This window comes from Pipistrellus hanaki (assembly GCF_964339955.1).
Source record: "Pipistrellus hanaki genome assembly, chromosome: 15".
NCBI lineage: Eukaryota > Metazoa > Chordata > Mammalia > Chiroptera > Vespertilionidae > Pipistrellus > Pipistrellus hanaki.
The window spans coordinates 20753381-20819823 of record NC_140517.1 but is presented as its reverse complement, the minus strand read 5'-3'; the positions used below and the strand labels follow the sequence as shown (position 1 = coordinate 20819823).

At 39.7% G+C, this 66443-nt stretch overlaps 3 protein-coding genes across 4 annotated transcripts; 1 reads left to right on the top strand and 2 right to left on the bottom strand.

Moving 5' to 3' along the window:
* Positions 1-8125: 8125 nt before the first annotated feature.
* On the bottom strand, positions 8126-18755 carry ATMIN (ATM interactor). The gene is made up of 4 exons (XM_084905534.1): positions 18378-18755; positions 13519-13644; positions 12549-12748; positions 8126-11779 (listed from the first exon to the last, which is right to left on the bottom strand). Exons 1-4 carry the CDS (start codon positions 18717-18719, stop codon positions 9967-9969), a joined length of 2481 nt encoding a protein of 826 aa, XP_084761660.1. The 5' UTR covers positions 18720-18755; the 3' UTR covers positions 8126-9966.
* A 3775-nt stretch (positions 18756-22530) lies between these two features.
* Positions 22531-43769, bottom strand: CENPN (centromere protein N). Its single transcript, XM_084905122.1, has 11 exons — positions 43650-43769; positions 40491-40671; positions 39196-39241; positions 37225-37284; positions 36735-36811; positions 30013-30189; positions 27950-28051; positions 26198-26261; positions 25603-25715; positions 23402-23528; positions 22531-23158 (listed from the first exon to the last, which is right to left on the bottom strand). The coding sequence occupies exons 2-11, from the start codon at positions 40659-40661 to the stop codon at positions 23076-23078; spliced, it is 1020 nt and encodes a 339-aa protein (XP_084761248.1). The 5' UTR covers positions 40662-40671; positions 43650-43769; the 3' UTR covers positions 22531-23075.
* Positions 43770-43994: 225 nt separating this feature from the next.
* Positions 43995-57793, top strand: CMC2 (C-X9-C motif containing 2). Of its 2 annotated transcripts, none has more exons than XM_084905123.1 (4): positions 43995-44181; positions 49619-49734; positions 53617-53688; positions 57414-57793. In XM_084905123.1, the coding sequence occupies exons 2-4, from the start codon at positions 49654-49656 to the stop codon at positions 57498-57500; spliced, it is 240 nt and encodes a 79-aa protein (XP_084761249.1). In that variant the 5' UTR covers positions 43995-44181; positions 49619-49653; the 3' UTR covers positions 57501-57793. The 2 variants fall into 2 exon arrangements, with proteins under 2 accessions (XP_084761249.1, XP_084761250.1); XM_084905124.1 differs by having other exon boundaries at positions 44006-44624.
* The last annotated feature ends 8650 nt before the right edge of the window (positions 57794-66443 follow it).

Genomic DNA, 66443 nt, shown 5'->3' with positions numbered 1-66443 from the left:
CGCTGGGTGGAAAATACCACATAAGGCAGGAAGGAGGGCTGGAGAATGTCATTCCTTCCTGTAAGATGGGAACAATTTCACACACAGGATGTGGTGAGGATGAGGTATTTAGAACAGCAACAGATATTTGTGGTTTTCCCTGAATGTACTAATCAGATCAAATATAAAATAGCTGGATCATTTATCTCCCTTCATGGATAATGACTTCAAAGTTGTACAGAAATCCTGTGGGGATAATGAGTTGTTTTTTGGACCTTGAAGGGTCTTCAATCTTTAATAGTCCGCACAACTCAGCTTTGTAACTTGTTGAATTAAGGCTCTTTGCTTGGGACCCTGTTAATCAATCCATGGGCTATCTTCATTCCCTGATTCTTTTCTTCATCCTGTTTTGCCTGAAATTTCCCTGCACCAGTCTAGACACCAGCATTCTGGTGCCTGGCTGTAGTGGCTCAGTGGATTGAGCATTGTCCCATAGACCAAGAGGTCCCGGGTTTGATTCCCAGTCAGGGCTCATACCTGGATTGCAGGCTCCATCCTAAGTAGGAGGCATGCAGGAGGCAGCTGATCAATGATTCATTCTCTCTTACCACTGATGTTTCTCCCTTCCTCTCTGAAATCAATAAAAAAATTAAAAATTAATAATAAAATAAACATCACCACTCTGTAGAGTACATGCTTCCCATACTGATTTTGTATCATCTGCTGAGGTGTTAACAGAAAAAACTTACTTGTCAAGTTCAATCTCCCAGGTTAAAGCTGCTGCATATCTTCTTGTCTTAATTCCAGTGTCCAGTGACATAAGTAAAAATAGAACATCTTCCCTTTTGTCCTAGGAGCTAAGAATGAAGTATTAGACTTGCTTTTTATTATTATTTATTTTTTTAGAGAAAGAGAAACATGGATTCGTTGTTTCACTTATTTATGCATTCATTGGTTGAATCTTATATGTGCTCTGACCAGGGATTGAACCTATAACCTTCATGTAAAGGGACAATGTTCTAACCAACTCAGCTACTTAATGAGGCCTTTTCTTTTTTCTTTTTCAATACTCCAGCTTTGCCACTGGGCATTGCTGCCTTTGCCCTATGACATTGGTCGGCAAAAGGCGACTCAAGAGCTACATGCGGCTCTTTGGCCCCTTGAGCAAAGCTCTTCCACAAAATACCACATGTGGGTGCGCCCCTACAGTGCGGTTGAAACTTCAAGGCCCATGTGTAGAAGTCGGTTTTCAGCTCTCAAAAGAAATTTCAATCGTTGTACTGTTGACATTTGGCTCTGTTGACAGATGAGTTTGCCGACCACTGGCCTATGAAACAAGGGAATTAATCCTCATCTGTCATTTTAGCCTAATTAACTTGCCTACAACCATTACAAGAGACTCAAAATGTTGAATAATTCCTTCTGTCACAGATTTGTGATGTTTGCTCTGGATCCTGATCTTTGTACTATGAAATTTAAAAGAAAAAAAAATCTAAGCAAGTTTCAATTTATGTATTTCAAAAGTTACTGATAGTAAAAATCCTAGAGATTAAAAAAATTTTTTTTTACATAAGACTATGGGGACTCAATCTTCTCTAATAACACATACTTAAAACAAACAAACAAACAAACAAACAAACAAACAAACAAAAACATGCTTCTTAAGAGAACCAAGAGCCCAGCTTCACATTGCATCTATTGCAAGGCCTAAAGTTCCACCCCACCAACTGACCTATTGCTAGGGTGGGGGTTTTCAACCTTGGAACTGTTGGCATTCAGGGTGGGTAATTCTTTATGGTGGGGGCAGTTTTGTGCACGGTGAGATGCTTAGCAATATGCCTGGTCTCTACCCACCAGATGCCAATATTAACACCAGTTATGACCACCAAGAATGTCTCCAGATGTTCCCAAGTGCCAGGAGAGCAAAAGTGGCCCAGTTGAGAACCACTGCTTTAGGGATTTAATAATTCTAGAAACCAAGCCTTCATTTGCAGCTTCTTTGACAGTTTACTTACAGAATAAGCAGAAACCTAGGCACAGAAGTGAAAGAAATGTGGGAGATCTGCTTGCTTCATCCTGGAAAGCATAGGTACTCCTGGTCCTTCAGGGTCTTCTGGAGCCTCCTGCCCAGGTCCCCTCCAAAAGAAGGCGAGGACAAGCCTGCTTTTCTCTAAGACAATCTCTCATAGCCACACAGGGCATATTAGGCATCACCAGGAAGAGCTGTTGGCTCTTTCAGGAGAACGTGCATCATTATTAATGTATTTCCATTTAATGCCACATTATTAGGAAATCTCTACTGTTTAAACATGGATACTTCACAAATACAAATAAAAATGACTTTTTCTCCCAGTTCAAACTTCAGACACTTCTTTCCTGTTTATCTGCTTATTAAAACTTTGCCTGGCCTGTGTAGCTCAGTGGTTGAATGTTGACCCAGAACCAGGAGATCACAGTTTCATTCCCAGTCAGGGTACATGCCCAGGTTGCAGGCTCAACCCCCAGCAGGGAGCAAGCAAGTGGCAGCCAATCAATGATTCTCTCTCGACATTGTTGTTTCTTTATCTCTCTTCCCTCATCTCTGAAATCTATTTTTTTAAAAAAACGAAAAACCCAAAAGCAAAAAAAAACAAAAACAACAAAAAACACAGAAAACTTGAAAATATTCTATAAACTAGTCTTATTTTTAGTACCACCGGAAGGTTATGACTATTAACCAAGCCCTCAATGTGAAAGGGCTGTTAGCAATTTCATTTGTTCTAATCTGCATGATGCTGTGAAGAAAATTCGTAATCTCTGAATAAAACATTTAACTCAGGACAAATACCACTGATCCTGGTACTCTAGGTGCAATTTCTGTGGCAATTCACCCAGATCTCCTTGACTGATTTCTCTAATGTAATTTCAGGAAAATGGAATGTTAGAGAGACATTGTCATTATGGTAGCTATTTAGAGAACTGTAAATCTGAAGACCTACTAGTCAGGTATATATCTTGTTAGAGAATAGTGATTTAAGTGGTTTAAAAATATACCACATCTTAACTAACGAGTGAAAAAGAGAAAAAAATTGATACTATATCTCTATATAATTCATTAATAATATCAGACTTCAGTATAGCTAAACAAAAATTATCATGAACTGCTGAAACCGGCTTGGTTCTTTGGATAGAGTGTCGGCCTGGGGACTGAAAGGTCCCGGGTTCGATTCTGGCCAAGGGCATGTACCTTGGTTGCAGGCACATCCCCAGTAGGGGGTGTGCAGGAGGCAGCTAATCGATGTATCTCTCTCATTGATGTTTCTAACTCTCTAGCCCTCTCTCTTCCTCTCTGTAAAAAATCAATAAAATATATTAAAAATTATCATGAACTGAAATAGACAATATAAATAATTCCTAAAGTGTAACTTGCCAAAGTTTGGTTTCTCAAAAGGGTAATATAAAATCTTAATTTTTGAAGACTCACTTTTTAAATAGGGAAAAGTTTTTGAGAAGCATTTTAAGGGTAAATATTCTTTTTAAGGATAAATATTCTTTTGGGATAAGTTAATTCAGATGCACAGACTTCTGCCACATTTTTAATGAAGCATGAACTCTAGATTTTTTTGAAGTCACTAAATTTCTCGTTACAGCACAGGAAAAATGAGATAAAGTAGGAGAGGGATCAGTATCAAATTCAGCCCTAAGCAGCAACATGTTTGAGATGCAATCATAAAACCAAGTATTTCACCCAGGGCATGGAAAATGCAGTGGTCATCAGAAAGCATAGAGTAAAAAGCCGCAAGCAGAAGCAGTAAAAAAATGCCAGGACTGGAACAGGTCAAACTGACACATACCCTGTTATTAATCTCACTCCTTTAGGGGAAAAAAGTTTTTCACATTGAGATAACATACATTCTTTTGAGAATGACAAAGTTGCCATGGAGATACATTTTTTCAAAATTTTTTTCATTTTCTGAAATTTTACTGATAAGCTAAAAAAGAGAATCACTTGTTTCAATTTTGTTATTTATTTTTCCAGCCTTATGTTCTGTAATAATTAACTTGCTTGAGAGTAAAGTATCAACAATTAGTAGAAGAGCCTTGGCAATAGTTTTTCCTATGCTTGACTATTTTTGAAATTGTGGATTTAGAATAAAATTACAAATGTACTTATTAGTAAGATAAAATTTGGAGTTCTTGAAAAGTTGGTTGAAAGAACTGAATTAATATTGGTATTCTTCCAGTTCAAGAATTATAAGAAATGTTTTATTCATTAACATCATTTGGGCACTTCCTCCTTTCAAACATATATATATATTTGTTAATCCTCATCCAAGGATATTTTTCCCATTGCTTTTTAAAGAGAGTGGAAGGGAGGAAGAGGGAGAGAGAAAGAGAGAGAAAGGGGGAGGGAGAAACATAGATGTGAGACAATATTATTTGCCTCCTGCACACACTCCAACATGGGCTGGGGATCCAACCTGCAACCCAGGTACCTGCTTTGGCTGGGAATTGAACCCTGGACCCTTGGGTATGTGGGCCAATGCTAATTACTGAGCAACACCAACCAGATCAAACATGCATGTTTTTAAATGAGTACCCTCACATTCATTAATGTTTTAGAACACTGACAACTTAAGAATCCTCTCCATTTGCTCTTTAGTCTACCTCTCTTGATAGGTAAATAATGTGTCAGTATATCTGCTAATAAATACAGTTCACATGACTGAATACTTTGGATGTAAACATTGAAAAACAATAGTATTTAGCAGACTATCTTCTAGGCCATAAGAACATTATAATAATAGTACTAGAAGTACTAACCATAGCGATCAGACAAGAAGGAGAAATAAAAGGTATCCAAATTGGAAAAGAAGAAGTAAAACTGTCCTTAATCGCAGATGCTATGATACTATACATAGAAAACCCCAAAGACTCAATAAAAAAACTACTAGACCTAATAAATGAATTTGGTAATGTAACCGAATACAAAATTAAGACCCAGAAATCTATGGCCTTCTTATATGCCAATAATGAACTCACAGAAAGAGAAATAAAATAAAAACACACACAAAAAAAAAAACAAAAAAAAAAAAACCACAATTCCATTTACTATTGCACAAAAAAAAAAAAAAAAAAAAAAAAAAAAAAAGATACCTAGGAATAAACTTAACTAAGGATGTAAAAGACCTGTATTTGGAAAACTACAGGACATTGAAAAAAGAGATAGAGGAAGACATAAACAAATGGAAAAACATAGCATGTTCATGGCTTGGTAGAATCAACATCATTAAAATGTCCATACTACCTAAAGCAATCTATAGATTCCATGCAATATCTATTAAAATACCAATGGCATATTTCAAAGATCTAGAACAAACTCTCCAAAAATTCATCTGGAATAAAAAAAGACCCCAAAGAGCCACAGCTATCCTGAGAAAGAAGAACAAAGTTGGAGGGATCATAATACCAGATATCAAGCTATATTACCAAGCCATGGTTCTCAAAACTACCTGGTACTGGCACAAGAACAGACATAGAGACCAATGGAACAGAATAGAGAACCCAGAAATTGACCCAAGCCATTATACTTAATTAACATTTGATAAAGGAGGTAAGAGCATACAATGGAGTCAAAACAGTCTCTTTAATAAATGGTGCTGGGAAATTTGGTCAGATACATGCAAAAAAATGAAACTAGATCACCAACTTATACCATACACAAAAACAAACTCAAAATGGCTAAAGGACTTGAATGTAAGACAGGAAACCATAAAAATCCTACATCCTTAAGTTTATTCCTAGGCAGCAAAATTGCAGACATATGTCGTAGCAATATCTTTACAGACACAGATCCTAGGACAAGAGAGACTAAGGAGAAAATAAACAAATGGGATTACATCAAAATAAAAAAGCTTCTGCACAGCAAAAGAAACCATCAACAAAACAACAAAAAAGCCCACTATGTGGGAGAACATATTTGCCAATGTTATCTCTGATAAAGGTTTAATCTCCAACATTTACAGGGAACTCATACAACTTAACAAAAGGAAAAGAATCCAATAAAAAAATGGGCAAAGGTCCTAAATAGACACTTTTTGAAAGAGGACATTAAAAAAGCCAAGAGACATATGAAAACATGCTCAAAGTCACTAATCATCCGAGAGATGCAAATCAAAACGAGGTACCATCTCACACCTGTCAGAATGACTATCATCAATAAATCAATAAATGATATGTGCTAGAGAGAATGCAGAAAAAAAGGAACCCTCCTTCACTGCTGGTGGGAATGCAGACTGGTGCAGCCACTGTGGAAAACAGTATGGTGTTTCCTCAAAATTTTAAAAAACGGAACTGCCATTTGACCCAGTAATACCACTTCTAGGAATATATCACATGAAAACAGAAACACCAATCGGAAAGGATATATGCACCCCTACGTTCATAGCAGCATAATTTACAATAGCTAAGCTTTGTATCAGCAGATGAGTGGATTAGAAAACTATGGTACATCTACACAATGGAATACTATGCTGCGGAAAAAAGAAAGTATTCTTACCATTTGCAGCAGCATGGATGGAACTGGAGAGCATTATACTAAGTGAAATAAGCCAGTCAATGAAAAAAAAAAAGTACCACATGATCTCACTTATTTATGGACAATAAAGAACATTATAACCTGATGAACAAAAAGATATATACAGAGGCAGAGAAGCATTGAACAGACTGTCAAATTACAGCAGGAAGGCTGGGGAGGGTTGGGAGGGAGGTAAGAAATCAACCAAAGGACTTGAATGCATGCATTATAAGCATAACCAATGGGTGCAAGACACTGGGGGTGAGGGGGAGGGCATGTGCCTGGGGGCGGGTAGTGGAGGCCGGGGGAAGGTCATGGGGGAAAAAAGGATACATATGTACTACTATTTTTAATACTTTAAATGATAAAATAAAAATAAAAAAAGAACATTATAATAGCCAACATCTTGCTTAAGTAACTGGATTAAAATTCATGTCATTGAACAAAGTATTTTAGATGCTGGATTATGTATAAACCAAAGATAGACCTGTCTTTTCCCATGTCATATCTAATCAGTGGTAGATTAACACACTTCAGATGAGAAAACACACACATATACTGTGAAATATAAGGAAAATGAACTGCATAATATTTGGGACTTCAAAGGCTTCATCCCTAAATCCACTCCCTCCCCCTATTTACTTGAGCCTTCTGAGGACAAATTTGAAAAGCACTAATCTAGAAATACTAGATAGTAAGTTCTTTTCACAGTCAATATTAGATGACAGGCTCTGTGGTTCAGTTTTCTATTGGAATTAAGATAGACATTCTAAAATTAAGGCCATAGGCTTTGGCCTGTGTGCTCAGTGGTTAAGGCGCCATCCTGTGCACCGAAGCATTGTGGGTTTGGTTCCTGTTCCAGTCAGGGCACATACACGTGTGCATAAGGTAGTCAATGGATGTTTCTCTCTCCCATTGATGTTTCTCTCTCTTTCTGCCTACCTCCCTCTAGAATCAATGAAAAAACATATCCTTTGGTGAGGATTAAAAATTAAGGCCATAAAGGATGACATGTAAATATCAACCTGTCATTTGCCACTATAAATAAAATAATACAACTTCACTAGATTGGCACTGATACATTTCTTCCCATCAAAAGTAGCTTCAAACCTTTCAGGTAAATCTACACATTTTTTTTCTACCTTTACATTTCATGTCAAGGAAATTAAAAGCAGTGATTTAATTTTCCTGTAAATTAGTGGCCAAGCAAAGAACTACTTATATTCTAACCCTTTTTTTGCTCTTAAGCCAGAACTATATTATTTACAAAAAGTTGTCACAGTATAAAATGGTCACATTTGGCAAATGTATTAAGTGAAGTAATTTCCTTTGAATAAATTTTCCAAAAGCTTATATAGTTTTTATCAAAATAAAAACTTTACATCAAAATAGAAACGTTAGAATGGAGTGTCTTTTCATTTTCTATTAGGAAAACTGTTAGCATGTTTTTATGATTATAAGTAAAATAATGAAAATAACTAGGCACAATCATTTTATCATGTGACTTCCAGAAGACAACAACTTTGAAAAATTAAGGCAACAACGTAAGTCACATTATGAGTAGGTTGAAGAATTCACAGAAAAAAGGAAGAATTCTTACTTTTGTTTAATCACTAAATTTGAGTTTTTACAAACAATTCTTAGAACAAGTCAGGTAACTGAAGTTTTGGGGAAATAGTGCTTACTTACACATGAACTATTACATGCTCCATTTTCTATAAATAACTCTATTGGCTGAATTAACAAATACTGTCACAAAAACAAAACAAAAAATTTAAAGCCATAGATCATTGCATTTATATTTACAAAAGCCATAAACAAACATGCATTTCTCCTTTACTAGGACTTAAATAGGTGTCTGAACATTAAGGCAGAGATGATTCTAAAACAATGAAATGTTAATTAAGGCTTATGTTTGTTTCAAAATCCATATTCATAGGCAACTGTGACCAAAGCAAACATTTATAAACCAGGTGGAGTTCAAGATATGTTCTTTATCCATGACAAACAAAAATCCTATGAAATAGGAATTAGCAACACAACTTATTAGTCCCCTCCTTAGGTTTTATTTTGAGGATTTAACTTTCAGCAGCACAAGCATGTGCCACAGAAGGAACAGAGCATTATTATTATTATTTTTTGTGTGTGTGAAGTTAGAAAACCTACAGGCTGCACTGATTTTTATTTGCCTGAAAGTTGGCCAACAATCAAGAATTCAGGATCTCCTAAATATAGAAAATCCCACCATGCTCCCATCTCAAAATAGAGGATTATTGAAGCAATCAGTCTTCAACTCAGTTTTCTTTGAAGACTGTCTGGTATTACCTTTTCTAAACAAATAAAGCAACAAAACACAGAAGCTGGATCTATTATGTAATTGCTATCCTCAAGGCACAAATAATACCTCCTAGTCAATGTCTTTCCTTAATCAAGGAAAAGATGAGAGGTGGATGAAGAGCCACTCTAGTGTAATTGTTGATTGCACTCTTCTCTCTCAAGATGCTATGAATTGAAATTTAGGGGGAATGTCATATGTATATATATAATTAATAAATGTTTAGAGTGACAAAACTCAGATGCAGCCTGTGCACTTTGACAAAGAGCCAAACAGCTCTGGAGCACCACCCTGGCCTACTGTAGAGAATGGGGGGATGTTTGTAGTGCACACTTAGTATGGGCTAATAGGCATGATTCCACGATTAGAAGGATCACTATTTACACTAAGTACTTGCCACTACTACTTTAAGCAGTAATTTTACAACACGTCTGTACACTTACATTGGTATCAATAATAGTTCATGTAGAGAAGGGATGACAATGACTACATGAAAACTGTCTGAAAAGCTAAAGGCAGATGTAGTTTTCTTGTGTGTCTACAATTCAGAAAGAGATATATGTCAAGCAGCTGAAGCTACAGACAGTAGGAGCCTCAAACCACTCATGCATAGGTGCTTAAACCTGATGGTGCAGCATCAGATTTCTTTAGGTCTTACTATCAGGAAAAGGAATTTCTAACAAGCATTGTCAAAAATATTTTAGAGGTGACTTATGCAAGTCATACTTTGACTAAAATATTTTGGAGATTTGACAAGTCTGTACCCTGGTAACTGGTAAGCTTGGCTTTAGCTAAATGACTTGAAGGGTTTTAAAAGTGTGAAGTCCGTCCCCACAAACCCCCCCCCCCCCACTTTTTTTTTAAGATGGAAAGACTAGCTGTGAAAGGCAACACAATACAATCCTTTTTAAGTCAACATCTTCACTTTATAATACACTCACATTTATACACGTTTACAAGTACAAAAGGCAAAAGAAACTCAAAGAACGGAAGAATTGCATATTAACTACATTCAATAGAGTTAATACTGTTGTCTCCACTCCCCATTTTTTAAATAAAGGAAATTGTAAATGCCATTCCCACATGGACTTCACTTTTAGAAGTTGGAGACTGTGTGTGGTTCCGCACATGTCTGGGTTTCTACAGAGCTGAACTGAGATTCCATCGTGTTCCAGGCCAAATCGGCAAGAAGAAAGTCATCCATTGCTGTTTGCGTTTCATTGCTGGTGCAGAACAAGCTCCCCAGGGTTTCAAAGCCAGAATGCATGGTCTGCGTTTCCGTACTATTTAACTGAACCTTGCTTTCTAGAGCAGATAGGTTTTTAGCAGCGGAGACCCCTTCAGTTTGGGTCTCGGTGTCAGACGAATCAGTACTCATGGAAAAGCTGGAGTGTTTCAGAATACTTCCCAGAGGCAGATGAGGACTACTGTCTAAAAAGAAGTTCAAATCTGTCTGTGTCTGCGTGTCAAACATTTCAAGGCCTAAGAAATTAGAATTTCCCCTATAACTGTAGGGCTGGGCAGAGGTGTCTGCAAGTAGGAAGTCAGTTTGGGTCTCTATGTCCAGTGACTCTAAGACCGGCTCAGTGGTCATGCTGCTAAGCCCACTCTCTTCAGTTTGAGTCTGAATATTAGAGGCCGAAAAGAACTCTTCGATATCAAAATCAATTGTGGGATTCTGGGCTGAACCAGATGGGAGCTGGCTATCAGGTCCAGTGTTCGTGTCAGACAGAAGACTACGATTGTCCAGTGTCTGACCAGGCAGATTACTAGACAAGATGTTTTCTAAATCACTTAATAAATCCATAGTTTGGGTCTGATTATCTGTCATGTTCTGTGAAGGAAGCATACTGTTCTGTGCACTAAAGTTTATAACTGGTACAGATTTCTCAGTATCTTGACTTAAAGACTTAGAGTGGTTCTGAGGTAACAAAGCATGAGTAACAGTCTCTCCTACTAAGCTGCTGCTTATAATATTGTCGGTAGTAATACCGTACGATGAATGGACACCCTCAAAAATGTCTCTGCACATTACAGCTTGGTCCATTTGTACTCGGTCATCTGTTGGATTTCCCATTCCACTGGTTTGAGTTTCTCTGGAGATTCCACCTGCCTGGAAAGAGGCATCTAAAAACGCATCAGTCTGAGCAGCTCTAGATGAAGTTTCTTTAGAACTGGGCAAAAATGTCTGAGTATGAACACTAATGGGGAGGGAAACTTGAGAACCAAAAGTCAAATCAGTTTGAGAACAAGACGATACAGAGGAATCAGGGCTGACCCACTGTGCAGAAGGTATAAAGTGTTGTGTGGCGTAAGACAGATCTGTCTGTACATTGATTGAAGAAATGCTGTTCTTTTGACATGCATTCCCTAGTTCTTGTGAAGGACTAGATGAATTTTTACTCAAGTTCACTTGAACACCTGTACTAATCGGCTCAACAGCAACAGGATTTATAATCTTTGAAAGAGGAAGGCTCTCCTTAAGAGAGCAGGCTTCTGAATCAAGGCCAAGAATCAGAGTTCCTACTGACAAGGGTAGTAAGTGCACAGCACTGGAGGCAGAGCCCTGATGATCAACACCTAACACTACAGGCTGGGCTGAGGAGTCAGCTGTAGGCACAAAGACAGGCATAGGAGAAAACTGCATAACAGGTAGTTTAACCAAAGCCACTTTGGGCTTTGGTAAAAGCAATTTCTGAGGATATTTCGGAGCTGTTGTAAGAGTCTGCTTTCTGGCATTAGAGCCACAAGAGTCTTCAAAAGATGCAGCTAGCTTTATTTCTGAAGTTTCTAATTTTTGAGTGTCTGGTCTCGGGGTTGGTTGGTTGCTCAAGGATTCAACAGTCTTATTGGACAACTTCTGGTTTTGCAGGCAGTTTTCCATTTTTCTTTTCTTAACAGGTGGGTCCCTGAAAATGAAAGAGTAAAAAGAGGTCAGAATCAACCCAGTGAAGAGAAGTCCCTTCTTTTACACCTCTTGGAGAACTGAGCCTGCTGTATGGCAGGCAGAAGTTCAGGAACATGCAAACAGGGAAGGAGAAAGCGTACCTTTTTTTGTGGAGGGCGGGGGAGACACAGCTCTAAGTACTAGAACTTAAGTTAGATTTGCAGGCATAAGAATGCTAACAGATTAAATAATGCAACTTTTATCATTTCTAAAGTAGGAAGCTTTAGAAATATAAAGCTACTCCAAATATAAATCTGGCCTTTAAGATGAAGTATAGCCATGGCTGGATGGCTCAGCTGGTTGGAGTATCTTCCTGTATACCAAAAGGTTGCAGGGTTTGATTCCCAGTCAGGGCACATAGTTACGTTTTGGGTTCAATCCCCAGTTGGAGTGCATACAGGAGGCAACCAATTGATGTTTCTCTCTTTCCCTTCCTCTCTCTGGAATCAATGAATAAATCCTTGAGCGAGCATAAATAAGTAAATAAATAAAGTGAAGTATAGTTTCATGTTAAGGGACCCTCAAAAGGAGTTGGCAGAAATAAGAACTGGGTTAAGTAGACATGGATCCTTTGTTAGTACTGCTACCATTTCTGAAAGTTCCTTTTTTCCATGTCTTACCTTTTCCCCATTATTCCTCCTTTCTTCCTACACTAACAGTTTTCCAGGAAGTTACATTTGAAACTCTTCCCACAACTATTGACTTTGGGGCCACTATTTCTTCCCCTTTACCTGTGTTCCGCAGGGATCTCATGGCCAGTTCGGTAGATGTGGGACTGTAATGCAGTTCTACTTGCATACGGACAGCCACATGTGCACTGGAAGGTCTTGCCACAATCCTCTGCATGTCTCTTCAAGTCCCATTTAGTGCCATATGAATTGCTGCACTTACTACATTTATGCTTCTTTTCAGCGTGCATTTTCATAAAGTGCTAGGAAGAACACAAAGGAACCAGAATGAAAAACTGCAACTGCTCAAAACATTTCAAAAACCATCAACATACCCAAATTAACAATAATTTTACACGATAAAACACAGCAGTCCAAATCAAAGAAAATAGAAGCCGGCAAATTGGCAGTTTATCATATGCCTCTTCTCCCTATCACTTCTACTTTGTGAAAAGTGTGGAGACAGTTTTGGAAACAATCCGTAGTACCCAGCATTTAGGTTCTGATCTACAAACAAGTGCTGCAGGCAGAATAAGAAGTCTTTGCAGTACTTTCTATAGGACCCCCTCCAGCAAACCCTCTGGGAAGTAGTTCAGCTGCCAATTTCTTCCAGTCCTGAATCACCTCCTTTCCCAGTTGCTGGGCCCCCTTCCTCCCCTTAAGATAGCCGTTTCTGAAATTCTGCCTTATCTTACTCCTTTGGGAGAACATTTCCTTTGTGCCTTTGCTTGTCAAACCTTGGAGGCACAGATTCACACAAGAGATACGAAGTACACGTTCTCATTCTTTGAATTAACCATTTTCTCTTTCTCTCTGAATCCACTTCTGGACATCTTTCCCTCCAGAACAAGGCACGTCTCCTTCACGTGCATTATACCTTACTCACCTTTTCCAACTGGAATACTTTTGGGTGGATATCCTCACACAACTTTCTGCTCAATTCTCTACTTATGTTTGGTTAAGTAATTAGAATGCACACTAGGTTTATACCATTTGCATTTCATCCTCAGAGAAGTATACTTAAGTAAAATACCTGTTTTACGAGATAAAATTGAGAAAATGGCCTGTGAGGACCTCTAGGGCATCCTTCAATTGGACAACAGTAGAATTTTGGTACAGTTTTCAAATCTTTTCTTATTGTTGGATTTACTATGCCATCCTGAAAAAGAAAAATTATTTTAAATAATTATTTTCAAAAAAATCAATACAACAGACTGGGAGTAAAAACAAGGAATGACTAAAGACAGGAACAAGGGATCTTATTTAAAAGATTAAAATATTCTAAAACTGAATTGTGGTGATGGTTGCACAATGCTAAAATAAATGAATTATTCACTTAAATTAGGTAAACTTTATGATGTATGAACTACAGCTCAAACCGTGTTGTTTCAAATTCTATCTATTTCTTTATCCATTCTAAATCTACAATTTCTTCCCTTTGTGGAAGAAAGAGGGGTTCTGTAACAAATCTAACGAAGTAATTTCCCAGGGTGATCTGATTAGACATTCCTAACTGGGCAGGTCATGGATAGTCGTGCCTCAGGTCTGTCACTTCCCTAGAAGTTTCTCTTTGCAAGCCCTGTGCATTATTTATGTGCATGTAGGTTAATATCCCTGTAAAATGCTGCTTTTCATCCCTCAGATCTAATCACAAATATTTCCCTGCCTTAAATTCTCCCATTTTCATGTAATCTTCTTTACTTCCCTCCTTAATTCCAAATGTATAAAAGCAACTGTAAACTTGTCATTCTGGAAAACATTCTCCTCTGTTGAGATTTTGCTTCTAGACATGTCTTCTGTTTGGGGCACATAAACTCTTAAAAACTCGTAAAAATTTTCTACAGGTTCTTCAAGTCAACAACTTGAAGCCACCTGCTCTATTTGTAAAGTGGTATATTTACAGTTTATCAGGCTCAAGATTCTGTATCATCCTTGAGTCTTCCTTTCCCTTTTCTCTCATGCCCAGGGTCTTAGTATGAACTCCTAAAAAAGCCTCCCTTGACTATGATGTTGGCCTTCCTGATAAAAAGCACTGTGACTTTCTCTGATTATCACATTGCCGCTAAAGTAGCTAAAGCTAGTTGACATAACTTTTATATAGCATACTATGTTTGAAATTTAATGATTATTATACAGGCCAGTACTAACAAAGCTTTTACTAGCGTTAGGAACTCTTCTAAGCACTTTATATACATTAACTCGTACATAATCTTAATAATCCCTTATTATTAAATGTGATTGAGATTTTGGCTAAAGGTTTTCAAAGTCAAACCTCAGTTCTCGAATGTCTTCCATCTTGAACAATTCAGTTCTTGACCAAATTTTTCATGAAAAAATATCTCAATTGTTGAACAAAACTTCGGTTCTCAATAACCCTTTCATGCTGATACCTGTATCATCAGTCATGCTCTCTCAGGTGACAAAGGAGAGAACGTGCTAGTATGAGCCAGTTTACTGCTAAACCTCAAGTTGTTAACATCTCCGGAAACTTTGATGTGAATATTTTCTAATGGGAAAAAAATAATGAGAATCATTGATTGGCTGCCTCCTGCACACCCCTACTGGGGATTGAGCCCACAACTCCGGCATGTGACCTGGACAGGAATCAAACCAGTGACCTTTTGGTTCCTGGGTCAACCTCTGAGCCACACCAGCCAGGCCTCTAAGTCATGTTTTAAAAATATAAACGTTGCTGGATAAAAAGTTCTCTAAGGGTTCTCCTGTCCTTTTCACTGCTTTCAATCACAATGAATAGAAGAATTTCTAACCATCAAGAAATGCCCATTTACTCCTATTATTCCTTTCACTGAATCATCAGTTTTCATTTCTGCATGGATCCCCCTCGGCAAGGCTGCACTAGGATATTTCCATATTTTCTTATTGGATATGAAATATAGACATATATCTTAAGAACCCACATAAAACCAAAATGCAGCATGTACCCTTTACCTTACAATCCCACTCATATCCATCATCTTTCAGAAGGGTTTGTTAATCATTTATGTTAAGGAATATTTGGTTAGGGGCAAGGTATCCTATGAAGAAAGATTAGAATAGAATTGGAACCATATAGCAACTAACAGGGAAAGGAATAAAAATTATCATATTTTGGAAAAAATAAAAATTAGGAGAGGAACTAGAAATATGCAAGTAGCTGCAACCAAGAGAATGAAAGGGACATTTTCCACTAAATGTTATGCAAAGTGCCAATCAAATATACTCAAGATTAGCTTCAGAACTGAACTTGGCTGATAGTGAAGTCTCTGGTCTAAACAGAGACTGCTTTTAAAACCCTGGGGAACTCCTAGTAGGCCCTTATCAGGCCTTCTCCCAATACTTTGAGAACATCAAGTGTCAAAAGTAATGTTTGAATTCAAGATCCAGACTAAGAATACAGACTTGCCTCTCTGAGGCATTACCATATGGATATGGTTATTTTGTCACATAGGTCACTTTTAAAAAAAATATATTTTATTGATTTTTTTACAGAGAGGAAGAGAGAGGGATAGAGAATTAGAAACATCGATGAGAGAGAATCATCAACCAGCTGCCTCTTGCACATCTCCTACTGGGGATATGCCCGCAACCAAGGTACATGCCCTTGACCGGAATTGAACCTGGGACCTTTCAGTCCGCAGGCTGACGCTCTATCCACTGAGCCAAACTGGTTTTGGCACATAGGTCACTTTTATTAAAGAAAGTGGACCTCCTCCCCTTCCACCAAGACATCAGATGCTCAGAGGCTGCTGTGTACCATGGTTAGAAAGGCAGAATAAGTCAAGAAAGTGAGCCTGTTTGACAAGGAAAAAAAAACACAATGATGGTTCTCAGCGAGGTTTCTTTAATTCCCACTGAAATAGGTCTTCCTGGTGACTTCGGAAGGAAACTCAGAAAAGCCCATTTTTATTGTTCAACACTTTTAATTTAGAAAGGGATCTGTCTTCAGAAAAACCTGAAAAATGAATCTGACTAAAACTGAAGAATGACATTACACGTGTTCTAAGCAAGGGAGGAGATGTATACTCTGAAAGGCTGAAGTCCAAGTAAAGATCTGTCAAAGTTGGTATTTTCCTGAAATATATTTCTCCTCCTTAGGTCTATTATATCTTCTGTATTGGTATCTTTACAATTCTGAACTTTACATCTTATAAACACAATTAGAAATAAACCTATTATATACATACTAGCACTATCATGGAGAGTTAAGTGCTCTCTTCATGCTAAACAGATGCTGCATAAAATCTTGAGAGTTGTAGAGCTCCAGACAGCAATTCCAAAGAAAAGAACAATGTAAAACGTTGAGATGCGCTTCCTAGAGTGGCTGTTCAGCCAACACGAGGACGGTCCTCGTTAGACTGGCAGCTTCACTTGTGCTCAGAGATGTGAAGTCTGCCGTAGCTGTGGGATGAAGGTGGGTGATGGCGATGGTCTATGAGCTAAAGAGAACCAAGGGATTAGGCTGTAGAATTCCTACAAGTGCATACTCATCCACTCCAGTTAAAATACGGTTAAGGAAAATAAATACGGTGAAAAGAAAAGGAAGGATTTAGTTAAAAGTTAGCATGAAAGAGAAGCCCATTCCCAGAGTTACTTCACGTGTGTTCTTGCCGAAACCCCACACTCCTGGGAGGAGAATCATAGCCCCACCTGCAGGGTCTTCCTCAGCACACCTCCCTGTACGGTTCCTATTCGGGGTTCCTAGTCCTCCTGTGGGAAGGCAGCTGCTTTTCTGTTCAGTTGGTGCCCATGAAAAGATTACTCTTCACGGGCAACACAGCTGCCATAGCTATTAGACTTTCTGCTATTAAATCCTTATCAGAAGCCTGATTCTAAGGACGTTTCCAAGGAGAAACATGCAATGTGCCAGGTAATTTAAGCTTCCTCCTTAACCAATTCAGACTGTCAAAAGCTACATAACTCACAAAAACTGCTCCCAGTGACGGAAGGTTTCAAATTATGTCGCTGTTGGCCAAGAAGGGCTCTAAGTGGTGGGAGGAAACCTCCAATTATAATGACTGAGAAATTATGATTTCACAGGTCTGGGTGGGACTGAACATCTGGATTTTTTTTTTTTTTTAAATATATCTTATCGGTTTTTTATAGAGAGGAAGAGAGAGGGATAGAGTTAGAAACATCGATGAGAGAGAATCATCGATCAGCTGCCTCTTGCACACCCCCTACTGGGGATGTGCCCGCAACCAAGGTACGTGCCCTTGACCGGAATCGAACCCGGGACCTTTCAGTCCGCAGGCCGATGCTCTATCCACTGAGCCAAACAGGTTTCGGCCGAACATCTGGATTTTTAATAAGCCTTCCACAGATGTGCATTATATTTTATATAGGGTAGAAGGGATGTTCAGACGGGAGACTTTCCTCTCGGGTCTCAAGCTGGTCCCTGCGGCGCTGAGCCGGGCCTGCAGCCGGCTCCCTCTCCCCGCGGGCGGGACCCGGGCCGCGGAGGCGCGGTGGGCGTGGTGGGAAGCACCGGGACCAGAGACCAGGTTTAAATCCCAGCACCACTGGGGTTCCGTAACCCGTTTCTCATCGATGGAATGAGATCGGGAGGTCCGTACCTCACACCAAGTTGCCGAGAGAACTGCCGAGAGAGATCCACGCCCGGGCCGCGAAGTTAGAGGCCGGCAGTCCCGGCGGGTCCGACCGGCATGACACAGTGTTTCCCTATCAGTACTCGTTCCCGCGTCCTCGCTCCCTCCTTCCCCGGCCGGGACGCCCCCCTCGGTCTGGCCCGTCTTGTGCCCTCGGAAGCCCCCTCTGACTCCCACGGCGCCCTCCAGACCCCGGGGAGCAGCACCCGCGCCCACGCCCCCGGCGCGGCGCTGTGCCGGCGCCAGGCCTGAGGCGGCGCCGTGGGGCGGGCGGCGGCGGGCTCACCTGCAGGCGGTGGCTCTTGACCAGGTGCATGTTGAGCGCGGGGCTGTTGGGCAGGATCTTGCCGCACCCGCGCACGGTGCACAGGATGTTGGTCTGCGCGGCCCGGGACAGCTCGCTCACCGACGGCTGGATCAGCTCCCCGGCCGGCGGCGCCGGACCCGCGGGCAGCTGCTTCGCTGCCGCGGGCCGAGGCCGGCTGCCCCTCAGCCGCCCTGGGGGTCTCCACAAGCCCGAGGCGGCGGCGGCGGCGGCGGCGGCCCCCCTCGCGGCCGCCGGGACGGCCGGGGCTCCCGAGGCCGGAGCCGCGGGTCCCACCGCCGCCGCCGCCTCAGAGGCCGCCATGGCTCCCACACAGCAGTCGGACCCAGCTCGCAGGCCCCGCCTCTTAACACTGCACTTCCGGCAGGGGGCGGGGCCTCCAGGCTTATTAGCATCCGGTCAGGTTAGGCTGGACGCGGCGCCCCCTGCAGGCCAGCGGGGAGCTGCTGCCAGGTGAGGCGGGAGGACTGCAAACCTTCATTAGGATTCCTATGGACAGGTAGAGGGTATTGGTTGTGCTTCCAAGAAACTTGACATCAGGCAATAATTGGAGAAGAAAAAGTGACGCGTTCAGAAGTTTTACTTCCCAAAGATTAGAAGCAACTCAAGTGTTCAACAGCAGGACAGACAACTAGATGTTAATTACCGCTGTATTTCATTTACTGTTTACCATGTGCCAGACACTGGAGAGAGCACTTGTCATTTAGTGTCTTCAAAACAGCCATAGTGGGTATGCACTATAAGTTTTGCAGAGAAGTAACTAATTAGCCCTAGGTCACATTATACAAACAAAAGGACGTTATAATTGGCAGAACTAATCATTTTAGGGAGGCTGGCTTTACTTGCTTATATTTTAAAGGATAAGATTCCATTACTATTTGGGAGACAGTAGAGTTCAGGGCAGGGTTCTAAAATCTAAGTACCTAGAGGGACTAGGTAGGTCATGTAGATGAGACCAGTAGGTCAGGTATAGACAAAAGGAAGGGGTAAGGACTGCAGTGAAATGAGAAATCTTTGTTTAAAGGGGAGCAACTGTATCTCTGATATCACTGGATTTGTTTTTCAATATATTTATGTGAAAACATTCAACATTTATATATTAGCATATGTATTAGTGTTCTATGCTGCAATAACAAATATCCACAAACTAGTGGCTTAAAACACAGATTTGTTATTGTTGAAGAAACTCAAAGAGCCTGGAGGCGTTGGCTGGAAATAAATGAAAGGACTTATTCAAGGGTCTTGGAGTTTGCAAGCTGTGAACACAGCAAGGCAAAAATGTGTTCCAAAGCAGAAAGAAAAGTTAAGTTCTTCTAATAAAAAGTACATTCTTGAGAATTATCAGTCCTGCATTCTTAACCTTACAACTGACCCAGGATGATTATCAGTCATGTGTCAGGGCAGGCAGGGTGATGGATGCCAGGAGGTTTGGTCACATCCTTTGATCTGGATAATGGATATCAGGTGGATGTATACGTGAGTTCTTTAGGGCAGTGTTTCCCAACCTTCTCTCATGATGAGAATCACCTGGTGGAGTTGTTAAAACACAGATTCCTGAATCCCAACTAAGAAGTGCTAAACTAGAATTTTTGGGAACATATAGGTAAAATTGTATACTTAACTAGTGCTCTAACACAGATGTTATATACAGAGCACTAAGTTAGGTATGCAATTTTACCTATATGTTCCCAAAAATTCTAGTTTAGCATTTCTTAGTTGGGATTCAGGAATCTGTGTTTTAACAACTCCACCAGGTGATTCTCATCATGAGAGAAGGTTGGGAAACACTGCTTTAGGGGATAAACAGAGGGTTATCTAGAACAGCGTTTTTCAACCGCTGTTCCGCGGCCACTAGTGTGCCTCGAGATGTTGCCTGGTGTGCCGTAGGTGCAGACAAGACAAGAATTTTATAATTTTTCACTATTTTGTTTACTTAATATTTCATAATAAAGTAATTATAAAATACTTTCTTTGTGTTTATTTGATTCCTATTCAAGAGAATTACTTTATATATAGTCAATGTAGGCACAGAGTTAAATTTTTTAACATTTTCTAATGGTGGTGTGCCTCGTAATTTTTTTCATGAAACAAGTGTGCCTTTGCCCAAAAAAGGTTGAAAAACACTGATCTAGAAGTCCATTTGTAAATCCAAGCATTGACACAGGATTAGAAAGGTAAAAAAAAAAAAAAGTTTATATTCCCAGGTTAGAACAAGAATGGAATCTTTCATGCCTCAAACTTCATGTTAATTTTTAGTAGCTTCGCTAAAATGACTCATCTTATATATTCCCCATCTTCACTCTTTCTTCATTATCTTACAGTTCTAGAGATTAGACTAGGATTGAGGAGTTGGCAGGGCTGCATTTCTTCTGGAGGCTCTGTGGAAGTAGCTGTTTACTTGCTTCTTGCAGCTTCTCAAAGTCAGTAATGGTGAGCTGAATCGTCATGTCACTCTGATTTCTTCAGTAGTCATATCACCTTTTGTTCTCTTCTCTTCCATTTTTGAGTATCCTAATAATTACATTGGGCCCATTCACGAACTCTCCTCATTTGCAAAGTCCCTTTGCTTGTAAGGTAATATACAGATTCCAGGGCATCTTTGAACATGGGGTATTATTCTGCCCACCAAAGGAACTATGGTTTAAAAAGTATCGTGGGCCAAAAAAACCCCAAAAAACAAAACACACATACCTATGTGTGGGACAGGATCCATGGACTATTGTTCTTTTTCGAGTGGAGTCTAAGAGTACAGGCTCTGAAGTCTGACTGCCTGTAGTTAACTAGTAATGTGGGCTCAGCCACTTATTTGCTAGACCACATGTGTCAAACACAAGGCCCGTGGGCCAAATCCAGCCCGCCAGGCCTTGCAATGTGGCCCGCACCGCGCTGTCATCACTGCACTCCGCTGTCAGTTTATGACATTGTCAGTTTATGACTGTTCAGTAAACCATTCGGCCTGCGATTTAGGCTGGATTTTAGATTTTGGCCCCTTCTCTGATTGAGTTCGACACCCCTATGCTAGACGAAGGTTTGTTATTTACTTAAGTAGGATAAGACTAGTAATGCTGTCTTAAAGGATTGTTATGAAAATAAAACAATGCATATAAAATAGTTAGCATTGTTTGCATATATTTAAGGGCTTGATTAATTTTAGCTAGTATTCATTTTTAGAGATTCTACCTAATGTAAAATTAAATAAATTCCTAATTAGAAAAAATTCAAAAATCCCACTGCATTATTCTGAAGCAATTTCTTTTCCCTAATTTTACATTAGGCAGTAAATACCTTCACTATAGAGGTCCTTGGATGTATATTTACTGCTCCATCTGTTCTCAAGACTACATTTGAATACAGTATGTGTATGTGGACCATCAAGCACATAATAGGTAAAAGTTCCCTGTATTCTCATTTCCTTAAGCAGGTACTTCTGTCTGGGAGGGCCTCAGGTGATTCCACTACAGACTGGATAATATGATTAGCATCTTCTCATTCAGGTCTCAGTTGCACATCCTTGCCAAGCACCAAGGAAGGCTGTGAGCTGTGAGAAGCCAACCCAGGAACATGCAGCACCTCTGTGCAGACCTAACACAGCCATTCAGGCACCGAGCAGAAGTGCCTGCCCTGTGTGCAAAGATGCTTTAAATCACAACAGTAATCCATAAGGAAATTAGCTTTAAGTCCTTGCAGACTCAGTGCCTCACTCTGAGATAACCGAAATGTCTTTGCTATTGCTGATTAAATCTAAAAACATATTTTTCACATAAAATACCTATAGTCTGTAGAAAATACCACTGTATTATAAAGCATACTTTAACCCCTTTTTCTGATTGTATTTATGTATCTCTACAATAAGCCTCTTATTTTCATCAAAGTAACTTATGGCCAAAACTGTTTGGCTCAGTGGATAGAGGGTTGGTCTGTGGACTGAAAGGTCCCAGGTTTGATTCCGGTCAAGGGCATGTATATTGGCTGCGGGCACATCCCCAGTAGAGGGTGTGCAGGAGGCAGCTGATGGATGTTTCTCTCTCATCGATGTTTCTAGCTCTCTGTCCCTCTTCCTTCCTTTCTGTGGAAAATCAATAAAATATATTTTAAAAAAAAGTAACTTATGTATCAGTTTTTAAATATCTTTATTCACAAGTCAGTATAAAATTGGTCAGTTTGAATGTCATATGTACAATAGATTACAAAAAGTATATTTACAATGAAACCATTATTTTATATAATTAAATCATCTGATATACTACCTCCTGCAATAATAACTTAATAGACCCAAGTCTACCCCTCTGAATGTACCAAGTTTATGATTCTCCTATAAAGTTTTGAATTGGGTATAGTTTCTTGGCATTTCTTTATGTGATCCAAATCTTAAGAGAAAATTCCTAAACACCAGCAATTGGAACCAGACCTCTCTAGGAAAGGAGAGACAGGAGTGAGAAAAAGGACATTCAGACACTTAAAGACCCACAACTGCTATGCTTTGCAGGATACAAGGAAGAGGGAGCACACAGTAGAAGAGGAAATAATCATTCCCAACAATTATATTGAACATTTTAAAATTGTCAGTATTAAGGGATCACGTCTAAAACAGCTAGCCATGAAGTGAAAAGTGTATGAAATACAGTCAGGGAGATGTGATGCTTACAAACCATGGATGTCTTATTTATCTTTAATTTTAAAATAATTCATTCTCTTTTGGGGTATGCAAGTGAGCAATGGAGAAAGTGGTGCATCTGCAATACCTGAAATTAAAAAAAGAAAAAGAAGAGACAATAAAAATAATCACAGGGTAAAGATTTGAGTCAGTTTAAAAATGGGCAAGATCCTGGACCCCCATTATTTGCAGAAGCAGACTATGCAATACAGAGTATGATGGGATACCAGACTGGTCATGAGAAAGCTCAGAGGTAATTAGTCAGCAAAGAGAGGTTTCAATGTAGTATGCTGTTAATTGTTCGAGCTTGCAAAATAAACTGACTACTTACCTGCTGGTGCTAAGGATTTCAATGCTTCCAGAAGATTCGGGCTAGAGAACTTTACTAGGCACCGGAGAGGTTCTTTTCTTTCTGCCAAGATGCCCCTATTTAAGTCACTTTTGAATTTCGTTTCAAGCTGTCAACAAATATATTTAATAAGTGACTATTAAATATATCAGTTGTAATGGCATTGGATTACTCATTTCATTAATTATTATCATCAAGAAATACAGGGATTAGTGGATGAGAGAAGCATTACTTTGATAACTGAAAATGTAGAGGGCAACCAGCATATCAAACGATAGAACACACAAAATGCTAAGTGTGCACAGTGCCTGACACACAGGAGATTCTGGATGGCAGTTTCACCCACAGGTGTCCTATTTTGCATTCTTTTTTTAAAAAAATATATTTTTATTGATGTCAGAGAGGAAGAGAGAAGGAGATAGAAACATCAATGATAAGAGATATTGGCTGCCTCTTGCACGCCCCCTACTGGGGATTGAGTCTGTAACGTGGCATGTGTCTGGGACCCTTCAGTCTGTATGCCAACAATCTATCCACTGAGCCAAACCAGCTAGGGAACATTTTGCATTCTTAGTGGAAAATTAGCACTATCTTTGGTAACCTGTTATTTCAATATAAAAATGGCATGTCTTTTGAATCACTACCATGATTTCTTTACTTCTCATTATGGAAGATTAAAAAAAAAAACATACAAAAGTAAGGTACACAGTATAATGAGTCCCATGTGCATATCACTGAGCTGAAACAATGATCAACTAGTGGTCAGTATTTTTTCACTTACTACCTTTCTTCCCATTCCCTACAGCCTACCCGCATTGGATTATTCTGAAGCAAACCCAGGACATTATAGTATTCCATCTGTAAATATTTCAATATGTATCTAAAAACACCTAAAAAGGATACTTTTCACCCCCTAACATTACCACACATAAAAAAAACCTTAATATCAAATATCCAAGTATTGCTAATTCAATAGGTTCTTGGCTCTTAGATTCTAATTTCAATTTTTTTTTTTTTAAAACTTAAAGCGATCCTTTGCATTTAGAGGCAGTATGTTGAAATAGCTGAAGAGTAATGCGTGGATATTCACTGTAATATTCTTGCAAGTTTTCTGAAGGTTTGACATTTTTCAAAATAGGAAGTGGGGAAAAATTAGTGGCAGGTATGCATCAATGTGCACCTTGACTTACAGAATAGAGCCATTCTAAGATATATGTAAAGGGAAATTTTGTAGATTAAGTCTTCTGTATACTCCTTCAGTGGATCTCTAACTTTAGTGTGCAAAATTAGCTCGAGGGCTTGTGAAACCAGATGGCACCTCCGGAATTCTGATCCAGTAGAACTAAAGTGGGGCCGAGAATCCGAATTTCTTATCTATTCCCAGGTGATGCTGGTACCGCTGGTCCAGGGACCACACTTTGAGAACCAGTGTCCCACAGTACAAGCTTTCTAAAGGAACTGGATTAAAACCTGCTATTCAGGAAACCAAACTTGAAAGGTGTTAATCAGCTATTCGTAATAAAAACACAAACCAAATAAGCATTATGCCTAAATGAGCAGATCTACGGCAGATTTGAAGTGTGTGGCCTGTAGCTGTAGGCGCACCAAACAGAAAGAATTTTAATGAGATGTTTAAGGAGAGGAGAGTGTTATATGTGCATGAGTATGACATTAGTGATCATGACAAAACCTTGAATTCTTGTAAGGGTGGCAATGGTCTTCTTGGTAGGCAGTGGTACACTTTTAAGATGAGCTAGGTTTACAAAACTAACAAGGCTACTGTTTTTTTCTCCATGTGATACCAATTGGACTATATAATGTCTTGTTTATTCACTCTTTTATTCAACAAGTCTTTATGAGCACCCGCTGCATTGTGAGTATTGTTCTAGGTATAGATGGATTAGAAATTTTCCCCCTCAAAAATATAGATCACAGCCAATTATATATAATGGAATTAATATGAAAGATGAAATTAAAAGGTAAATTCAAAATTTCCAAAGGTCTTCTTTATTAATAGAGGAACTTACTAAATATTATAGAGAAGTCTATTTTAACTCATAAAGTGATTATGCAAAATTAAAGCGACAAATGAATAAGGAAGTTTCTTAGAACCAGTTCACTTAGATGTTTTGTTCTCTTAAGAAAATATTGATAACTGTAGACAGTTTATAGCAATGTCCTACCTTATATTGTGCAAATTCTAGTCTTGGTTGAGGATAGTCTCCGAAAATTTCTTGAGTCACTCTTTGTACTCTGTCTTTTTCTATTACGTTTTCATGAATGATCCTTGAATCCACTATAGATGGAAGATTTCAAATAAAAGAGCTGTTAGGAATATATTTCATCCCCAAATTATCCCCTTTTAATTCCTAACCTTTCAACTTGCTTGTATAATTTAAAGATAATGTTTACTGGTTCTTCTTTTGATTGTAATATTTTTTTACTGTAGAAAAATTGGAAAGCACTGATAAAAAAGAAAATAAAAGCCCCTCATAATTCTACCACACAGAAATAAGTACAGTTAACATTTTATATATTCCTGTGTAGCCAAAGTATATTTTTAAAACTGAGATTATAAAATACACACAATTTTCTATTCTGCTTTCTTTACTTAACATGAAATCAATAGCAGTTCCTATGCCATTGGAAAGCCATAAAAATGTTTCGGAATGGCTGTACCATTTCATTTTATTGCCAACTCATTGCTAAGAGATAGGAAAATTTTCATTTTTAAGAGTATACTTTCAAATTTCAGTTTTTATTTTAAAACACACATACTGTTTATATCTAGCTCAAGGTTTCTTTCTTGTAGAGGTGTAGAGGCATTGTGAGTTTCAAAAGTCTAGGGGGGAAAAAAAGAAAAAGTCAATGTTTTCCTGATTTTAATACCTTCAAGTATAGCTATTACTTGTTTTAGTACATAAAAATATGTCAAGTTTTATCTATTTTTTTGTAATCCTCACCCAAGGATTTCCCCCCCACCCCCAATGATTTTTTAAAGAGAATAGCAGGAACGGAAAAGGAGAAAGAAACACCCATGCGAGCAACATATCGATTGGTTGCCTCCTGTACACGCCCTGACTGCGGCTAGGAACAAACCTGAAACCTAGGTATGTGCCCCTGACTGGGAATTGAACCTGAGACCCTTCATTGCTTGGGCCAATGACCAATGAGCCACACCTGCCAGGGCTCAAATTTTATATTTATTTTTTCAAACAAGAAGAGATTTAAGGCCATATCCAGGCTGAGTGGAGCATTTCTCCTAGAGCAGGATATTGACAGAAACATCTAGGGCCAGCATCATAGTTGTTTTGCCTGAGGAGCTCTGTCTATACTTTGTTATCATAAAAATGGACCTGGAAGAAATAGGTGGTGAGTACAAAAGCTAGAGAAATCAGGGCAGAATTTGCAATGTGAAGTTTTAGATTTAATTATAAAGCTATGTCTTTATAACCACAAGAAACTCACTGAGAGTTTTTTTTATAAAAATAATTTTCCTACTAAAAGTCTGAATTTCTCAAATCCCTTCTCTGACCTTCCCCCACTAAAGCCACTGTTTTTATAATTAAGTATTTGACAACGTGTATTTTCCTTAGAATGCAACTGTCAGAGCAGAACAGTTGATAGCAATTTGATGGGAATGTGGCTGGTAAGAGGGGAGGAGGCTGCTATGGGAGAAAAATCATTATCTAGCCTCTTTATGCTAAATTTGTTTTCCTTAGAGGGCTTGCAGAGCCATCACTCCTTTCTATGTAGAACAGATGAAATATATAAGTATAGGGTAGGGCAAAATAGGTTTACAATTGTATTAAAACACAAGAGTTTAGTCTTGTGTTATTTATTAATTATTGTATTATTTTCCATGTTAACAACTGTAAACCTACTTTTGTCCCACCCTGTGTAATATATCAAGAGCTCAAAAATATACATAGGGCATTAATGACCAATCTACAGGAGTCTGAACATATGAGCACACAGATACCATGCACAGGAGCAAATGACACTGAACAAGTGACTACGGCCAGATCCATTCTTATAATTAAAAGGGAATGATGCATTTAAATAATTTTAACAAATAAATACATTGTGGGAATTAATAAACCAATGCTTTTTCCTTTACTTCTAACCCCTGTATCACCTACTTGAGTGATGGGACAAAAAATTAATTCTACTTCTCTCTTGCATAATAGAAGAGAGTAGTAGAATTACTTTTTTTGTAATTAGCTTAAACAGGCATTAAGTTATTCTAAAGAGAAAATAAACTCTAATTAGAATAGCTGATCTGGAAATTGGGATCTAACAGACTCTAATAACTAATGAGCAGTATAAAACATAAAATATGATTATAAAAAGGTGATAGTGAGGCATTTCATTATTTTGTTTCCTTTACTATAAACTAACTGAAAGTTTTCTCTGCTTCAGTAATACCTTAAGGGATCTCCTTTTGTTGCAGGTGAACTTTTCTACCCGCTCAGTGGCTTGTAAAGAGAAAACGGAGACTTAACTTTAAACAGTCACTGATGGGCTCACCTGATTATACTGTTTAAACACAATAGCCTTAAGAGAGTCCAGATATCGGCTTCTGAAGTCCATTTTCACAATCCGATGGTGTTTGCTAGCAACTGTCAGTGCCTTAAAGTGAAAATTAGAAAAATATTAGGATTACTGTGTCTATTCCTGTAATTACAATACATGTCACAGTAAAATTAAGAGTGGCAATAAGTGAATACTTCTACTTCAGAGTGAAAAGAAACCCAGAAAAATATAATCTCATGTCCTGTTACTCAGATTTTTTAAAAGACAAAAAAAAGAAAAAAAGAAAGAAAAAAAAAAAAAAGGCTAATGGCATTAAAATTCTCATAAATGCAAAATCTTTTGTAGCATTTTTAGAACTGTGTTCTTATTTAAAGTTAGGACTTATAATAAATTAAGTTCAGACAGGAATAAACATGAATACTCAAATGTTACCATTTTAGAATACCAATCATCTAATATTACAATGATACTGCCACACTAAAATGCAAATATGTATGCTTTAGGACAAATACTGAAGAAAAAAGTATACATTAAGTGCAATTTATAAAAACTTCCCATTATCTGGAAAAACAAGTTAGAAGTCAGAAACAGGATTAATAAAATATTTACCTGGAACTCGAGGATAGAGATAAGTTTGCCTTAAGATTCACAATGGAGATAAACATTAGCTTGGAGGGCAGTGTTTAAACTAGCTGTGCCAGGGTGGACTAGCCTGGCTGTAAGTGGATAAACCACCGCTATATATTGAGGAAAAGACCCCACACATAAAGGAGCAGAGTTGTGTTAAAGGAAAGTAGAAGCATGCAGCAGTAGAAATCCTTCTGCCATTTCAGTAAACAGCCAAGGAATTTAAATGACAAGCAAGTCTGCTCACTAGGATCCTGTAGCTCTTAGTTCCATACTGTGGAGTGCTCACTCTACTAAGGTTGATGGAGTCTGGATGGTGGAGCTGCTCACCTACAACCAGCTTAAATGGTAGCTCTGGCACCAATGTAGGTGCCACTGTGGATATGAATATTAACCCTTTGCACTCCGAACCATTCTGGACATTGGCTACCAGCTACTCGACGCTACTTTGCGGCGGAAACGTGCGTTGAATTAACTCAATTCCCCGTAATCACTAATAAACTGCAATGTCCCCCCTGAGAGGGGACATCCGAGTGATATGCTAGAATTCCGATGTCCCCTGAGAGGGGACAGCGGAGTGCAAAGGGTTAATATAGTGAAATCAGCGGCAGTTGCCAGGCCTGTGTAGGAATGGCTTATTCAGGGGAAAGATGCTAGGAAGCCAGAGCTATAACAAGAAGCAGGCTGTGAGGAGAGGCTCCTTCTTGTGCACAGAATGTGAGAAAAATGATTACAAATGAAAATGATGTTCATTAATAGGTAAATGATGCAGTCACAAGAAAGTTGTGAGGTGTATTATATGGAAACACATGGAAATGTTAAAAAAGCAAATGACAGATGCTATGTTACTCTGGCTTTTGTAATGAAACATCTGAAAGGAAATAACAAAACTGTTAACAGTAATAATTTTGGTAAATAGGATTGGGAAAAAGGATATAAAGTTTTAAAATATATTTTATTGATTTTGTACAGAGAGGAAGGGAGAGAGATAGAGAGTTAGAAACATCGATGAGAGAGAGTCATCCATCAGTTGCCTCTTGCACACCCCCTACTGGGGATATGCCCGCAACCAAGGTACATGCCCTTGACCGGAATCGAACCCAGGACCTTTCAGTCCCCAAGCCGACGCTCTATCCATTGAGCCAAACCGGTTTTGGCAGGATATAAAGTTTTAAAAGACTAAGGGTTGATCTTTAAAGACCTCTGTGTTGATTGAATTTTTAACATTAAATATGCATTACTTTTAGATTAAAAGACAACAATGAGCTCTGAACCAATGCTTATACCATTTTCCCATATGCAGAAGAACCACACTTCCTCATTTTAGGAAATGAAGAATTACATGTGGCATTTTACATATAGTGCTTAATCCTACATAGACCTCTGAAATAGGATAATACAATGTTATACTGTAGTAACTGGTTCCATACCTGACCCAGAAGGGGAATGCTGCTCCTCAGCCTGGAAGAAGATATGAAGACATACGGAGTCTGGGAATAGTACACCACGTAAGTAGGTTTGTACTGGTTTGGCTTTTTATACTGTGTTCCCCAGGCAATTCGAATCCATACTGCATTCTCCTCAGCATCCCTGAAGGTGACTGATACCTTATTAAAAAGAAAATTTAAGTTTCCTAAGTAAAATCTTGTAGCATCTAGAGGTGAAGGATGTCACTGTAATCTTCCACAGTCTTTTCTCCTACTTTTTTGGAAAGATTCTTTCCAAAAGATTCTTTCCAAAAATCGGGACTGTTTTAAAACGTCTCGGGACGCCGGACAAATTGTTAAAAATCGGGACTGTCCTGCCAAAAGCGGGATGTCTGGTCACCTTAATCTAAGTGTATGTTTTCTGGAGAGACATGCTGTACCACCTATTAAAATTTTCATATACGATCCAAAAAAGGTTAAAAAAAAAAATCAATGGGCTGAAAAAAAAAAAAAAAAAAAAAAGATGCCCACAGAATCAGTATAATTCTGAACAGCTGGCCTCCAGGTGTTCCATCTCACATTCTTATAGCAAGATCCTCAGATATCTGAAGAGGTGGGGCCCAAATATACACCTATATTATTTTACAAAGGAAATATCTCAATAGCTATCATCCTGTTATAGCCAGGATAAAGCATTTTTCACAAATGATAGCTCAGATTAATAATGCTCAAGTTTAACTAGGTCACTAATCCCACCAAGGTTCCTAAGTGGTTTGGATAACCTGAGAATGTACCCTCTAAACTGTCAGTTACTGACTACCACCTGCAAGCTACTGAACATCTATACTAATCTACACTAATAAAAGGGTAATATGCCAATTAGACCAGGTCGACCAGACATCTTCTGGATGTCCAACTTCCTTCTGGACAAAGCCACATTGGCGGGTGGTTAGGGGCGATTAGGCCGGCATAGGGGAGCAAGCAGGGGGTGATCAGAATGGCAGGGGAGGGGCAGTTAGGGGGTGATGAGGCTGGCAGGGGAGGGCAGTTAGGGGGAGATCAGGCCAGCAGGGTAGGGTAGTAGTGGGTGATGAGGCTGGCAAGGGAGGGTAGTTAGGCAGTGATCAGATCAGCAGGTAGAGGTGGTTAGGGATAATCAGGCAGGCAGGCAGGTGAGGAAACAGCTAGGAACCAGCGGTCCCAGATTGTGAGAGGGATGTCCCAGATTGCAGAGGGTGCAGGCTGGGCTGAGGGACACCGTCCATGCACGATTTCATGCACCGGGCCTCTAGTGCTACATAATAAAACCCTAATATGCAAATTGACTGAACAGCAGAACAAATGGTCGCTATGACCACCAGGGGGCAGACGCTTAATGCAGGAGCTGCCCTAAGTGGTCAGTGAGCTCCCCCAGCTGGAGCCCTGCTCAGCCAGAAGCCGGGTTCATAGCTTGTGATTACAGCGGTGGCGGGAGCCTCTCCTGCCTCTGAGGCAACACTAAGGAGCAGTGAGCCCAGCTTCTGGCTGAGGGGCGCTCCCCCTGTGGGAATGCACTGACCACCAGAGGGCATCTCCTGTGCTGTTCAGCCAGAAGCCGAGCTCACAGCTGGTGAGCGCAGCAGTGGTGGAAGGAGCCTCTCCTGCCTCCAAGCAGGTAAGTGGTAAGGAGCAAGGGGTCCTGGACTGCGAGAGCCAATCAAGGACTGGGCCTAAGCTGGCAGTCAGACATCCCCTGAGGGGTCCTAGACTGCGAGAGGGTGCTGGGCCTCTAGTATTATAATAAACTTTAATATACAACACAGAATTCCTACAGATTTAACAGATTATTATACATGATATAGAAGCATAAAGAAAGAAAACATGTTTATAACAGAAACATTTCTTTTGTTTGTATCTTTTTTGTAAGTTTTTCAAGAAGTTTATATTTTTGAATAGTTTCCTCTTTCTCTCTGTCTGGGTCTGGATTGAATCCCTAAACCACAGGCTCAGTCCATCACTCCCCAGTTAGCGTTCCTGTGCCTTCTCACACCAGCTTTTCTACCCAATTGATTCAAGGACAGGAATTCTTAACCTGAAGTCCATAGTTAGAATTCAGGGAATCTATGAACTTGGTGGTGGTGGTGGTGGAGATTATATCTTCATTTGCACTAATTTCAATTGAAAATTATCATCTTCAATTGTGAAAGCAGGCAACAAAACAGTAGAACTTTAGAACCAGTTACTTTGTTGTTCACAGAAATTCCAATTTTTTTTTTTTATCACATTACAATTATTGTAGATGCCTCAAAAATATCATTTACACACATTACTACTTTGAAACTAGTTGTTTGTAGACCCACCATAAGACTATTTGTGTTAATAAAGAAACACATACAGTACTATATCACAATTTAGTATTTTAATAGCATAATAACTGTATGTTAATATAATTGGCTTCCCTTGTAATTTTATGTATTTTATTTTATAGCATTTAAAAAAATTTCTGATAAGTGGTCTATAAGCTTTACTAATAGCCAAAGGGGCACAATAAGAGTTAAGATACCTGTCCTAGAGCAGCAAGTGAGTCACTCCTCAGTCCTGAGTACCAAGAGATGCTCCTTGGCATGACATTACCACCATCAGCCTTTGGGAAAGTGGGGTTATCCATTCGCTGGCTAAGTTATGAGGAGAGTGAAGACCAGCTGGAAGTCTTGGTCAGTTGAGAAAAGTGGTTAGGACGTGTCACCCAGCTCAGGGGAACAATGGATAAGGTGACACAGGAGCTTTACTTGTACACTCCTCTCTTCTAAAACGTCATGTACACAGCACATCAGTCTCCAGCTGACCTTTCAAATAGTACAGATATGTCTCATAATAAAGCTCCTTTGTTCCCCTTAGCCTCTCCTGCTAGTCTATCTGAGGTTCATTCAGGGGGTAAAAGCTTTTGGAATATGGCAGTGATCAAAAGAGAAGAAATCTAACAACTGGAGTACGTGGGCGCTAAAGTAGGAGGAAATATGAGCGTTTTTGACTCTTTTCTCCTGGAATGGTGGGGGCAGGAGGCATGGGGTTCAGAGAACAGAAGTTCCTGGTGCCTAAAATAGGTATGTCTAATTTAGGCGGGTGAATGAGGAGAGGCTACTGTAAAGGAAGCAGATAAATTCTGAACTGGCGCCAAGAGAAAAGCCCCTTGGGCTGTTTCTTGTTTTGGGTGAAGTAGTGTGGGAACGTTGCCAAGAGTGGTTCTTAAAAACAAGTTAGCCAGTCATGTTCAGCTTAACAAAAAGGCTGGTTCCAAGAGGGTCTTAACCATAAATCCACAATATTTATGGAAGGCTGGCCAGGGACTCTGCCATTAAGTCTTTGTAAAGAAAACAATGCTGTGTGGGCCACACCCAGATAGGACTCTCCTTTCACCTCTGAAAAGTTTATAATTTCATGGCAAGAGTATTTAAAAAAAAAAAAAAGAATATTTTTCAAATAATTTAGTAAAAAATAACAACTTATGGACAAGGTAGAAAATAGTACTTATTCATAAAAGAGGGGGGAAAAGGAGACATACCTTCTCTTGTCTCACAATTATCCTTGAATTAATTTATAAATTAAATGAATGACCCCTCCCCCACTCAAAATGCTGAAGATTTTGTTTGTTTATAAATCTGATTTTATGATATCAAGGTTCATCTTGAAGAATGGTCAGGATGTTTTTGATAAAGTTATTGGGGATGGGCCAAGGTGGACTTGCCTTAATAGTTATTACAATATTTAAAAACCTATATCAATAAAAGGAACGGGGGAGTTTGCACAGAACATGCCCAATTCATTTATTCCCTAGCATTTGTTAATCCTCATCTAAGGATATTTAAAAAAATTTTTCTTTTAAGTGAGAGTGGATAGGAAAGGGGAGAGAGAAACTTCAATGTGAAAGACACATCAATTGGTTGCCTCCTGCATTCAACCAACCAGGGCCGAGGATGGAACATGCAACCCAGTACATGCCCTTGACTGGGAATTAAACCCTCAACCCTTTGGTACGTGGGCTCTATCCACTGAACAACACTGGCCACGGCTCCCCCAGTATCCAGCTGTTCTTATCAGTGAGGAGCAGGATGGTCAGAGTTCTGCTCCCAGGGAGCCTACAGGTTGGGAGGAAACTAACAGTTAAGCCAGAAAATGGTTAGATTATGGTGACAGTAGCACAGGACAGGGGAGCAACCTGTCCAGGCAGGGAAGCACCATTTAAGTGGAGGTCAGAGGGACAGGGAGGAACACCTGTGCAAAAGCCAGGTGGTGGAGGTTGTTCCAAGGAGACGGAACATCCTATGGTAAATCCAAGAACTCATAGAAGATTAGTTCAGTGTGGCTGGAGTGTCGAGTACAGGTGATGACACCTGTGGAGGCAGGCAGTGGATCCAGGAGAGCCTGAGGAGAATCAGATCAAGGAGCAGAATACAGACTGTAAAAGTATGAATGAAGCTACCCACCCAGTTTTAAACCCTGGCTCTACAATTTCCAGCTGCATAACCAACCCAGGTGGATGCAATGACTTAGTAATTGGGAAGAGCTTAGAACGGAGCCCAGCACACATAGGTATTTGCAATCAGTATGACTGTTCAAATAGGCTGCAGAATTTTGTTATAAATATCACTGGTATTCTTCAACAGGGAGGGTCTCAAACTTCATTGGGCATCAGCATCACCTAGAGGGCTTGGGCTCACCTGCACAGTGTCTGAGTCTGTAGGTCTGGGATGGAGCCCAAGTAGCTGCATGTCTAACACATTCCCAGGCAAAGTTGATTCTGCTGGTCTGGGATCACACTGTGAGAACCACTGCCCTTCAAAACTCAGTCCCAGCACTCTCCTTGCCGGGAGCACACCTCCACTTTCTTCCCTCTTGGGCATGCAGCTCTTAAACTCTAAAGGACCCTGTGAGACTTGTAACCAAGGGAGCAATGGGCAGTGGCAGCCCATCCTGGGCTAACCTCCTGAACCTGTCCCCAAGGCCCCTTTTTCTCTGACTTTTCAGTGAGCCAAAGCAGCCTGTCTAGGCTCTCCTGCTGCTGCTTCTATTTGAAGCCCTTCCTTGGTTCACTGTCCCAAGCTTTAATGCACTCTAAAAACAACAACAAAAATAAAACAAAATGACTCAGTTTTAAACTGGCATTGAGGGCAGTAGCCAGAGAGCAAGGGGCTTAATCATGAAGCCAGTGAGGATGGATTACCCGTTCAACTTTTTGGGGAGGTCTTTGAAGGGGAGCAATATCCTTCTGGAACAACTAAGAAATAAGGCAAAAGAGTTGGCAGGTGGAGGCCAGCATATAACTCATATTACCAAGAAACTCATATGACTGGCTCATATCTGCAGACAAGTGGCCCTCTGGACAATAAAACCCGTGTGGCTGCTGGCAGAATCACTCCGGGTGGCCTCCCTTGCGGGGGCAGAGCTGGGCCCTGGAGCCACAGACCAGAACGGGTGCCCCTGCAGGCTGCTCTCTCACTAAGGTTAAGTCAGTGCTCTTGTTGGAGAAACATGAAGGGATAGTGATGAAGGGACTCCTACATAAGGGACAAGAAATATTTCCTTCCAAGAGTTTTATGATTAAGGATGAGCATGGAGAATAGATGTACTTTTACGAGGACTTGGGCATGTTTATAAGCATTAGAGTAGGCATCAGTAGATGAAGGAGTTGAGAATGTGAAAGAATAGAGAGAAACCAAGATGTAGGCCCCATGAGGATGTAGGAGATGGGTTCAAAGCACATGAAGAAGGGTCATTATAAGAAAGGAGAAAATATGTTCACTGACAAGTGGATACATAGAAAGAATGACAAGTTACAAAGGATGAGGAAAAGAGATGGAAAGGTCAAAGAATTGTGTATGAAAAAAGAGGGAACACTACTACTCTCAGTAGGACAGCCCTAGCATGACAAATGTGATTTTTTGGCATGTTTTTATATGTAAGGAGGACGAAGACAGAATAACGTGGAAAGAGAATGAAGGAGAGATTGCCCAAACCTATCACAATTGGTGGTGCTTGTGGAAATGGAATGGCAGGAAGATTCTGAGGGTGCCATTGACCATTACAGGAGCCACTACAGGAGCCACTAGGCACCCATGGCTATTTAAGTAAAATTTTATGAAGTTAAATAAGGTCAACATTTACTCAGTCACACCATCCACATATCAGTGCTCAGTAGCCACTTGTGGCTATTGGTTTGTGTACTAGACAGTGACGATATACAACATTCCCATCATTGCAGAGTTCTATTGGATGGGGCTACTACTGAGAAAGAAGCACTTGCCCTTGAAGTGAGAGGTGAGGGGAACCCAGCCCATGTGGTTCAGCAGTTGAGCGTCTACCTATGAACCAGGTGGTCACGGTTCAATTCTGGGTCAGAGCACATGTCCGGGTTGTGGGCTGATCCCCAGTGTGAGGCATGCAGGAGGCAGCCGATCAATGATTCTCTCTCATCATTGAGATTTCTATATCACTCTCCATCTTCAGTCCTCTCTCTAAAATCAATTAAAAAAAATTTTTTAAAGAGAGAGGTGAGTGGAAAGGAAAGTTTACATAATTAAAAAGTTCTTTTTTATTATGAACTAGATTAGTATGGAATAAGTTCTTTTTTGTTATGGACTAGAATAGTATGGAATATTATTAATTGAAATTTTTAAAAATAAAAAAAGGTAGTAGCATAGATGCATGGAATTAAATTTCACTGAAGTTCAGAAAGATTTTAATCTTACATTTTTTAAGGCTCTCTGAAGAATTTTCTTAAATGAACTTTTGAATTGTTTCATATCAAAAAGGTCAATATCTTCACCTGTCAAAGTGAAAAGAAAAATCAAGAAAAATTAAGGGAGCTGCAATGTCTTCAATAAATATATTTCAAAGACCCCGAGGCAAAGCATTTGTATAACCTCAAAGAGCAATAATATTCAAATCACAGAGATGCTGCTGATACTCTGACACAGCAATGCGAAATATATTTTGCATTTTCCCATAAATGAGTAATAATCACCTCATTTTGAAAAAAAAAGTGATTTAAGAGGAACATACTGCTATTCATTTTTAAATAGCCAAAATATCAAATGTAAATGTTCACTTTTTATTATTATTTTTTAGATAAGTTATTTTTAAAAATCTGCATTGTTGAAAGTATTAAATATGTCCCCCTTTTCCCTCAATGAACTCCTCTGGCCTGCTAAATGTTTACTTTAAAAGGGCAAACGTTACCTGGTTCTTTAGTCATCTGAAAAACATCCCAAATTTTCTGGTGCTGATGAAATTGAGTATCTGAGAGAGAAAGGAAGAAATTATTGCTATTATATCATAGAACTTTTATGTATTGTGCTTATGAATACATATGTTTAATAACATGAAAGTGGAGAAAATAGTAATTTATCAATTCATTTATACATTTTTATTCAAATGTAAATTTTACATGGATGAAATTAACTGCAGACAAATAAAACACATCATAAAGAAATACTCAATCTAGTAGAGCTTTAGCATTTACTCTTAAGTCAGATCAGTTATTCTATCTCCACACAGAATGCAGCATTTATTGAGCATGCCAGGGATGGTGTGCTCCCCATAACTGGTGAGTGTACTAGCTGGCTGTTCCTTTGTCTGGAGCAGTCTTCTTCTAGCTTGTTGCACACTACACTCCTGTACTTCATCTAGTCTCTAATAAAATGCCACCTATGCAGTGGCCTACCCTGATCGCCGTATCCAAACTGACCACCCACCCCACCCTGCTTTAGTTTACTTCATAGCACTTATCATTATCCTACATCACATCATATATTTAGATGGTCATTTGTATAGTGCTTGTGTCCCCAACTAGAATCCTGTGGAATACAGGACTTTGTCTTGTGCACTGTTGTATTCAGTATCTAGACACTGGCTGGCACTCCACATTATATCTGATGAATGAATGAATGTTTGATATAGAAGACATTATAAACTTAGGAGTGTCTTGGAGTAAAAATGGACCTAGAAAGTTATTAAGTTCAGTCCCACCACATTGTCATCCCGCCTTTACTCTGTCCCTGTTCTGACCTCCATCTGCATCCCTGTGTCTTTGCACCTAAGATCAAGGTACTCTGCACCCCATAAAAAGGGGCTGTTGACCCCAACACACAAGGGCACCAACCTATACTGTGCTTTTTGTACTTTCTGTCCTTCCTACAGTTTAGTGGTTGTTGTTTTTTTTTTGTTGTTGTTGTTTTGTTTTATATTTGGGGCCTGGTGTTCCCAGATCTCTCTCTCACCCCATTTATAGCAATGGCCTGACAATTCTTGATTCCCTAAGCTTGGTCTAAAACAGGTGTAATCTGGCACAATGTGATGCCTGCCCAAAAGACAGCATCTGAAGTGTTTTAGTTCCTTTCTGGTATTTTCTTCGTGGTTCTGTGTTTCAGAGTTAAGATAGCCTGCTAACTTTTCTCTGAATAAGGTTGTTATAATAATAGAAATTAAAATTTTTGTTGTAATAATTCCATTAAATATCACGCAAAAGTTCATGGTAAGTGGCAAGGACTTAAACACATGAAGACATTTCCTCAAATAGAACATGTCCCAGGCTACCCCATGATCTTTGTGACACACTCGCTCCCCCTCTAGTATTCCCATCTTACTTAGCAAGGGGCTCTACTGTCCTTCTAGTTGCACCTGTAGATCCCTGGAGCCATGTGTGCTTCTCCCACTCAGTCCCCCTAGACCAGTGGTCGCCAACCGGTGGTCCATGGACCACTGGTGGTCCCTGAGGTCTGAAAGGTTGGCGACCACCGCCCTAGACCACACCACGTTCAAAGTCCAGTCAGTTTTAATCCTTACATCCTTTACAAGATGTAATTACTATAATAAGAACAAATTTTCAGAAATATATTTTCAATTCTATTAATATGTACTTATATATGCCAGTCATTGTGCTAAGAACCTTTCAAGCACATTTAACCTTCACAGTGATTCTGTGCTATATTATTATAATGTTATTATATTAATAGGTGCTATTATTATTTCTATTTACTAGTAGAAGTCGGGGGCCCAGAAAGGCAATGTGACTTGGCAAAGGACACAGGAGTTGTATGCGATAGAGTTGGGATTTTACACACCAGGTCAACTGGAGCCCTTATCTACACAATATTGACTCTCTGATGAAACTGTATTGGTTCACTATAAATACAAATTACTAGAACTTACAAATAATGTCTAAAAGGGCAGCATCATTGACACTCGCATGCTTCTCCTGAAAGAAAAGGTAAAATATTCAGTAAACATGGCTATCGGTTTGATTCTACTCTAGAATCACAGCACATTTTAGAATTGCTTAGGACAGACTATGAGCACCCTCTCAATACTTTACTTACAGCTTGTCTCCAATCTACACTCTCCTGTTAAGTAACAAATACACCTTCTGACTCATGTTTAGTATAGGTACTCACACCTGTTCTCCCACAATCTACTCCTCATTCATCACTTTTAATTTTTGTTTTTCTCAACTTCCTCTACAATAGGGTTTCTTAACTAGGCACTACTGACGTTTTCTGTCAGATAATCCTATGTTGTGGAGAGCTGTTGTAAGACATTAAGAAGTGCCCTGGTCTCTAACCACTGGAATCCAAGAGCACCCCACTCCTATAGTTTTGACAATCAAAAATTTCTCCAGACATTGTACCCTCCGGAAGACAAAATTCATCCCAGCTGAGAACCACTATTCTATACATTATACATTTATATGTATGCATAGCATATAGTTTCTTTCAATGTGCACACAGACTTCTAATTTATTCTTTCTAATGGCTGAATAATATTTTATGTGGAGTATAATCATCTTCTATGTATAGTTGTTTGTTTGCAACTTTTTGTTTTTATAAACAATGCTAGTTAACGTTTATTTATATATATTTACATATTTATAACTACATACATATGTTTATCAATTATATTTATATATATTTCTTTATTTTTTTATGATTTTACCCACATTAATTTCCAGAAATGGAACTGCTGGGTGATAAAGTATATTTATTTAAAAATGACTAAGGGAAGGGTATACTGAAATATGGGAATTCTTAGTACTAGCAAATTTTCTGAAAGTCTGGAATCTTTTTAAAGCAAAAAGCAAATAAATAAATACATGTGAAAGAGTGTCTCTTTCTACACAACTTGACCAGCACATCTGAGTATTATTATCTTTTCATTTTTGACAATCTGATAGGTATAAAAAGAATACTGCTCATTACTTGCATTGATTGTCTGGTTTGTTTCTCTCATGGAATTCACTTTTTTCTTAGTGATTTGTAAGTTGAAAAGCCAATTAAAAATTAGTGTCTTCTCTGCTATAGTAGTCTCCACTATAGAAGATAAGGGGGCAGAGAAGAACATAACTTCCTCACTTCACAGCTTAGCAGCTGCCTTCAATCTCTTTTGGACAAAGGGAACAAAGAAAAAAACAAAGCATAAAGTTCAAGGTTAATCATTTTGAACATTGTTACCTCACAAAGCATAACCAAGTCATGAACAAGAGATTCCTTTCTCTTCCGGAAGTTTATAGTCTGCAGTTGATTTTCAGACAAAAAGTCCCAGGCTTTCAGGATTGTTGTCATTTCAGCCATCGGGATTTTCAAGATGGTCCTTTTGACAAACTCGGCAACAATTTCATCCATTTCTTTGGCACTTTAATAAAACAAAAACAGCACAAGCTTAACTTAATAGTTAATTTTTTTTAAGCATCATATTTTTAGCCTGAGATTTTGATTTGTAGGTCAAAGACCCAAATGTTTATTTTACTGTTTCTCAGGCAATCTGCAAAGTGTTTTCACAAGAGGACTTAATAACTTTCTCCTTAAGCTGTATATTTAAAAGTGTTTTAGAGTTTTAAAAAATTAGTGTTCTCTCTCCTTTCTTGGCTAGAGTATTTTGTGAACTTTTGATGGAAATCATTCATTCGTTTACTAATTCATGTAACAAATGAAGGAGCACTTACGCATGCTAGACATTTTTCTAGGCACTAAGCATAGATACATCTTAACCAAAAAGACACAAATCCTGCCAGTGTGGAGTGTTGTTTCTACTTGGGAGAGCCAGGCAACAGGAAAATCACAAAATGTGTTAGAAGTAGTACGTAAGCACTGCCCAACCAGGGTGGTTCAGTTGGTTGAGCTTCGTCCTTTGCACCAAAAGGTTGCCAGTTTGGTTCCGTCAAGGCATTTACCTGGGTTTTGGTTCAATCCCTGGTTGGGGCAACTGATCCATGTTTCTCTCTCTCACTCTCTCTTTCTCTCTTTCCCCCTTCCTCTCTCTAAGCATGTCCTTGGGTAAGGATAAAAAAAAAAAAAAAAAGTGGTAAATGCTTCAGAGCAAATGGAGTAGTGTTAGGAAACCTGTACTAGTGAAAATGGAGCAGGCTGGGAGTGAGGTGGAGGTGGGGGTTGACAGAGTAGGTTCCACAAGAGGGTGACATTTGAACCAATCCTTGGAGGAAAGTGAGCCATGTGGCCAGTTATTGGAAGAGCTTTCCAGGCAGAGGGAACAGCCTTGGGGCCTTCAAGGAAAAAGAGGCCTCCATGGAGGACAGAGAGAGGCGCACAGAGGAGGAGGTGAAGTCAGAGATCATGGCCTTTATTGTCAGAAACCAGCTGCTGAAGGTTTTGAGAAGAGGCAGAAAATGCTCTCTCTTAGTTTTTCTACCAGATCAATCTGGCTACTGTACTGAGAATGCAATCTAGGAGAGACAGAGGAAGCAGGAGGCCAGCTAGGAAGCTACCTCAATAATGTAGGTTACAGATGATGGTGGACCAAAGAAGTGGTGAGACAAGGTCAGATTCTGGATACACCTTTAAAAAAAAAAAAAAATATATATATATATATAAAATTTATTTATTTATTTATTTATTTATTTTTACAGAGAGGAAGGGAGAGGGATAGAGAGTTAGAAACATCAATGAGAGAGAAACATCAATCAGCTGCCTCCTGCACGCCTCCCACTGGGGATCGAGCCTGCAACCAAGGTACATGCCCTTGGCCAGAATCGAACCCGGGACCTTTCAGTCCATGGTCCAACCCTCTATCCACTGAGCCAAACCAGTCAGGGCTGGATACACTTTTAAGAGAGAGTCCTATGGATTAGATGTAAGGTGTAGGAAATACCAAGGTAACTGAAAAGCTATTACCAGAGATGGGGAAGACTCGTAGGGGCAGAGGAGAAAGCGAAAGCTCAAGAATTCTGTCTAGAATATGTAAATCTTAAGGTTAACTAAGGGAAGAAACTGAAATAAACAGCTGGATTTTTGAGCTAGCAAGACAGTAAGAGCTGGAAGCGGAGAGGAAAGAGGTCTCTTTCTCCTTTAATGCACTGCCAATTACATAGAGCCATTACCTCACTTTTCCTGCTTCTTGCCTGAACGTGAGGTTCTCCAACTGCTCAAAAGGTTTTGAGCCCCAAATCGAGTGTAGCTTCCTCCACAACAGACAGGGTAATGATCTTCCCCGACATAATTCAGTGTCTCTCTTAAAACAATGGCATACGGAAGGGGGAATCTGAGCGCTTTTTTCAGAGTAGAACCTATAGGCCAGGGATGACAGCTGATTTCAACTGTTACCTCAGTTGGAGATCATAATGGGCATCTTTCTCTCTCTTTCAAAATACATAACACAAAAGGCAAGAAAACATGACTTCTAAACAAAGATTATGTAGGATATCCACTAGGGTAGGAACTATATGTTTGTCTTATTCATGGCTATCACCCTAAATGACCATTACTTGTGGAATGAAATACTACGTTCCCTAAGCAGTGTGCTGAAGAGATAAACAACCTGGGAAGGACTAGGGTCCAACAGTCAATGAAACACCAAAAGCAATGGGTGAGAGAGAGAGCGCGCGAGCAAGCACATGTTAAAATGCAGACTCCTGAGCCCTTTTGCTTTAACCTTGGGGGGGGGGGGGGTTGTCACCAAGTAGGGCTTGAGATTCTGCAAGTACTTCAGAAGATTCTAAATTTTGGGTAAAGTTTGTAGAATGCCATTCTGAAGCATTTTGGTAGAACGAGCGCACTTAATCTCACTAACAAAGTTGGAAAACTCTTGAGTAAACTCTGATTCCCTGTGATAATCTAATTTCTTACTTCCTAGCATGCAGCTCAGTGCCTGGCTTAGAGAAGGTGCTCAAAGATATATTTGTTGAGTGAACGCACGCACGACAAAAAAAACAGCCCTTTAATCTTCCTGTAGAATTGCACCGCTGAAGAGTTGCAACAAGGAGCATAAGAAGTAACGCGGGAGGCTGCATGGACCTAAGAGGACGGAAGCCAAGGTAGACCGAAAAATCAAAACACCCAACACTGGGCAAAACATCTAAGGATGGGCTAGCCGAGCAGGCCATCACGTGACCATTCGGAGCGGCTCAGCTATGACGCACACCTTCGTAAGTCCCACCCTCCACAGGGGCGGATGTGAGGTCACGACCAAGCGTCATAGCCCTCTCCAGCCCCAACCGTAGTTCCAGCCCTTCGGCCTCCAGTCGAGAGCAAGCGCCTGTCCCTCGCCTTGGGGACGTGTGGCAGTCACAAAAAGTTGCCTCAGAGGCTTGGGATGTGGGTTCTCATGCCTCCCCCATCCTCTGCGGCCCGATTCCATGCCGTTAGGGGCTCTCTTACCTTGCACATCGCCAGCCGCCTCACTTCTTTCAGCTATTCCCGCCCGCTGCACCTTCAAAGCCACCAATGGCAGTTCCCGCCGCCCTGAAGCCCCGCCCCTCGGGAGGGGGCGCAAATTTGGATTGTAGCCCCAGGGGAGGGGCCCGCGTGGGGGGAGCGGCAGAAGTGAAACTCAGCGAACCCTCACGTCATTTTTCTCAGCAGAGGGTATTGTTTTAAATGAAGTTAAGCTCAGACACGACATCTTACTTGTTAGCTCAGCTTTATTTTTAGGATTTACCGTGCCTCTGTGGGATGGCTCCCCCTTCAATTCCTCCCCAAATGGGCCCGTCCAGGCCGGGCGGCGCATGCGCCTCAGAGGTGGCGAGCGGCGGGGGCCGGCCCGGCGGGTCAGCTGTGGAGGGTGTAGTAGGGGCGTTCTTCTTGCAGAGCCAACCGGCTCTAGCGGGGCCCCTGGCAGCCGGACTTGGCCTGAGGCGTGTTCGCCGGGGAATTCCGCCGCAGCTCTTCTGGGGTGGCCGCGAGGAGGCGGGTGAGTCTTGGGGAGTCGGAGGAGCGCGCTCTCTCCGACCGCGGCGCCCGGCGAGGCCGCGGGACACTCACCTGTCCCCGCTCTCGAGCGCCCCTCTGTGTCGCGTGTCCTGTCGGGACTTTCTGTTGCCTTTGGAGGTTGGGAGCTGGAAGGCCGGCTCCTCGGGGCGGCCGGCTCACCTTGCGCCCGGGATTTTGTCAGAGCGGCTGTAGGGGAGTCCTGAGCTGTCCGCCCGCGGGCTCTTGCTGAGGACCTGCTAGTAGCTGAGGGCAGGCATGGCCCCGAGCTTTCCCTCTCCGGCAGCCTCTCCCGTCGCTCTGGAGCCTTCTGACCCAGGGCGGACTTCTCCCTTCCCTGAGCCTCGGCGTCCACGCCTGAAAAATGGGTATAAACCCATTGCATCGACTGTGAGAAGGGAAGTCCTTAGCACAGTGTTTGACACGGTGAGCGCTCCATACATTGCTATTGATGATGTAGTTTAGAATTTGCATGTAGAAGGTAAAAGCCTGTGAAGGCGCATCTCAGCTGCAGTGAAGTTGGCACCGATCCTTCTTGCGATGGGACAGTCCCGTAAGACACCCCACCCCCCCCAATCCATACATTTTTTTTTTTTTCAAGGAATGTTATATATCTCTTTTTTTGGGTTTAAAGATGACCGTGCCTGTGGTTTCACAAATAGGTGCTGTAAGTATAATAAATCCGAGTTCTGGAAACCTTTACTTAAGTTTTTAAACGGATTAAAGAAGTTTATGCTGGTAAAGGAATTTTGTTGTGACCCCCTTTGTCTCCCCTTTCCTATACATACAAGGCTTTTGCACTTGTTTAAGTTGATTTTAAATGAGCTTATTTTCATCCTTAAAGAAAGGTTGAGGTCTGAACCAATTTTCAAATCTATGATAGTCCTAATCTCAGCATTCAGCAGACAGTTAGTGAGCGTTTACTATGTGCAGGTATAAGGATATTCCCTTATTAGCCTGTGTGTTCTTTGAGGTGTATGGACTAAATACCTCCACTTCTCCCCGAAAATTCAAGGCAGAGTGCTCAGCATCTAGGAAGTGCTGATAAGTGTTCAGGGGAAGCTACAACTTGACCCATTCCTTAAGAGAGGGTGTGAGGAGGTTCGGGTCCTGCAGCCCAGGGGCTGCTCTCAGTAGCATTGGGGCACGGTCTGAATCTGGGCATCCCAGTCACTTAGTAGCATTTGTTTAGATTTGGTCACTTTGCAGCTGTGATAGGTATAAGTAGGTAGGGTAGGTGGTCTACTGTTATCTGCTATGTCTGCTACCTCTGCTAAATATGGTGAATTATTTAAAATGATAGTTGGAGAAGTACTAATTTAATTGATTCCAGTTTTTTCCCCCTGAAATGTGGGGTTTAAAAAATACGTTTTAGAAAGCTTTAAATACTGGTTTACAGGTTTTTCTGGAGAACAGATTTTTCAGAGACTTGTGGTCCTGCTTTCTGCTTGTTTTAAAATGACATTAGGAGTTGCAACTGTAGTGTAAATTTATTTTTGGTGCAGCCACACAATAGCAAAATCCAAAGAAAACAAAAGTGGCATTACAATAAAGGGTTTTCAAACTCTTTGTAATTATGGATCTGCTAAATGGTGTAATTAGGAGGCGTACTCCCTTTTCTTTATTAGTTATGTATCGCTTTACTCTTGGTTTATTTCCTGAAATTGTGCCATCTAGTGGTTAAAATCTTCTATCGTAGAATACTCATGAGGAATATTTTACCTCAAAAGTCTTGGTAAAATAAGGTAAAGGAGTACATATAATATGACTAATTTTTATATTGTCAGTGAGAGTACCCTACTGCTTCTGCCCGCCCAGGTTACCTCTAAATAACAGTTAAAATTGCTTTTTAATATGCCTACTAGCAAGTTATCAAAACATCAAATTGTCACAGCTGAACAATTTAAAAAATTTCAGCTGACTATTTTGGTATCAATGTTTAAAGTTAAGGAAGTGGGTGGAGTTGGCATGGGGAGGGAAGTTTTGTACCTGTGACAAGTTTAACCTTTCTGATGTTCTCTAAATTCCAGTGGGACTGGTTTTGTTCTTTAAATGAAGTCCCCCTCTTTGTCACTGCAAACATCCATGCATGAAGGCTTATCACAAAGGAATATTCCATTCCCCTTTATTCCAGTGGTGCAGCTGATGTTCATAAGTACTTTGACACTACCTTTTTGAAATTGTTTTTTGTATTCCTAGTAGTAATAGGTGTTTGTCATGTGAGTGTGAATTTTGTTTTTGGAATTGGCTTAAAGTCATTTAATTGTGAGTTTAGATTTGAGAAGAAACTTAAGAATGTAATGCCAGAATATACTCTATGGCATCCTTAACTGATGTAGCCAGTCCCTTTTGGGCATGTTTGGACAATAACCAAGAGCTTCATTGTTGGACAGCTCCATGAAGATGACTGCCTCTGTAATTTCCACCTTTTGGTTTATAGTCCTGTTCTTGGAAACACCTCAGAGTACATTCAGTTCACCCTTTTCTATTATGTGACAGGGCATTTCAGATAAATAAATGATACTTTACATATGTCACATACACTGTTCACTGTTTCAGAGAGTCTCGTATATGTCATTTTAAACCTTTTGACATCACAGAGGTATAGATTATGAGTTGATTCCCTTTTAAGAAAGAAGAGACTTAGGTCTCATATCAAGTAGACAAAGTAATATAACTTGTGAATAACTGAGTCCACAATTTTTGTTTTCAAAAATTTTCCTCCCATCAAATCCATTGTTTGTCCAACTTAACCAAGTTGTACCTTTTGTCTGTCTCCTCTGTTGGGGACTCCCCCACATTGGTAAATATTGCCAATTTCATTCATGGTTTTCTGTTTAAATCCAGTGTCAGAACCATCACCATCCTGAGCACTCTCCTCAGGAATATTCAAATTGTAAATATTCTGGACATAGCTGAGGAGGATGAGTATAGTACTGCTCTTTTTCTTGTTGTAGACAGACCCTCTATTTCTAATAATACAGGATAATATTACCAGTATATTGACTTCTTTGGAAACTAGGTTCAGAATTAGTGCCTGTTGAACTTGTAGCCAAAAGGCTATTTGGGAAATAGTAGTTTTTCTGAGTTTATTTAATTCACAAACTCCTGGGAAGGTATATCTTTTCTATTTTGAATGTGGGAAAAATATGTTGTGATGAGATTAACTGCTACTTACTTTGTAATTGGGGCTTAGTTTTGCCATGGAAATGTGGGTAATGTATATTTTGATCCACAAAAAGGCATTTTCTTACGATTCAACTGAATTTTAAAAGGCACTTCCTATAGTTATTGGGTGGATTATTAGACTTGTGCTTAGCACATAGTGCTTTTTTTTTTTTTTAAAGAAATATTTTATTGACTTTTTTTACAGAGAGAAAGGGAGAGGGATAGAGAGTTAGAAACATCGATGAGAGAAGAAATAAGTGAAGCAGAAATCAGATAACTGATACTATACATAACAGTGTAGTGTTTTCAGTCTGGCTTTTTTTTCATTTAGCTTAGTGCTTTTGAGGTTCATCCACATTGGCACATGTGTCAGTTAATTTATTTTAATTGAGAAATAGCATTCTATTGTGTAAATATACTACATTTGTTTATCCAGTTACTTGGTTATTGGACATTTGGATTGTTTCCAGTCTTGGCTATTATAAATAATGTTGTGTACATGCACATACGTATCTTTGTATGGATATACAGGATGGGGCGAAAGTAGGTTTTCAGTTGTATATTAATAAATAATATAAGAATAAACTGTGTTTCATGTTACTCACAACTGTAAACCTACTTTTGCCCCACTTTGTACATTGGGTTTTAATTTCTTTTGAATAGATTCTTAGGAATGTAATTTCCAGGTCATGTGGTTAGTTTGCATTTAACTTCTTTAGACACTGCCAATTATCTTCCAAATTATCTGTACTGCTTTACATTCTCCAGAGCAATGCATGAGATCCATTTTTCCCACATTCTAACCAGTGCTTGGTATTGTCTGACTTTTTGTTGTAGATATTCTGGTAGATATATAGTGATATCTCATTGTGGTTTTAATTTGCCTTTCCCTAATGACGAATGGTGTTCAGCATCTTTTCATGAGCTTAACTAACTAGTCCTATACCACCTTCAGTGAAATACCTATTCAAATCTTTTGGACCCATTATTGGACCCATTTAAAACATTGGATTGTGTGTAAGCGTTCTTTATTTTATTCTAGATATAAGTTCCTTATCATATATGATTTACAAATATTTTTTCTTAGTCTGTGGCTTGTAGTAGATTTTATTTTTTAGAGCAGTTTTAGGCTGGCAGCCAAATTGAGCAAAAGTAGAGAGGTCCCATGTACTTTTTGCCTCCACACACAACTTTCCGCACTATCAACATCCCCCATCAGAGTTAATATGTTTATTACAGTTGATGAATCTAAATTGTGGCATGCTTTTTAATTTTCTTAAAGGTGTTTTCGAATTGAGAAACTTTTTAATTTTGATGAGTTTTTTTCTTTTATGGATTGTGCTTTTTATGTATGTAAAAACTCTTTGCCCAATCTAAGGTCATAATTTTCTCTTATGTTTTCTTTCTTAGAACTTTTAAAAGATTAAAGCAATTAATTGGTTCTTTCTTTTCTGTAATCTTTCCTGAGTTAAAAAGAATTGGTTTAAAAAAGACAATAGGTATATAGTGATACATAACTGTAGTACACCTCAATATAATGCTTTTCCTTTGACTGTTGCTGCTAATTTTTTTTTGTGAATGAACCAGTTAAACCAATTTCAGAGATTTCAGCTTCTTGTTTTCATTGTAATATATTTCATTGTAATATATTTTATGAGTATATCTGCTAATATTTAGCAGATATACTCATAAAATGCTAAAATAATAGCATTTTATGAGTATATCTGCTAAATTAAAAAAAAATTATATCCCATCTGCTTGTTGTTTCTTTTCATTGTTTAGTTAGATTTTCCTAGCCAGATGTTAGGAGGAAAGCAGTCTATATTAATTCACACTAATGTGAGATGACTGATTTTCCCTTTAATACTCTCAGATGTATACACATTTTAAAAAGATTAATATGCCAGTTCTTTTAATTGGTAGAATTTCATCTGAACAGAATGAGTTGTAATCAGTTCTGGAATGTGGGGTTTATTAACATAGGCAAGCTGTTTCGGCTTGAGTGCTTATTTCCAGGATCTGGTCTATTGAGGAGTCCTGCTTTTTTTTCTGAACCTGCATGTTCTCTCCACTCTCCTGATAAGCTACTGAATCTGTTAAACCTTTGGATAAGGAACTTGAGGCTCAAGTTTAATAATTTGCCTGAGGTCATATTCTTTTCTGATAAAGGTTCTTACTAAAAATGTGAAAATAGTTGTAGGTCACATTAACAAATAAAGTCACAGACATTCAAGACACTCTTGTATCCACAGGTTGCTCTGCTGTCCTCCATCACCTTCTCCTAAAGATGCATCCTGACTTATCTCCACACTTGCACACTGAAGAATGCAACGCCTTGATTAACTTACTTAAGGAATGTCACAAAAATGTAAGAGTTCAGAAAAAATACCCTAAAGTACATATGAAGCTTAGGTACAACACACTGATGTAATTTAAATGTTATATCCACTAATGGAAGGGAACAGTAATGTCTTAGCTTAGTAAAGACTGACAACTGATGCTATGATTTTTTTTTTTTTTTTTTATAAAACACTTTCTTTTATGATTAGTAAAAATCAAGGATGAAAGTTTGTAAGGGATCTTTTGAAATATGTATTAGTTAGAATCCATATTCTTACAATAAAATACTTTTCCTAATTACAGGGCACTAGAACAATATGTTCAGCCCTGATTCTTCTGATTATAATGGAATTAATCCAAGATTTCCTGTTCCTTGATGTATATCATTCTGTTTAAAGGAAATTGAAACATTTTTATAATTAGATGTTAATTTAAATTATGATTGGTCTAATTTGACAAATTTACTTGTTAGTGGAATGTAAGTAAAATTCCATGGTTAAAAACAAAATAGAAAACCTATTTTTGGAATGCATTAAGTTGAGTTGATATTTTTACAGATGTTGAATATGTAGCTTTTTCCATATATCTGATGCATGAGTTAGTTATAAGGGTCATTTGTGTTATTTTTTAACTTTGCATGATGCATTATTTTCCTCATGATATTTTTAAACTATAGACATACCAAATTATAATAGTAGTAAGAGTGATTTAAATGAGCAAAATTTTAAGACTGAAAATAAGTTAGTAAGTAAAATCCATGACCTGTGAAGTCTGTATTTTTAATGGTTCAAAGAATTTGTTGATAATAGTAGGCAAACTATTTTTGGCATTCATTTAAATCAATAATTGATATTGTAAGTCTTAACTTTAGCTATTGTATGGGTACATGGTAGTAGTATCTCTTTTGGTTTTAAATTATATTTCCCTAATGGCTGTTGATTTTGAGTATCTTTTTCTTTGCTTATTAGCCATTTATATAAATCTTTTACCAGTATTTAAAAAATTGAGTTCTTTATCTAATTATTGAGTTGCCAGAGTTACTTTTGTTGTTGAGCATACTTATCTTTTGCCTGATAAGTGTATTGTGAATATTTTCTCCGTCTGTGGCATCCTTTTTCATTTTCTTAAGAGTGTGTTTCTGAGAGAAATTTGTAAATTTGATTAAGTCTAATTTACCAGTTTTTTCTTTTGTTTGTATTTTTTTATATTCTATGGGTCTTGTATATTTCCTGGTTGCAAAGATTTTCTATTTTTTTTGTGTGTGGAAGTTTCACATTTAGGTTTGTGATTTATATCATGTTTTAATTTTTGTGTATGGTGTGAAGTATGAGTCAGTTTCTTTCCCTATTATTCCAACATAACTTATTTATTTATTTATTTATTTATTTATTTATTTATTATTTCCCCACTAAATTTTCTTGGTGCCTTTGTAAAAATCAGCCAACCATTTGTGAGTGGGTCTATTTCTTGGGCTCTCTGTTCTGTTCCACTGAAATATACGTATATATCTATTCTTAACACCAGTTAATTCCAAAGTTGTCTTTACTGAGGTCGAGTGGTCCCTGGACTCTTTTGTACTCTTCTCTGTCTTAATTCACTTTCCACATTGCATCTAGAGTGATCTCTCAAATCTAAGTTTAATCATTATTCCACTTTAAAGGCTTCCTTTGTCTGTAGAATAAAATATTCCTTTCTTAGTTTGTGTTGCAAGATTTTCATGAAACTGGCCCCTACTTATCTTGTGGGCTTCACCACTGTCCTGTTCCTCTATTCTCCCCCTCATTCCTGTGTGTTCTTTCTGCAGTTGTACTGGAGCATGTTTCTGTCTTGTAAGCCTTTGCACTTGCTTTTCCTTTGCTTGACTAAGAACCTTTCTTGAAATCTTCACTTCACACTTATTATCTTCTAGGTTTTATTCAGATTAATTTATCATTTCCTCTTCCTTCTTTCCTGGCCTAGATTCTCTTGGGATAATCGCTCTGCACTCCCATAACACCATACATAATACATTTCCTACTTTATGGCAGTTGTTCTCACACTTTTTGTTCTTAGGACTCCTTAACACTTTTGTTATCAAAGGACCACAAAAACTTTGTTTATATGGACTATATCAAATTAATTTAGAAATTAAAAAAAAGTGACATTGCTTTTCCATTTTTACAATTCTTTTTAATGTCTGACTTAGTAGAATAGAGCTGGATTCTCATACCTGCTTCTACATTCAATCTGTGATGATGTTACACTTCTTGTAGTCTCTGGAAAATTGCACTGCACCCTTGTTAGAGAATAAAAGTGAACAAAACAAATAAGATTTTTGATTATTAGGAAAATAGTTTTTACCTTATGCATCTCCTAGAAAGGTCTTGGGAACTCCTGGATATTCCTGGACTATACTTTATAAACCATTGCTTTATAACAATCACTTCATTATTTGTCTCCTCCCTTTGACTATGTGCAATGAGAGTAGGGCCCAGGTTCACCTTGCTTACTACTGTATCCTAGTGCCTGGGACATTGTTTTCCAGAAATTGATTGATTGACTGATTGATTTACTTATTCAATCAGTTGCTTAGCTGGTTTAGTTCTCTAGAAATAGACATTAGGCAAATGCTATGTGTATACAAGACAATTGTACATGGACATGTCTTTTACCAATTCCACTTGGGCATTTTGGATTTTTCACATAATTAGTTTTTTTTTCTTGGATTTTTAAAATAAGATGTATGTATATGGGATGGAATAAATATAAGCTGAACTATGAAATATTGCCTTGCTTTCTAAAAGTCTAATCCTTTCTGGTTATTTCTATTTGACTAGAGGGGTGTGAAGCTGCATTGTCCCTGCTTATTTGTATTTAAGTAAAATACACAGGAAATATTTATTCTGAAGAGGTCATTAGGTAGCCAGTAGGAGCTCTTAGCCTATCTTAAATGCTTGCCAGAAAAACTGACCATTTTCCAATGTGGACCAGAAAAGCATACTTAAAGTGGTAATGAATTAGGAAAAAAAAGTAATAGCATGAGGCATAGCTTACCAATTATGAGTTGCCTGGTTTTCATGAAAGTCTTAATTAGAAAGAAAAGGAAAAGATGTACTTATTATTTATGGCATTATAGGAAATCACCATGCTCTCCAATCTACCCTTAAAAATTATGACATGTAAGCACACTAGATATGGCCCTGCTAAAATTCAGCTTCTTGACTACAGTCTTCATCTTAATCTGCTTTGGAACATACTTTTTGCCATGATAATAGTTATAGGACTTGAACCCACTAGGAGATACTTATTTTTGCTTTTCAAACCAAGTAGACTGAACTTCAGACATAGATTTCATTATATGTATTGTGAATTAGTGACTTATTTATGTGGCCCATGTAGGCCATCTAATAACTGTTCCGTGTTTTGGATTTGATAACATTTTGAATGGAGTCAAATGAGGAAATGACTTTGGCACCAAGCATTTATTTAGTAGCTCTTCTACATGACAGTGTGTTTGCTAGTGAAGGAAATTGTGTTAATATGGCCACACTGCTCTTTGACATTGCTCCCTGTAATGGAGAATGGATTATGTGTGATTTTAACATGCCTTTAAAGAAGGAGGTATTAGGAAATAAAATTGTTTACACACTGTCACTATGAGATTTTGGCAAGTAAATAGACTTCCAGTTTATCAAGGAAAAGTTTGTTTTTTGTTTCAAACCTTAGAGCATTTATCCCTTTTTTAAAGAAAGGCCAGGATAAACCTGTTTATTTGTATATTTTATACTTGGGATTTAATTATTTGATTATTAGCAAAGTGACACATTAAACCCATAGAATTTAAATGCTAAGAATAAGCATTTAATTTCTATGTGCCAGAGAACATAGCCTATTATGGGATGAAATATTTTAACCCTTTTCTTCCTTTTAGCACAGCATTCTGAAATTTTTTGGTCATTGCAATGACCTTGATCGGGAGATGAGAAAATGCTTGAAGAATGAGGTAAGAAAAGTGTCAAAAGGATGGAAATCGTTCAACAATAGAAAAAAACATTTTAAAACAGTATTATATATTACCACTGTTATTAACTCGCCCCCGCCCCCCAATTTTAGTATAACAGAGTGAAATAGACTTTATATGTATATCTATAACCTAGGGCAGAAATGGAAGCCTCTTCTGGGACAATTTTAGAATACTGCTGTTGTTTGGCATGCATATAAATGAAACAACCTCCTTTTTATAATCCTTGTAATTCCTCTGGATGAATTTTAAAGTTTAGGAAGTTGACTTTGTACGGTATATGATTGTCTATGCTATATACCTGAAACTAATAAAAAAATAATATTGAATATAAACTGTAATTGAAAGAAAAAGATGCAGTGGTAAAAGAGGATTCTCTTCATTGGAATTTGATCTATAATTTAGTTTTTTAATAAAAGATATGTCAGTCAGCATTTGGCTACAGCAGGTAACTAAAACTCTCTGGACCTCAGTTTCCTTTATAACATGGTGAGGCTGGACTTAGGCTCTTGACAGCTTTAAAATTTTGAATTTCTTTATAATTATGGCATATATAAACCATAGGGATCTAGTTTGACTTATTTGGAAAGACGAATTTTCTGAACCCAATTTTAGGCTAAGATTTGAACTTGGGCACATAGTCAAAATACCTAATTCATTGTATTTTTTATAGGCACTACTAACCAAGCAAAGTGCATTTTAAATCTTTGAAAATAAATTTAATATTATTTTTGTTTCGAACATCAGATATTTTATGTCTAGAACCTTTAAAAATCTATAACTACTAAAAATCTGCCTTCCAATTTTCTGTATCTTTGAAATCCCCCGCCCCCTCCATTAGCCTTACAATAAAAGGCTAATCTGCAAATTGTCCCCTTGGGTGTGTGTTGACCACCAGGTGGTGGCACAGAATGAAGGAAGGCCCTCTTTTGTCCCTCTTACTTGTGTTTTGTTTGGTTTTTGATTAATTGACCTTCCATTCTATCTGTGTTATTCAGTAGAGTTTTGTGAATAACATTATATTCATCCTTTTCTCTCTTTTTTTTTATTCAGGAACCATTTTGACTTGCTTTGGCAATAATCTTAACATATATTTTAATATAGACTATATTATAATTTGCTCTATGCTTATTTTATTGATTTGCTACTAATTGTTAGAGACATGTGATTAAAAATATCAAGCATTTTTCTCAGAGCATATATCTATCTGTCCATGTTCTGGAAGCTTTTTTCTCCCCTAAATGTATTTTTATATCTATTATATATATATTTTTGATCAAGTCCAAAGTCCAGCATGCTCCCCATCGAACTGTGACCTCCTGGTTCATAGGTCGACACCCAACCACTGAGCCACATCAGCCAGGACCCTTAAAATTTTTAAAGCAATAAAACACACTTTTTCCTTAACAATCTTAAGAGGAAAATTAATCTATGGCAGATAAAAGGAATGGTTTTTGTTAAAGGGACCTGGTGTTTCATCTATAATTTGAAGAGGCCCTTTGATGGGAAAGAAAAAAAGTTTGAAACTATCACTCCAGGAGATATGTTAGAACCCTTCAATCAAAACTTTGGACTTAGAAAACTTCTTAAAGGTTATCTAACCCAACTCCTTATGTTTGAGGTTACTCGAGTCACACCAGGAGTCAGGGGAGGGGATCCAATCAAGTCTTGGTTAACTCTGTCACTAATCATTTGTTTCTGTGACCTCTTTCCATATTTCTGTTTCCTAAAAGATTTTGATGTCCAACAGTTCACATATACTCAATTTTCTCCCCTCTGCCTAGGTATTCTTCATTCACCTTTAAAATATGTCTGTATTTGTATATCCTATCTAACAAGGAGGGAATATGCTAATTGACTGTCACACACTCACAAAGATAGTGTTGCCCACAGCCAATAAGGAGGGATTATGCTAATCACTGCCACGCCCTCAGCCACAAGGTGGCGGCACCCAGTCCCCTCAAACCTGTCAGGGCGGCAGGCACACGGCACGGCTGGGCTTACCACCAGGGAGGTCCGGCTGCTCCGCATGCCTGCCTCCAGAGTCCTCTAGATCCCGTAGCCCTCCAGCCGCCCAGGGCCAGCCCAGGGCCTAGGCAAGCCTCAGATGGCAGTTGCCAGCTGCCCAGGGCTGCCCGAGGCTCAGTTAACCAGAGCTGGCCAAGGCTTGCGCTGCCACACGTGGCAGCAGCAGAGGTGTGATGGGGGTATCGCCTTCCCCTGATCACTGGTTTGCCTCCTGCCCCTGAGGACTCCCGGACTGTGAAAGGGGGCAGGCTGGGCTGAGGGATGCCCCCCCCCCTTCAGTGCATGAATTTTCATGGACTGGGCCTGTAGTATATTATAAGCCTCTACATATATACATATAAGAACACTTAAATTCAAGTTTCTCTGCTTTAAATAAATGCTTTTTAAAGTGCCACACTCTGTATGTCCTGTTATTTGTAACCTACTAGCCAGATCAGAATACTAGATTGAAAACATTTAAGGTTAAAAGTGCATTTAGATCCTCCTGATTACAGAAACAGTATTTGGGGAGATTTGATTCATGACTATTCATGATGAAAAAATCCTGGGACGTTCAGCTGACTATAAGTTTCTATATGAATCAATAGGATAATATGGTTGCTAAGTACCAGTTACTCTTAAAAAAAAAAAAAAATATATATATATATATATATATATATATATATATGCACACACACACACACATATATATATACATATATATATATATATATATACATATATATATATATATACACATATATATATAGTTTATTGATTTCAGAGAGGAAGGGAGAGAGAGATAGAAACATCAATGAATCATTGATCAGCTGTCTCCTGCATGCCCCCTACTGGGAATTGAATCCACAACCCAGGCATATGCCCTGACTGGGAATCAAACTGTGACCTCCTGGTTCATAGGTTGACGCTCAACCACTGAGCCACGCTGGCCAGGTGAGTCAGTTACCCTTGATAATATTTATAGAAATGTAATGTGTTCAGGTCATAATAACTAGTAGGCCCATTGTAGTTCACATCTGTCAGACTACTTCTAGAGCACTTTATTTAATTCTGATTGTGATACTTTTTTTAAGTAGTATTGATATTAAAGTACTTCATAAAAGGTGCTTTATAGAGAAGATATTAGAAGACAGAAGCCATGCTCTGTGAACAGTTGTAGAAACCAGTGGTATTCAGCTTGCAAAAGAGATTGTGAATGGGTTATCTGTAATCAGTTATTTGAAAGACTGTAACAGGCAAGAAGAAATGAGGATAGCGGGATAATTTACTGGGAAACATTTACTGGTTCAACATAAAAACTTGGGAACAGTTATTTGAACAATAAGTATATAGCGAGCTCCTTATAACTAGAAGTGTTCAACCAGTGGTTGGAAATTAGATTGTGAGTTTCTGGAGAATAGGGACAAAACCCATTTGTCTTAAATATTTACTGAATTCATATTTTGAGAGGAAATTAATTCAGTAAAGACTAAAGCATCTGTTAGGATGTGAATACTGTTCTGTAGTGAATGAACTTGTACTAGATAGCCTCTAAAGTCACTGTTTTCAATCTCAGATTCAGGGAAATAAAAGACAAGAGCTTTGTTAGCAAAACCATTTTTATTCTGCAAATATTTTATTTAATTCATATAAATGGTAATGTAATCTACTTTTTTCTCCCTCTTCCTTTTATTTTCCAGTACATGGAAAAGAGGACCAAGAGCAGGGAGCTTGGCAATGCGATGCGAAAGAGACTTTCAAATCCTCCAGAGGAATCTGAAACATAAATTATATTATCACTGGATACCTTGGCTGAGAGAAGATCTGAAGACTCTTGGTTGATAAACCAAAAGAATCCTATCTCATTTGGTCTCCAGAATCTTTTGAATTGCAAGTGACCCATGAGAAATCAAGACATGGAGAAATACAGAAACACTGGATTCAGAATATTTGTTGGGCAGAGCCTTTAGTACTCTGATTCCTTTACCAACACACCTGACTTTTAATGTGTTTCTTTACTTTGCCTACAGCCATTTAACATTTGAGTAATTTATCACCCTCAATAAAATAATTGACTTTATTCATATTTTCTCTGTTCTTTTAGACTCTCCTGGAATTAGAGAAAAATGGTCCCATTAGACTTTTTCTTTTGACAACATGGCAATTCTAGAGCTTAAACATAGATGATACAAGCTATGGCTCAGTGGTTAAGCGTCAACCTGTGTATCAGAAGTCATGGTTTGTTCCAGGTCAAGCCATATGCCTGGGTTTCGGGCTCGATCCCCAGTAGGGGACATGCAGGAGGCAGCCAATAGATTTTTCCCTCTCATTAATGTGTCTATTTCTCCCTCCCTCTTCCTTCCTCTTTTTGAAATAAATAAAAACATCAAATAAAAAAGATACAAGCTAAGGCAAAAATTGTTTGAGGAAAATTCCCAGTTGTGTTAACTATATGAAAATGTTGCAACTTCATTGTTCTTAAAAGAGCTGTTTTCTAAAAGATTAAGTGTTTAACATTGATAAAATTACTTCTAGTTAGAATTGAAGTCTTGGTGGACTTTGGTTCTTGTTTGGTTGGATGTGCCCATCTGGATGCCAGTTAACTCCTGGGTATTAACCTTAGGCCAACATGCCTACTCCTGCTGGATACAGGGCTCTTCTTCCCAAACTCACTTTTTAGCAGCATTCTTTCTGCCTGGTGTTTCTGAGACCTGTGAGAATCTGAAAGTCAGCAACATCCAGCCACATGACAGCATGGCTTGATCTTGTCAAATAAATTGTCAACCGACTGAACTATGAGCTCCTTCTATTGAAATCTTTGTGTTCAGCATGAGGCCTTGTTGGTGTCAGTGTTGAATAAGTGATTTCCATATCACAAGAGGTGTTCAAGAGACTAGACATTCATTCATTTTGTGAGGGGTTATGTGGAAGGTAGTTACACAGACACGAGCAGAGCAAGGATGATGGGCCAGGTACAGAAGATCACCAGGAAAGCCCCAAGTGCCTAGCAAGGGACACTTGTAGGGTGGGACCTTACCCCCAGGGGGACTTTTCTTCCCCTAGAATATCTCTGATCATGAGATTTGGACCCCCTGACCTTCCCTCTCTAGAGATAATAACTAGGCCTCAGCAATATTCCAGCTCCAGGTCCAGAAAAGCAGTGACCCCATGGCTGACCTCAGGATCACTGCATTGAATAATGACCCCTGCCCTGGTGCCAGCCATTCAATCAACGGAGACCACAACCCTGAAAGGACACACCTGGAAAATTGCTGAATATTCTATTGAGATCTTTCCCTGGAACCTCCCCTAAAATTTCCACCCTTAAAACCCTTGGGATGTAGGACCCAGTTTGCTCCAAGGGCCCTTCCTTTACCTCTGTATTTTGTTTCCTAAGTCCATTTCTTTTAGGAATTGTTTGTTCTACCTCTGACTTACCAAATAAATGCTCTTTTATCATTTGGGTCTTGGCTCTGAATTCTTTCCTAAGAACCCAAGTACTGAGGTTGCTGAACCCAGGATAGGTCTGACCACTTCTGGTCAGACACCTGGTGCTGTTCTGCTGCCTATAACGGTTACACAGGATAACAGATATTTGATGAAGGGCTGGAGGAAGAAGCAGAAGTAATTTTGAGGTCACTTTTAAGATGGAGGTTTACAAATTTCCAGTCGTGTTTTCCCTTCGCCCGCCCTCCATGTCTGGCAGTACAGGTACAGAAATGAGACATTTTGTCCTTAGAAGCTTGTCGTACTGACAAGTTGACTATTACAGTAGTGTAGTAAGTGACATGATTAGGTAGGTGTCAGAGAAAACAGGGCACCCAGGCCCAGCCTTCAGGAAGAAGGAGCCAAGCCAAGAAAGCTACTTAGCACAGGTGGCCTTTGACAAATGAAGTGAAAATGGAATACATTCTGGGAACATCAAGTCATTAGGCATGACTGGAATATGAGAACTGTTGGCGGAGGAAGATCAGAAATGTCTTTTAATTTTGGAATTTTTTCTTCAGGGCTGTGGTGACCAGTTGCAAATTTTAATATGACGATTTGTATTTGTAGAGAGGGCTTAGGAGAGGGATATGTTTCAACTTGTATATGTAGTAAGATTTTCTGATTGTAGTTTTGTAACCGGACATTCATTGGGTCTGGGCTCCCTCTCACTACTTGAGCCAATTCAGCAGAGACAGGGTTGAAATCATATATGAGCATTTATTCCAATAATGCTGGCAGTATGGGAGAGCAGCAGGTCATTCACAGAAACCTGCTCTGCAGCCCCCACATAAGCCAGCTGCTTTTATTTTTTTAAATTATTTTAAAAATATATTTTATTGATTTTTTTTTTTTTTTTACAGAGAGGAAGAGAGAGGGATAGAGAGTTAGAAACATCAATGAGAGAGATACTTCGATCAGCTGTCTCCTGCACACCCCTTACTGGGGATGTGCCTGCAGCCAAGGTACATGCCCTTGACCAGAATCGAACCCAGGACCTTTCAATCCGCAGGCTGACGCTCTATCCACTGAACCAAACCGATTTCGGTAAGCCAGCTGCTTTTATAGCGTAGGAAAAAGATTACATGGGGAATAGGCAATGTGGGCTGGGGTGAGATTCCATTATTTGGGCAACTAGGTTGTTAATCTTTCCATGATAATAGGTACTTGTATGAGAATGCACCACATTCCAAGGTTGACTCCCAGGTCCAAGGTTGACTCCCACGGCCCTGGGTCAACTGCCAGTGAGGAATGTCCTTTCTTTAACCAATGCAAGGCACTCATGGTTAATAGAGCATGATTAATATTTCCCATAACCATAGCTGGTCCCTAATATTCTATATTTGCTCCTAACAGTTTGGAGATTACACCCACAGAGACCAATTAGATTTTATCCTAATTTAGGTGAAAAATTAGGGCATGAATTAAAAGAAGTGTCTTGGGGATCAAGAGCAGTAACTACTTGACTATATATATTGCCAGCAACTGTATGCAGTAATGTCCAGAACGACTGGTTGATACGCCACCCACTGTGGCCAGTGAACCGGCTCAATCGAGGTGGGGCTGGCTGGCCAAATTCCCTCGGCCCCTCCCCTCAGCCACCCTACCCCTGATTGGCCTCTCCTACCCTCAATCAAGGGGTGAGGCCGGCTGGCCAACCTCCCACAGCAGGCCCCGCACCTGATTCCCCCCTATACCAATAGGGGGCGGGGCTGGCCCGGGAGAGGGGCTTCAGGAGGTTGGCTGGCTAACCCCACCCCCGATGAACCCCTACCACCCCATAGGCCTGAGGCCCCTCTCCCCAACCAGCTCTGCCCATGATCAGCCCCCACACTCCCATCAGGGGCAGGGCCAGCCAGCCAACCACCCGTGGCCCCGCCCCAAGGCTGCTGGCCCCCAATCAGCCCCCTCCCACCCCATTCGGGGATGGGACCAACCAGCTTACCACTCACAGCCCCTTCCCATGGCCAGCCTCACCCCTGATCAGCCCCCTCCCTCCCAACACATTGATTGGCTTGTGGCCTCTCTCCCCAGCTAGCTCTGCCCCCGATTGGCCCCCCCCACACACACACCAATTGGGGATGGGGTGGTCAGCCAACCTCCCATGGCCCCTCTCCTGGCTGCTGACCCCTATCAACTCCCCCACCCCATTTGGAGGCGAGACCACCCACAGTCCCTCCCCACAGCCAGCTCTTCCCCCATTAGGTCCCCCCACCCCAATTGGGGGTGGGGCCTGCCAGGCAATTACCCCCCAGCCCCTCCCCCAGCTGCCCCGGCCCTGATTGGGCTCTGATGAGGCAGGCTGGCTGGCCAACCTCCCACCATCTCCTCCTCCCAACAGGCCTGGCCCTGATCTGCCTCAATTGGGGCTGGGCTGGCCAGAAGCCACCCATGCACGAATTCGTGCACTGGGCCCCTCTCTCTCCCTTTCTCTCTCTCTCTCTCTCCCTTTCTCTCTCTCTCTCTCTCCCTTTCTCTCTCTCTCTCTCTCTCTCTCTCTCTCTCTATATATATATATATATATATATATATATATATATATATATGGCTAATAGGCTAAGTGTGCTTCCCTCTGTTTGGGTAATGATATCACACAGCAAAGCCCAGCTTTCTCTCCTTATCGACGACTAGCCTCCTTGCAGTTTCTTCGGCCCAGGAACACACTTTATAGCCAGGTGGAAACACTAACCAAATGTCTGTGAAGCATTTTCCTGTGCCTCATCTCATTTGATCCTCACAGAAGTCCTGGAGTAGGTAGATAGGAGACTGGGTGGAATCCTATTTTCTTTTCATTAGCTGGAAAACAGATACTTAGAAAGCTTAGAAACTTGACCTGACTGAAAAGGAGTAAGAAATGGTGGACCTTGAAAATGACTTCAGGTTTTCTCACTGCAGTCAAACACTGCTGCAATTAAATATCTTACCCTTTGTTCTCCCTGTATGCTCTACAATAATAATCTGCTTTGTGTTGATATTTACTGCTCTGTTGCTGACAGTTAACCTGAAAGAGAGGTTGGGTTGCTTCACTGGGCTGGAAAAAGTTTAGCTAAATTAGAAAGCAGGTCTAATTAAGCAAGTTTATCATATATATATATATATATATATATATATATATATATATATATATAAAAGGCTAAGTTGACTCATGCATGCATGATACATATAAAGCTCTGGGCTGGTGTCAATTGCACCTGTGTGTTTCAATCTGTCATTGTCAATCGTGAGTTTGGTTGACCCTTCTATTAAACAGAAAGGGCGAATAGTGATCTTAAAATATTTCTTCTAATTAATTTCCTTTCAATGTGCACAAATCTGTGCACCGGGCCACTAGTTGGAATATAAAATCAGCATGATTGATTTGTGCTTTCCTGCTGAGGATGCCCTCCCCTGCCCTGATGGGAGCAGGTACAGGGGAGGTGTGGTGTGAAGTGCTTAGTTTGAGGTGAGTGGATGACCTGGGTGGAGATGGCTTTTATTCTTTTGAGTACTCAGAGGTGGAGCTTATTAGAGCCCCCTGAATTGGAACAGACTTAGGAGACAGCAGCATGCAGATCAGAATTAACAGCCCTTGGCCAGTGTCGTTAGAAGTCTGTGAGAGTTTTGTAGAGCAGAATGAAGCTTTTGGGTCACTTGATTTTTAAAATTATATAAGTACTACATTTTTATGGAACAGTCAAACAATTTATAAGATTCACAGAACAAAAGGCATCCTTCTTTATATCCCAGTATCACGATTTCCTAGAATTATCTATAATTGACAGTTGGGTGGGGCTTCTAGGCATTTGCATTAGTATATCAGGATAGGAGAGGGAGCCCCCCATGCAAGAGAAGGAGCAGACATAGAGGTAGAATGCAAACCACAATGAATGGTGCCACAGATTACCAAGGGGGTTACAGAGGTAGGAGTGTCACTGCATCAGAGCTGAAGTGGCAGTTGATTGGCCTCTATCTTCTGTGACCTTAGAGCCCTTTGGTGTTGTAAAGAGTGGTGGGAGCTGGAGTGGAGCTGGAGGATATAAGCACATTTGAAAAGTCTTGGCTCCGAAGGGAAGAACAGTGTAGGATTGAGAGAAGGTCTTATAAAATCAAAAGGAAATGGCGAGTGCCTCTTGGAAATGGCCATATTTTGAAAGAATGCCAGGAAAAAGTGAGGGATTAATTTTTGGAGTGAAATCTTAGAGGATGCAGAAATGGATGAGATTCAGGGCCTATTGTGACAGTGATAATGCTTTTTCTAGAAAACAGAATGTGAAAACTTGAAGCACTGTAGGACATGCAGAATATTCTTTTCAGAGAGCAGTAAATGCCTATTTGTGCAGGATGTAATGCTATTTATTCTACAAAGAAGTAAGGACCAAAATCTCAGATGCACTGTGTCACCAGTGATATGCCAGTCAATGTTCAATGAATGGCTCTCAAAAATAAAAGACGCACTAATTTGCAGCATTTGCATTTTTTAAAAAATTGATTTTTAGAGAGGAATGGAGAGAGAAAAATATCTATGTGAGAGCAGAACATCAGTCAGCTGCCTCCTGCATATTCCCCACCGGGAATCAAGCCTGCAACTCTGGCAAGTGCCATGACCTGAAATCAACCAACAACCCTTTGATTCACAGGACGACGCTCAACCCACTGAACCACACAGGCCAGGGGGCATTTTCGGTGTTGTAAATATTCCTTCAGTGGCAGACTTCACGCTACCAAGCTTCTGTCACTAAAGGGAAGAGGTGCCTTAGTTGGCAAATAACTCCAGTCTCCCATGGCACACCACTGCTGAGCAGAAGGAACTGCAAAGAATCATCAAGTCGCCCTAACCAGTTTGGCTCAGTGGATAGAGCGTCGGCCTGCAGACTGAGGGATCCCAGGTTCGATTCTGGTCGGGGACATGTACCTTAGTTGCGGGCACATCCCCAGTGGGGGGTGTGCAGGAGGCAGCTGATCAATGTTTCTCATCTCTCGTCGATGTTTCTAACACTATATCCCTCTCTAAAATCAATGAAAAAATATTTTTAAAAAATCATCAAGTCAGTTGCCCACTGATGATCACCTTTCCCACCTCTAATGTTTTGTACCACATTTGAAAGCACCTGTAATAGAAGATGTACACTAAAGCAATACTGTTGTGACTTGTGTGACAGAGCAGCTGCAGTTGAGGACTCCTGGAGTTCCAAGAGCCACCCAGGGTATGTCATTTTGTGGAGGAGTGAATAACCATATGCCAGGTGGATTATGAAAGAAATGTCACCTGCCTGTGCCATTGTGGATGGTTGGAATTGTGCCCTGGCAGCAGGGTTCAAGAGCTCAGGCACCCCCAACCCTCTTCTTTATCATCACATTACCTTGATAGCCATCTCAAAAACTGTTGGGACCTGCAAAAATGGGTGTGGGTTTTCTGTAAGTTGTTACATAGCTGTATGACTTCTGACAGGGTGCTCAGTCTGGATTTCAACTCTTATTTTTATTTTTTAAAAAATATATTTTATTGATTTTTTTACAGAGAGGAAGAAAGAGAGATAGAGAGTTAGAAATTTCGATGAGAGAGAAACATCGACCAGCTGCCTCTTGCACACCCCCTACCTGGGATGTGCCCACAACCAATGTACATGCCCTTGACCGGAATCGAACCTGGGACCTTTCAGTCCGCAGACCGACGCTCTATCCACTGAGCCAGACCGGTTTTGGCTCAACTCTTATTTTTAAAATGAGGTTGTTGGACTACTTTACTGTTTTGTTTACCACTGAATCCTTGTTATCTCAGGCCTAAGCACTAAATAATCAGTAGGAGGTAGCTTTGTGTGCAATAAAAGATGCTGTGACTGGAAAGGCAATTTGGGCTGGGTGTTTGTCGTTGTTTTGTGTCCTTTTCTTTTAAAATTTCCACCCCATCTTGGTCTCAGCTTCCTATCCTCACCTCTCTCACTGCTATAGGGTGCCACCTCTACTAGCAGCAGTGTATCATATCCATCAAGAGTAGTGAGGCTAAACTGAAGCTCACGAAGTCCCTCTCAAAACTTCTCCTGCTCCTTTCTGACCTTCCTCCAGACAAATCTCAATGCTTCAGGGAAACACCAGTGCACACTATTGTTCATGTCTTACTCCCTGAATATTCCAGGTGTTCTTAATCCCTGAAGAATAATATGCACACGCAAGACCTTGGCAATATGAGGCCTGCCTACCTTTTTAGGTCCTTCTAGGAAGGGAGTTTGGGAAAGAGAAAATGCTGTGGAGCCGGAGCATTGAGAGCAAGAGGTAGAGTGGAATGAGGTGAGAGGAGAAAGGTGGGCAGGGGCCTTGGGAGCCACAACAAGGAACCTAGATTTTATAAAGTTCTCTCTGGCTGTTGGGTGAAGAATAGTTATGGTTAAATTAATTCAACCCAACTTTAGTTACTTAAAATTTTTTAAGCTCGGTTCTAAATCTGTTAATGACAGATAATATCAATACTTATCACATAGGTTTGCTGTGAGGATTAGTTGAGATAATATATGTAAAGCTTTTAGAAAATTAACTGGCACAAAGACCCACTCAATATTATTCTTTGAGTGCATCCAAATTAGAGTATTGCAAACACTGCCTACAACTTAGTAGAATGTACCAAATCATTTGGGGTGGTCTATTTGGGCAGGGCCCCAGGACCGGGAATGGGGGATTAAAGGGTATAGAGAATGGAATGAGGAAAAGGGAAGGGCCTGGCTCTTAGGCCCCAGAAACCCTAGCTCCCTAACATCCTGCCTTTTCATAGAATAAGCAAGTCCCATTGCCCTGCTATCTGCATTTCTTTTCTTTATTTTGTTAATCCTCACCTGAGGGTATTTTTTCCCCATTGATTTTTAGAGAATGTGAAAGGGAGGGAATTTGGGTGGGAGAAAGAGAAACATCAGTGTGAAAGACACATGATTGGTTGCCTTCTGCAAGCATCCTAACTTGGCAGGGGATCAAACCTGCAACCCAGATACATACCCTTGACCAAAAATTGAACCCAAGACCCTTAGGTGTGTGGGCCAACGCTCTAACCATTGAACAACAGGCAAGGACTGTCTGCATTTCTTTCCATTGTCCTATCATGACTTGGTTAGGTAATGTTTCCATTCTCACCTACTTTTCCCATCCCTCTGTGATCAGAGTGAAATCTCTCTAGATAAGAGTTTTCTCACTAGAGCAAGCAAACTTTCTTCCTGGTGATTTCTCTATTTCTCTCTCTCTCTCTCTCTTTTAATTTTTTTGTTGTCACTTGTAAAAGGGAC

Coding starts and splice junctions, on each gene's coding strand:
- ATMIN (XM_084905534.1), bottom strand. CDS start 18,719: ATGGCGGCCTCTGAGGCGGCGGCGGCGGTGGGACCCGCGGCTCCGGCC. Junction 13,645..18,377: donor TCAAGAGCCACCGCCTGCAG/GTGAGCCCGCCG, acceptor TTTCTTTTTCAG/GATGGCATAGTAAATCCAAC. Junction 11,780..12,548: donor GAGATCCCTGCGGAACACAG/GTAAAGGGGAAG, acceptor TTTCATTTTCAG/GGACCCACCTGTTAAGAAAA.
- CENPN (XM_084905122.1), bottom strand. CDS start 40,661: ATGGATGAAATTGTTGCCGAGTTTGTCAAAAGGACCATCTTGAAAATC. Junction 37,285..39,195: donor TGCCCTTTTAGACATTATTT/GTAAGTTCTAGT, acceptor TTTCTCTCTCAG/ATACTCAATTTCATCAGCAC. Junction 23,159..23,401: donor GAAATCCTTAGCACCAGCAG/GTAAGTAGTCAG, acceptor TTTTAATTTCAG/GTATTGCAGATGCACCACTT.
- CMC2 (XM_084905123.1), top strand. CDS start 49,654: ATGCATCCTGACTTATCTCCACACTTGCACACTGAAGAATGCAACGCC. Junction 49,735..53,616: donor TTAAGGAATGTCACAAAAAT/GTAAGAGTTCAG, acceptor TCTTCCTTTTAG/CACAGCATTCTGAAATTTTT. Junction 53,689..57,413: donor GAAAATGCTTGAAGAATGAG/GTAAGAAAAGTG, acceptor TTTATTTTCCAG/TACATGGAAAAGAGGACCAA.